Consider the following 72,089-nt stretch of genomic DNA (forward strand, 5'->3'; position numbering starts at 1 on the left):
AATGGGGAAATCATCAGCTACTGTCCCAGCCCAGGGGTCTTGGGTCTTGGGTCTTGGGCTTGGTCTCTTCTCTAAGTTCTACTTTATCCAGTGTCCCACCTTCTACCTCCTCTTTTGTTTGGTTTTAGTTTCAGGACATGCTGGAGTACTTATTAAGAGGTTATCAACATGAAATAATAGGTATGGGTCAGGAAAATGGTTGTGATTGTGCTCTATTTTTTCTTTTTGTCTATCCTGATATACTCTTCACTCCTCTTCACTCTGCCCTGTGTCCCAGGAGGCTCACCCTGTAGACACATCGACAATGTTTTGGGTTTTTAAAATTTGTTTGTTTGTTTGTTGTCTTTGCTTTGTGGCTTGAGGAATAGTGCAGGCATTTGGGCTGGAGAGCAGAGGGACTTGGGGGTGTTGTTTGTAACCTGCACCCTCGTGTTGTGCTGAGACAAACCCCACCACTAACTGAAAGTCACAGATCCTGTCAGGTCGTTGGCATATAGCCCTCCTGCCTCAGATTTTAGTCTCCTCTTTTCTGTTGCCCCTCAGGCCTAGGAAAGGCTCCTGGGTTCTTACTGCAATATTCCTTGATGGTTTCTTTAAGCTTCATCCTCATTTTTGTAAGTAGTCCTTTATTGTACCTTCTTTGAATTATATAATTTGATTCTGACAGGAATGACTCCTGGGTTTTTGGCTTAAGCAACCGGAGGGATAGAGAAATGCTCTATTCCTCCTGAGAAGAGGAAGGTCAGAGGCTGGCTTGGGGTGTATTAAGTCTGTGATGTCCATGATACTCGAGTAGATAAACAAATACAAAGTTCAAATCAGGAGAGAAATCTGTGCTAAAGATGAAAACTTCAGAGATGGCATATATGCTATATGCCAGAGCCTGTCGTATACAGGTGGACGTCGGGGGTCCAGCTGGGTGGCAGGCACAGACAGGAAGAGAGCTTGTGAGGTGCTGAATGTTGCAAGGTAAACTCACCAGGCATCAGTGGTGCCATATTCCTAGTTCCTGAGCAGAGGAAAGGAGAGTTGCCAGCCCCAGTGAAGGCTGGCATGAGGACTGGCCTGTCAGCTCTGGCGCATTCTGGGGTCCCTTCCCAGGGCCAGTTTCTCAGCTGTGCCTCGGCTTTCCCTTGTTGGTCATCCTCTCTCCCACCTGCCCCTAGTCCCCCAAGCTCCCCTTCTGCCAACCTTCTCTTTCCCTGGGCCACTTTCCTAGCTCATCCCTGTAGTCTCAGGGAAATTCTTTCCTCATCCTGGTTTGTCCTTTCTACCTTCCTTTAGGACCCTCCTTTCCTCCCATTATTACTTAATAGACTTTGATGGACCATTAAACCCAGAGTACAAATCATTAGCCACTGAAAAACTCATTCTCCTTCCTAAAACCTCCCTGGAGGGAAAATATTTACATTACATCTTTTTTTGTGCAGAAATAAGAAAGAGAGAGGAGAGAGACAGAGAGAGAGAGAGAGAGGAGAGAGAGAGAGAGAGAGAGAGAGAGAGAGAGAGAGAGAGAGAGAGAAGAAAGAAAGAAAGAAAGAAAGAAAGAAAGAAAGAAAGAAAGAAAGAAAGAAAGAAAGAAAGAAAGGGCAGAACCCCTGTCCCACCAAGCACCTTAAATGGAAGATATGATCTTTGAGATTTTATCATCTGACAGAAAGGGGAGCTTGGATGGAGAAATGAAAATACAAAGCTCACAATAAAATCGGAGCACAAGTAATGTATAAAAATTTACCTAAGGAGCAAAATTCAGTCCAATATTGGAACATGCTAGGAAGGTTTTAAGGGGAAATGAACTTTGGGATAGCAACTGAAAAAGAAGAAAAATGTTAATCGTAAAGAAAAAGATAACCTCTGGAGAAAAATAAGAGTATTCAAATGCACAGGCAGAAACAAACAAAAAAACTGTACTTTCACTATCCAAGTAGATTTTCTTCGTAAGACTGGTGGTGAGGAGCAGCAGGACCAAGAAATGAAGATGGTTCATTCAGGAGAATGAATATTTACATCTCTAGCTCAGAAAATGGGATATAGGCCAATATAACGTACTTTTCATGTTACCCTCTATAACTGCTGGGTAGATGAAACATGGCTTTGAACTTTCCTATGCCTCCCTGTCGTGACCTGTAGATATAGGTAACTTTGATTCATCTGATTTCCTTCCTGAGGTCTAAGGGGAATACTGTGCTGCTCTTAAGAATGAGCATGAGAAAATATAACACCCCATAAGGGAACCCCCAAACCTCAGGCATGAGATCAGGCTCATCCTTAGTTAATATGAAGAGTTTATTCTGACCAGGAAAGTATCAAGCCAGCTACAGTTTATGGAACATAGGTAAACACATCCAGAAGACACATTTGTTATAGAAAGATGAGGATCTGGCTGGGTGAGTCCTGATCAACAGTGTTCAGGACAAAGTAAGTTCTAGGTTCCAGGTAGCCTCTCCGGATCGGAAGGCCTGATTCACAGGGAACCGCAGAGAAAGATATTTTTCCCTGAGAACAGGAGTATTACATGGTAATACTCAATTATCTTCACAATTACCACAATCAATTTTTAATTCTGAAGTTCTGTTACGTCTTCATAAAACATACACATCTGTCAAATCAAGAGCAACATAAGCAAGAAAAATACAATCGAACGAACATTCAATTTGAGAGAATTGACCTGTGTCTGAGTCACAGGAATAATGACTACATCAAAGAAAGGGATCTGGAAGTGACCCTGCGTTGACCTAGACTGCTATGATTATCATTTTTATCTTTGGACCCTGAGTTCTTATTTGACCTCATGTAAGTAAGTCACCTAGCACGTACTATGTTATCTTTTAGCTCAGAAATAAAATGCAGCTTGAAGAAAACATTTTCCTTTGAAACTGTGGTACAAACTAATTTCCAGTTTCTCTGACTATTGAATTACAGATATTAGCAAAAGAAATGTACAGGAAAAATAAGCCCACCTGTCAGTCAGAGAAGAATGAAAAAGTATGTAGAGAGTTTAATAAAAATACAAAAGAAATATTACAAATATATTAAATTTAAAGTACCCTATACTGCAAACGCATTGAGCGACAAGGACAGTTCCTTGACTGACAAAATTAAATGTCCGAGGGTTATGTGAGTTAGAGTATATCTCCCCAGTTGTTCTGGTTATATATAGAAAACATTAAGAAGTATTAAACAAAGAAAAATAATAATAATAATTGAACACAAACTCTGTTAACATTCAAATGCAGTGTAACTAATTAGTTCATTTTAAAAAGTAAGTAAATAACAAGCTCATAGGAAAGTATGCCAAAACTCAGATAAATAAGCCATAATATTCTTAATAATACTATGCTTTATGGTATCATATATTTTTGTATCTCTTGAATAAAGTGTCATTTAAACATTTCGTTAAGGATCAATGAAACTGATGTCCCAAGCCATTGGAAATTATAGAACAAATTGAAAAAAGAAAAAACAAACAAACAAAAAAAAACCCTACACATTGGAGGATCAATACAGAAAATCTTCTGTGTAGAGAGTGGCAGTTACCAGAATATTTCAGTTGTGGCTTTAGTAAAAAATATGATTTCCTGAAAACTACAAGAACCATACCACATCTAAGAATTCATAATCAAATAACTGGAGACAACTCTGATTAAACGTGTAATGTAAACAATTTTGTTTGTTATTAACTACAGATCTTCACAGGTCTTTTAATATGCCATAGGACATCAAAATGTCTAATAAGGGACATCGTCATGCAGCATTTCCTGACCACATTTGAACACGAGAGTCTTTTTTAAGTCATAGACCTGTCATTAATATTCTATAATGCTATTTTTGTTTCACAAAATGCCTTATAATATTTCATAGAAAATACTTTTGGGAATTATAGTGTGGAAGACCCGGGTCACCAGCGAAAGAATTAGATAAATCAGGTACCAACCAAGGGGTCCTGAAGTTCACTTTGATACAAGTTAAGGATCTGGCCCAAATATAGGGAAATGAAGAAAAAAATATTTTTCTACCTGTGCGTGCAGTTATCTTACCACCGTTTGTGAGCAAGTAGAGAAGATAAGGACTGAAAAGGAAAAAAAAAGGGTAGGAGGGCGCATTTGTAACTTCCTTAGGGCAAACGATTTAACTCCTCTGTGCCTCAATTTTCTCATCCATAAAATGGAAAAAATAACCCCTACTTTGCAATATTGAAAGACTATATGTAAACATCTAATGTTGAAGGATACATAAATCTTATATAACATATTATCTGACACAGAAATAGCATTCACTAAAATTTATTATGTCATCGACATTATTAACACTATTATTAAAATTTATGCCTCAATCCCAAAGTCTACTGTAAAATAAACATTTTTATCTTTAGTATTGTATCTGAACAATATTTTATTTTACAAGAAAGTCAGAGAGAAATTAGAAGCCAATCTAATCTAACCAATTCTGTTAGATATCTGTGTAGATGAAAATACTGATTCAACCTACAAAATTAATGCTGAGTATCATGGGAAGTTTTAAAAAAATAAAAACCTACTTAACGAGAAGCAAAAAGAATGAGGATGTTGATGAGAGCCATTTGAGGATTTTCAGTTCACCACTGGCAGTAAATATGCTGTAGCTTCTTTGTTCTAGGTGAAATAAAATAGTCCTTATCCAGTAATGGAACTTTGTTTCTGTCTTGAAGAAGTAATTACAGAATAATAATGGGATCACTAAGAAATGTATGAGAGTAAAATAAGTGTCTTTACCATAATACCAAGATATGATGAAGTAAAGAAAGTCAACAGACCCATCTCATCAAAGCCACTTGAAAGCGTTAATGTCTTCCAAGTGTCAAAACAACACAAGTTAGTTAAAAAATAGTCGAATTTCTTGAGTAAGTGCTAACAAAAGACGTGAACTATGTGCTAAAGACTAAAGTTTTACATTTTAACTCAGTTTCTTTGAAGTCTTGAAAAGAATCTCGAGAAGTTGCACCACTGTGTCCCCAGGGCCAGGGCAGCGTCACTGCAGGAGGCCAGAGCGGTCAAACGAGGTGCTGTACTAAGAAGGTGCTCATGCTTAGAGTTTAATGCTGCGTAGTTACCATCTTAACATTCTTAGCAATTTTATCTTGGAATTTATTTGTGTTTCATAAATGACATCCTAGGTGACAATGAAGTATGCATCCCATGCTTGGATCCTTGGCTCACACATAATCCCACCTCATGCTTCCCTGGCATGGGTTCTCAACTGCGCAGTGTCCTATCTGGTACCCAGGATGTTATTTAACCTCTCCCTTGATGGCCCTACACAACAACCTTTGCAGCCCTCCACTCATGGCGGGTACCTGTATGCAGAGAGAGCTGAGATCAGATGTATGGCCTCCTGTATCAGGATGGGTCAGCTGTCCCTGTCCGAGGCTGGAAATATGATGGTACATTCACTGGTGACTACTAAACTTCTCACGCACACCTAACGAGCGTGCCCTGGTGCAAAAGCAGAGGAGGACCTGGGAGCTGCCTTGAACGCCTTGGATATAATGTGGAAGAAGGCAAAGATCTTAAGAAGCCAGCTCAGTGCCCCAGTGGGATCCAGGAGAAAGACCTATGCCACACCACAGTGCCCTTTTCCCTGTAGCGATGGGATCCTTGAGGCTCCGTGTGTGGAAACAGGAGGCTGAGAACAGGTGGCTGGCGGATGCCATCCTGACTGGGCACAGACAGGTGGGGAGTTACAGTGGTAGAGCCAGGCCTGGCGGGAGGCCCAGCAGGCCCCACAAGGAGCGCAGAAGGAGCTGGTGGCCATGCTGAGGGAATCTGGTTGAGGAGGAGAAGCCAGGCCCAGGAGCATAAGGCAGTCAAGGTGGAGGGCCTTTAGCTGGGCAAGCTGCTGCCTCTGAGAATGACTGAAATGGTACCCAGGCCCACAGCAGTGATGGGATTTGCTAGAGGGTGAGGCCTGAGTAGTCTCCACTGCCACTGTACCTTCGGACCTCTCCAGGGGTCACACACACACATGCGCGCGCGCGCACACACACACACAGATATATGCACACTACCTTCAGATTCCTCCATGTTTTCTTTTAACTCAAGGATTTGAAGGAAGCTCCAACTCCGGGAATCAGGCACTATGCTCTTCTCCTCTAGGTTTGGGCCAGCAACACTCGCTGCTGGTTTGGGAGCCCTCCCTAGGACCTGGCTTGGGGAAACTGTTTTCAATCTCCACTGAGTGCTTCCTTGCTGGCCAGCTGGATGGCCCTTACCATATTGTTCCCACATCTGTAAATAAACTTCCTTTACTGTATATATATATATATATATATATATATATATATATATATCTCCTGTAGAGTGACCTATCAGTTGTGGGCTGCTGCAGTGAGTCTGTGGGAAGAGAAGGAGGCCAGATGGAGCAACCCATCACCTGAGGAAGAACCTTATTAAACAGCAAATGCAACACACCAGGAAAGGATGAGTAAGCAAGAGGAAGAAAGGAGTTGCATATATTAGTACATTTAATGGCACCTTTTCAGCTTTTTGAATAAGCGGTTCCACACTTTTATTTTTCATTTTTATACACAAATTGTGTAACCAGCCCTGTCTAGTTCCCGTTATGCCAGGCACACAGTAGGTATTCAATATATCTCTTCAATGGATGATGAGTGTAATCTTTATCAAAGAGACTGCCATGGTCAACCTTGACAATTTTCCATCAAAGACAATGTATCCTGTAAGGTGCAGGAGAGGGAAGTAATCACAGCTCGTGTCATATCTTTGGCTGATTAAAGAACCTTGATAGAATTCTTATTCTTGTCCTCATATTAGCCACAGAAAAGGCCAAGATTCAGGACAATACTGTGTGTGAATCCAGTACCTTTCACTCTTGTTTCATTGCAAATGTACTAAGGAGCCCAACCGGTGGAGCTCAAAGCATCGTTTCTTCAAATAATTCCAAATTTTTCTTCATTCTAAGTTTGACTTTTGTATAACATTTCCTTTGGGAGAAGAAAAAAAAGTTTGTAAGTCACTACCAGAAGAGGCATCTTTAAAGAATAAAATCTAGAGACTTCCATTTTTAGGAAGATGAAGTGAACATAATTTTCTCTATTCTTTCCACTAAGTAGAACTAAAAACTTTGGACATTATGCACAAAACCAACCAAAGAGGACTCTGAACAGTGGAGAGCAGAAGGCAGACCAGCAAGGGAGCTTCGGACCTGAGAAATGACATGGTGACAAGTTCTCTGGATTTTCTTCTTGCCTTAGACTAGGAATTGGAGAAGGTGGCAATCCAGAAACGCCAACACACACAGACACACAAAAAATAGTTGCCAGAAAAGCTTGCTTTCTCTAACCAAAGGACTAGAAATGAGGCAACCAGCCAAGACAGAAACCTTTGAGACAGTCAGATACTACTGGGAAAAAATTGCCACAGGTCGAAATATAGCAAATATTAGCATGATAAGCAAACCTAGACGAGGGGTTTATCGAGCGCTATGCTATAGTCACGAAAGCGTTAATGCACGTTTCTAAAGCCTGTTCTGTGCTTGTGTATTTCCCAAAGACCTTCAAGTTCCAGTGTTTTAATAGATGCCTTCGGTGTTTATTAATAGGCACTTTGGAAAATCATCCAGGCCACTGACTTCCTTCCTTTTAGTGCTGGGAAACAGTAATTTACTAAATAGCAACTCATTAATGTGAGAGAGTTAATGGAAAGACTGTGCTATGCATTTTGATAATCTACTTTGATAAATATAACCAGATAATGATTATTTAGGAATATAAGTAGCAATAGTAAATGTAAATAAAGGCATTATTTATAAAGTTGCAGATAATAATATTTTCCCACCTAATAGTCAGACGAAAATGATCATTTGTCTGTTTATTCTAGATTGTTGGAAATTTAGAATTAAGAAAAAAAAAAAAAAAAGAGAATGATTTCTGGGGACATCCCAAGGAAAGAACTTGGGCTATGGATGATTATAGCGTGTCCTTTATCCTTGAAATTGTTATGGATATTATCAAGTGATCTATATTCCCTCTCCTTCGGTTCACCCGCAAAGCTGAGCATTCTAGTCTTCACAATGTTTTGAGTTTCCTCTGCTATTTCTCTATAATAGTGTCCCAGTGAGAAGGAATGTAAATGACAGAGACGAGGGAGACACACTCTCAGACCGCTGCTTTCCTTCCATTTCTCCGAGCCAGTCTGAATGAGGACCCATAGAGAGGAAGAGGGAGAGGAGCTGCCAGAAACAGACAATGCGAGAAACGAAGTGAGGAGATGAGAAGAACAGGTACCAAAAGCATCCTGGGATGAAAATGAGAAGAAGCTAGAGATTTGTCATTTTCACCGTTATCATTTTCTGTTGTATTTTAAATGTGAGAGTGTTTATGGAGGAAGTGTATGCACTTTTCTGTAATGGCTTAGAGACACTTCATCTTTAGTTTAATGCACCTGTTTCTTGTTGGAGTTTTAGTCCATTTATTCCTTTGCACGCAGGCAAACAAACAAAAACTTTAAGGGCAGTGGTGAATTTGAATTATTTTTCTAATTCAGTTATAATAGCTATATATCTGTATCCATCTTTTTACTAAACATATATTCTTTAATTGAATAGTCACTAATATGCTTAATTTTCCACCTGTTTTTTAGCTTTCTGTATTCCTTATTTGTACTTTTGGGGCCTGATATTTGCTTCTGACGAGAGTACACTTCAATCTGGTCAAAGTTAACCATTGGTCAATAACCATGATTGATCACTGGTCAATAACCGTGAATCAGCCATGATCACTGGTCAATAATCTTGATAATGAGGTCTTTGCCCCTATCACAGTCATTTTTATCCTGTATAGGGCTTAGAATCTCATTAAAATTTCCTCTGATGTTCTGTGGGCCGCCCTCATCCACTTTCTCAACAAAATATTCCAGTCCCAGCCTAGTGATAGCTAAGCAGCAGCATTATTGACGGAGACTAGCCACTGAAAAGAGACTCTATTTGAATACTTAATGGTGCTTCACAGAGACTGGACCTCCAGGGCCTGTGTCCGCTGGCCCCTAGGATTGAAGGCAATAGGTAGAGGTACTCTGCAAGGGAAAAAAGGAACATGTTTGCTTCCCCAAAGAATCCTCGGAGAAGGCAGAGGGTCTGGAGGGGATTTACAACATCATGTGATCTGCTTTCGCCTCTTTCTCAGAGGGCCTGGGCATAGACTGTGCCAGATGCACTCCAGACCTCCTCCTCTTCCTTCTGCAGCCTACTGTCTCCACCTGAAGGTGGAACCACGTGGACTGCATCAGCTGGCTCCGCACAGGCTAATAGCTGAGTTCAGCCAATGGCGAGAGAAGGAGAAAGAAATATGAAGTGAGGGCACATAGTCCCCTAACTCCTTACTTAGAAGGTTCCCTCAAACCGATGGTGTCTTTTGATGGAAGGTTACGGCTCTCCTCCAAGATTCTTCTCATACTTAACTCTTCCTCTGCGTTTCAGTAATTCGTCCCATGCATCATCCGTCAGGATCAAGGATAATAACAGCCCACTACTGCTAACCTAGGTTCCTCCACTCTCCCTTGTGGACTCCCGACACTGCACACATCTTTGTGACTAGATCTTCCTTAAATTATGATAATTTGTGTGTATCTATTTCCTATTGAAATCCTGGTTGATAGATAGTAAATAACTAATAGTATTTACCAAAGGTTTACAATTCTAAAAGATTTGTCGAATTGTTAAATCCTCCCAATAGGACATAGCAGGAGGTGCTATTAGGATCCCCATTTTACAAATGAGGTGAGATAGAACCACATACCCGGGGTGCAGCCCGATAAAGTGGTGGGATGTGATTCGCCCCAGAGCATCCTGTCCCCAGAGACGGACCCCTGCAGAAATGCCCATTCTGTGAATGAGTCCAGGCGGAAGTGCACGAGGGTGCGGTGTTCCTGTTCCTTCAGAAGTCCTAGGTAGGATAATTTACATTTTTAGCTAATTTAATCTATAAAGAGTTACCTTGTTTTAATTTGCATCTTGTTGATTAATGAATATTTATTTCCGTGTGTTATCTCTAGCTACCTGTTCTCAAAAGAGATGATCTTTTTTGTGGTCTTTGACTATTTATCAATTGAGATTTGGGGGTACTTTTATGAGCTTTTTCCACAATAAAATTTTCCCGGTTTTATGTGTTTTAATTTTGATTATATTTTACATGCAAAAATTTATGTATTTCTTCTTTGTAACTTTATTTAGAAAAAGTGGTTCTATTATAAAAAAAAGACATGGTTGTTGAAATATGCTTATTAAACACAGAAGAAAAGGAAAGGAAATCAAATAAAATTCCTTTAGAGTCCCGTCAATCAGAGATAACAATTTTTCCCAATTTGATCTACTTTCATGTGGGCTTTATATAATGTTTGCAAATAATGTTTTATAACATATATGCTTTTGAAACTTTTAAATTGAAAACACTTTGAATATCTGCATTTCTTTACATTTTTGTATGTGTTATCTGACTCTATTTCCATGCATAAAATTTGTAATTAAAATAAAATGCATGCTCACTGTAAAATATTCAACTAACAAAAATATTTCCCTGTCATTACTGCTCACACACTGCATGGGGAGATGCTCATGACCGTTTTTAGTATATCTTCAGGATCTCTTTCTATGTACATACAAACGTACATACATACACGCATTATATGGGTATATTGTTTATTTAACCAATCTTCTATTTTTTAATATTTATGTTTTACTATTAATATTTTAATATTTATTTTTTACTATTATATTGAAACTCAAGCCTTTTAATAGGACATATGTCCAGGATATACGGACACTATCTTTGAGATAAAAATTGACCAAAATCTCAGATGAGCTATAACTTTTTATGGGGCACTAAAGTCAGGCTACATTTTCTCCCATTATTCCTCAAAGAGAAAACAGTAAAACAATAAACCACATTTTCCATAACATATTAATAATAAACATAGCAATTGGCTTCAAAGGGAAATTTCCTTTTATAATAGTTATATCACATTATTTTTTTAAAAAGATATGTGTTTATTGTAGAAAACTGAAAAAGTAAGTATGAAAAAAAATCTAAAAAAATAAAAATTTCCCATAATTCTCAATACCCCCAAATAATCACATTTCTCATTTTAGTGTAAATTTCTTTGTACTAGTTTCTCCTTGTAAAAAGATCACACTTTACATATTAAACAGTCAAGGTCAGGAACGAATGATTGGAGTGAGCAGTTTCTGACCAGGTTGTATTCAGTGAGAGTTGGTGTCTCCCTGTGACCTATTCATGGCATTTTAAAGAGAGCCTGACTCCCTCTCATTCTACATTTGATGTCACTGCCGCCTAGTGATTATGATCACCAATATCCTCCCCATAAAATCCAGGCTGGTTTTCATTACTTGATGCCGAGAACATTAAATGATACACTGTGCAGTGAGGATCTCCATATTATTTTTCCAAATTACTTTTTATCTTTCACAATCCCATCTGTTGAATAATCCTTATCTTTGTCCTTTTTCATTCAAAACATTCTGTTAAATAATTAAGCCTCTTTCTAGGCCATATTCTTCCTTTAATTCAGCTGTATAATTTTCGACTTTGGCTTTTTTGTTAGTAGCACCTTCATTTAATCAACAAATATTGAGAGGCTGCTCTGTGTCACTCATAACGGTGATTAAAACTGACAAAGAGGGACAAAGACAGAGAGTGTGGTGGGGTGTGCTATTTTACAGTTAATGGTCAGAGATTTCCTGATAAGGTGACATTTGAGCAGAAAACTAAATAAAAGTGGGGAAGGAGTTATGTGACTGCGGACAGAGCATTCCAATCAAAGGGAAAAGCAAGTTTGAAAACTTTGAGATTTGAGCAGAACTAGCCCATTTGAGGAAGTACAAGGAGGCCAGTGTGGTTATAGCTAAATGACTGGGAGGAAAAAGCAAAAGAGGGGGCAAGAGAGGGGCTGGGGCCCGGTGACTACACACGTGTGGGCTCCTGGAAGGCCTTTGGCTTTCATTCTGAGAAATATGAAAACGTGAGAAGATTTTGAGAAAGGATGTGAAATTCACTGACATTGTTGGCTGTTGTTTTGAGAATGGACCATGGAGGTGGGGACAGGTGGAGGGGTAGGCATAGCAAGAGGCCTAGCTAGGCCACAAATTGGGAGGCCATTGTAGTGATCTAGGTGAGAGCTTCGCCATGCATCAGAAATGAGGGATAATACTTAGAAGAGATAGTGAGGATTAGTTGTGAGCCTACAGAGAACTATAGTCTCAACTCATTCATCTTCATATTCTTGGTATCATCCAGCCTTAGGCTTGACACTGTGTCTCACAAATGCTCCTTGAATGAGCTCTTTCGTTAGACATCCAAGGGCACAACCCACTGGACTTTCAGGCCAGAAGTCTCTCCTCTTTGCTACTGTGTCTCTCTACTTGTGAACCCTTCCCCTCAGAGAAAAACGTGCCACAGGGTCACCTCATTTTCTGTTCTTCAGACCTTTTCTTAAATACTCCTCTTCTGGCATGCCTTTTCCATGGATGACTCTGTCCCTTTTAAAAACCTGGAATATTGAACCATCCATTTCTTTAGTTATCAGATAGTTACTGAGCACCTCATATCCATTGGGCATTATTGTAGGCTTCTGTAATATCTCAGTAAGTAAAACAAGCAAAAACACCTGCCCTCAGGGAGATTGCGTTCTAGCAGGCAAGAGAAAAAGTAAACAATAAACATAAAATGTAAGTAAACGCTAGGATATGCTAGAAGGTCAGACGTGCGATGGAAAGTTGACAGGAGCACAACTGAGATCAGGGTTCAAAGCTGGGTGGCACGAGTGGCTGAACGACCCACACGAAGGACAACTTAAATTCGCAATGAGTGGCTAGACGTGTCGTCAGACATTTTCTCCAGTGATTCTGCTTTAACCCTTAAAACAAGTTGTCTGTTTCTTCTCATTGTTCCTTTTTAGATCATTTCCTATTAACTTTCTAATGCCATGGGAAAATACGTTTACTAGTTTTAAGAAGCGTAACGACACACATTTAATAGTTCATAAGGTGCTTTCATGCTTTAAAAATACTCATTTGACCTCATATTATTGTTGTGTTAGATATCATTTCCCCATTAGATAGATGATAGATGGTAGATAGATAGATAGGTAGATAGATGAAAAATAGATACTGAGACAAATTTACAAGATTTTATACAAAAATATAAGTGACAAATGTGGAAATGTAGCCCAGTTCCTGAGAAAAAAAAATATTCTTGAAAATTATACCCTATGGAGATTTTTTAAAGTAAATTATTTTTTGGCTTTGGTTATTATTTCATCGATGCGTACAACATACACATAGTATCAGCAAACTGTGTAGTAAAGTACATATTAACATGAATTAAAATCAAGGGAAGCAATACTCACAATGAGTTTATTATTTGTCACCAGCTTACGTATATTGGATCAGAAATCTTAGGGTTCACAAGATTTAATTTATAAAATGAGATTTGCTATTTTGTTTTATACGTACATAAAAATTTCCATCACAAGCCTATTCGTTGATTGATTTTGTGATAAACTTTATCCTATTATGAGATCATGTGATATACTAATGAGGGAAAATGTGAAAAAAGATGAAAAGAAAGAATATTGCATGAGTGGAGAATGAAAAGGAAATTGGCTTAATTTTCTTACAATTGCAAGACCTTGAAAGGGAATCGCTGATTGCGGGTCACCTGCACAACTGTATGTTAGAACCATTCCCTCCTCACCCCTGAAATAAGGTAGCCTTTCCTCCTAAAGAAGAAGGCGCCCTCCAGAGTCTCAAATCAATTATTATTGGAAAATTCAACGTTAACCTAAAGCCTCTTTTCCGCTGTACCACTGCCCCTGTTTCGCTCTAGTATTTAAATCCTGGTTCTTGGTTAAGTTCCTTTTGACTCTAACATGGGACCGTGTTTTCTGAAGGATGTTCGCTGTGATGATGTGAGTCTTTGCTTGATTAATTAATATGATAGAGAACAATGTCCCATCTGGTTTGAACAGGGAAAAATAAATCCCTAACCTCACAATTCCATTTTTCACAGAAAATTTTATAATGCTTTTGGGAAGGAATTCCAATTAGCCTGATCTGTGTAGTCCTCCAACACAGTGGCTGATGCAGGACCTGTTCTAGAACACTGCAAAGTGACAGCCACAGTGTGACTGGTCCAAGAGAAATCAAAGAGATAGCCTTCCTTTAATACCACTATAGTCTCCTGCATATTCCATGGCAGTCTTAATGCTGTTAAATTGTTCTTTCTTTAAATTCGAATACCATCCTAGTGGGTCATTTATTGGAGTAATTATCCCATCTCCTCCTACTGTGGAAAACTATAGGAAAATACTTCACTTTCCAATAGTCACATTTTCTATGTTGTATCTTATTGGAATATGAGTTAATACTCCCTTTTGGCTAGTGTTTTTATTTAAGAAGTAAAATTGCTACTTGAAGAAGAATTAGAGAGAATTGTTAAAAAAAAAAAAAAAGAGAGAGAGATCTAAACATTCTACACAAAATGCCATACTAAGTACAATGTAAAATAAATAGTCAAGTCTGATTCATTTATGGCCGTCAGCCCTACTGATCATTCAGGAAATGTGCCCATCTGATGTCTTCTATTGAATTGTGTTGCATGGTTTCATGTGACAGCAGAGGGAAATGACTTGGAAAATACAAAAAAAAAAAAAAAAAGTATTAAACTTTAGAACAACAGCTCAAAGTGTTTAATGAACTATAAACAGCTTCCACTGTTTAAATGTCTCTAAGTAGCACTGTGACAAAGAACAGCAAGGAAGGGACAGAAAACTGTGCAGTTTATAATTAGACCTATTAGGAGTACGAAAGTGAATACAGAACACAACTACTAAAAGCAAGCTGCTCACCAAACCTCACACAGCACGCACTTGAGGGTGCATCTGCACTAGCCCTTTAAAGGGAAATACATTAAAGCACATTTATATCTACCGGGTGTCAGCGTGTAGGCAACAAAAATGCATTATGCCCAAAGAATGCTTTCTATTATGTGCAATAACATCTATATTATATGTCACAATGACGGGCATTATTGTGGTGTTACTGCTGTAGCTTTCAGCGGTAACACCATGGGAGAATGGACCCTTTCTGAGCAACTTGAAAAAAATGCTTGGTGGAAAACAAACTGTTCACCTGTGAATTCATGTCACTCCCAAATGAATTTTATTTGTCAATAATGCATAAACATTCCTAATGGAGGTATGTCCAAGATTTTTCCCTTTAACTTTTAGCCTTGGGATAGTTTGAGCAACTTCATTTATTATGAATGAGTTGTTTTTGGATTAGTGAGCCACTTGGGTTGTTAATTATAGTGTGACTTGGAGGTTAAGGAGGGCCATGTGTGAAAAGGGACAGAGGCTGTGCCAGAAACACGTCACACTCCTTATAGTGCCCATAACTCATAGTGTCCATAATTACACAAAACGAAACAAAACAAACAAAGAGAGCCCGCTGTTCTACAAGGATCAGTACACAGTCTTTTTCATACCCCAGTTATCTTAACTGCCTTGAAATTACTTCCTCACCATGGTCTTACAGCACAGGGTGTCTGCAAATGGCAGTGGCAAAACCCAAATATGGATAAGTTCAAGGTTAGTATAGTGATTTTTTATTTTGATATCAAAGATCTTTGACTGAGCACAGCTGAGTCTCCTATTAGGGGACTTTGAATTAGAAAGTAGGCTTGAGAGTCTATGAATGTTGGCCCAAAGCTTTTTCTATTATTAATGAGCTGGGTGGCTTTGCATGTTGACTTGACTTCTCTGAGTCTTGGTTTCCTCTTTCTATAATGCAGATTATGTTACCAAGTTCATAGGTTTTTATCGCACTGAGTAGAATACAGATATACATACATACACACACACAGTATTTGTGCATATAATATTTGGCTCAATACATTGTAGTTCATGCACTCAGCCATGATTCCTAAGGCTAATAATTCCTAATGATAATAATTCTGTTTTAGCTGTCTTTATGAACCTTAGCACTAGAATCAGAAATTCTCTTCTCCCAAGAAAAGAACATTTTATCAAGAGAATACGAGGAAGTGAACTTGACTCAGCTGGAGTGAGGAGTGCAGGAAGTAGGGAGGCAGGACAATAGAAGAACTTGTAACCTGTGGTTGGTGTTTGTCTGTGCTGGTTTTTTTTTCTTTTTGCCTACTGGTTGGAACAAGGCCAGATGCCCTTGGGTGGAAGAACCCGTAGCCTTGGGTACTTTTGTGATGGTGTCCATAGCTCTCTAACACTCTGGTGCTGACTGGATTATGAGTAGAACATGGATCTTATCATCCTGGAGGCTTCAGAAGCAGTTCAGTGTCACCTTGACCTTGTCCCCTTTGGCTATTGGTCCCTTGCTTCGGTAACATTACCCTTTCCCAGCCTCTACTGTCCTAGCTTCTGTCTTCTTCCTTGGAAATGAATTTCCTTAGGTACCTAACATAAATTCTTATCCAAGACAGGACACTTTTGAGAGGGAAAGAGGACCCGATTAATAATCACACGAACCATGCTAACCACATGAACCAAACCTATTCCCAGCAAACTGAGACATGTGAACACCCTACAGAGAGGCCATGGGCTTGATAGAGCAACTAAATTATATTTAATTTCAGCACTATTTGTGAGCCATAGGAAGGATTAAAAAAAGAGAGAGAGCATAAAACAAGGCTCTAATCCTTGAACAGTTTAACAAATGTGACAGAGTAAAAATTGTAAACTGAATGATATATGGTCTAATCTGTAGACCTAGGTAGTTTGGCAGCAAAGAATCCAGTTCTATCAGAGAAAGCAGGAAGTAATCTTTGAGTCAATTCTTGAGGGAATAGTGGCCCTGACTTGACAGACAGATGGATTTTAGATGAGTGAACTTCAACAAAGGAGAAGAGAAAGAGTTTGTCCCAGCTCAGCATTTTTTTATGAAAATTCTAAATATTTACCAAGTTTTTCAAGAATATTGTCAATGTGAAGAACTAGCTCTCACTTTAGAAAAACAAAACAAAACAAAACAAAAAGGCAGTGGGTCATAAGAAGGAAAGTTTCCTCACTTTCTTCTCCCTAATTACGTAGATATAATCTGTACTCAGACGCTACACCTTTCAGTCCCATAGAAAAATCTGTGTCGTCTTTAGTTCATGACTTCTCTCTGGGCTTTCAAATCCATCCCCTTCTCATCTCTTCCATATTTATTACAGCTATATCATTTATTTCCCCCTTTCGCTCTATTTTTAGCCTCTCTCCCTATTTACCAGATTCTTCTGAGTCCTTCTCCATTGTCACAAACATACCAAGTCGCTCCCTTCTTTTACATATATGAAAGAATCCCTCCACTGCCCATGTGTTTTCTCTCATTAATGCCCTATTTCTCTTCACAGTTATGTTCTTTACAGGATATTCTTCTGTAGATCACTGTATTTCCTCCACATTTTACCTCCAAACCTGCCAGCACCATCATCCACCATACCATAGAAACTACTCTGGAAAATATCTCTAATGCACATCTAGTGCCTAAAGCCAAGCCACTCTTCAACTGTCCTTGATTACTATGTGGCACTCGACACCACTGACCATCCTCCTCTTCTTGACATTCATCTCAATTACTTCTCAATTACTCTTATTGCCTCTGAATTACTTCTTTTTCATCTTCTTCACACAGTCCAATGTTTGTTCATGTCCAAATGCTCTTTAGGGTTTTTTCTTTACCCTGCTCCTCATCTCATTCTATATACTTTCCTAGGACATTTTTGTTTCCTCCTTAAGCTTCAGCAATACCTCTGTTCTGGCAAGCCCCGAACAAGCATATGCAGCCTCGATCTCTTTGGAGCTCCAGGTCTTCACTTCCATTCACTGCTGGTTCTTCCCACCTCCACTTCCAGAGGTACTTCGAAAGCAGAATGCCAACTTCTTTTGAATCCCTCTCTGAGTAAACGACATCAATTTCAATGAGGCAGCTAGCTAGATCCAAAGGATGATTTTCAATATGTTTTCCTTCATTTTCTCAAGCCATTTAACACATCCTGCAGCCTCCGCGCCTCTAGTATCTTGAGTATCTGCCATCCCAACCCCAAACCCCCTCCTCTGAGCCAATGGTTGCTCTACTAGTTTAAAATTCTATTATTCGTTGTCTGGCTTTTTGAAATTATGATCTATGAGCCTTGTCACTCTTAGATCCATCTTCAGAGATTTCCTAAGAACTACCCTGCTTGAAGATCCTCCTTATAGAAAAAAAAAGTTTAAAAAATCCCTGCTGAATTAGTTTCCTGAGGCTGTGCGACAAATTACCTTGACGGCTTAAAACAACAGAACTTTATTCTCTTAGTTCTGAGGGCCAGAAATCCAAAATCCAAGTGGCAGCAGGCCATGTGCCCTCCAGAGGCCCTAGGGGAGGATCCTTCCTGGCCTCCTCCAATTCTTGGTGGCTCTAGATGTTCCTTGCTTCATGGCTGCAATCACTCTAATCTCTGCCTCTCTGGTCACACAGGCTTCTCTTCTGTCTGTCAAATGTCCTACATCTGTATTTTATAAAGACACCTGTCATTGGATGAAGAGCCTTCCTGGAAAAGCCAATACCCTTAACTTCACATCTGCAAAGATCCCTCTTCCAAATAATCGCATGCTCTGGGAACTGGGACATATAGCCCGCGAAAGCCCTTCATCTAAATCTGGGTTCTACTGGACCCTTCAGATACCAGCTCCGCTATGCAAGCAGCCTGCTATTTCCTTCGCCCCTCAGGGCCTTTGCTCACTGCTTTATCTCCCGAATATTCCCTTTACTCTCGTCCTGCCTACCAAACGTAATGCATCTTCCGAGGCTCAGTTCAAGCATTACTTCTTTTATGAAATGCGTCCTGAGCCACCTAATCACTCATTGTCACTGCTCTCTCACTACTGTGACATTATTATATTCGTATGTATTTTATCACATTAACATTTTGGAGCTTATTTCTAATTATGCCTTCACTCATCCTCTCTAACGTAGTTTTGTTTGTTTGCTTGTTTTTTTGATTGGTTGGTAGGTTTTTATTTATATGTCATATAATTTACATGTCCAGGGTCTGGTATGGCACTTCACATATGCTAGGCTTTTAATAAAAGATTGCTGAATAGCATTGGCAGCTGAGTACCTAATATGTCCTAGTCGCCATGCAGGAAATTCATGTATGAGATATTATTCATTGTAATCCTCACAATAAGACTCCTGGTCCCACATTCAAAATTAAGATGGAACAGAAAATAGTTTGTACAAGGCCATAGAGAAAATAATTGACAAAATTAGTGTTTTGGTCTGTTCACCTTGAGCCAGTTCTATTTTCAGTTAAAGATATTGATTATCTAAACATTCTCATCAAAAATGTGTGTGAAGTATTGAAGTCAGCCAGCTAGGCTTTTGGTACTATAGAAATCTGAATTGTAGATAGAAACTTCATTTATTTAAATACTATTTTTGGATTACCTGCTGTGTGACAGGTATTATTCTAGCACCAGAAATATAGCTGTGAATACGTAAGTCTTACACAGTTTACTTCTCAGCAGAAGAGAGGAGAAGAAATAATTAAAACTCAGGAAGTGATAAGTGCCAAGAAGAAGAGAGTGAATCCGAGCAAGGAGACATGAAGCGATGCGGTGGTTCTTCTCTAGAGGGCCATCGGCCAAGGCATCACTGATCAGGTGCCATTTAAGTCAAGATCTAAATGAAGTGATGGGAAAGAACAGGCCCGAGGCCCCTGAGGAACGACCGTCCCAGGCAAGGATCAGTGAGTGAAAGGTCTCGCATTGGGAAGCTCTGGACAGCATCAGGAAGACAGGAATGCTAAGCAGGCCAGTGAGGATGGAAAGGAATGATCAATGGAGAGCGCATGCGTGAGCCAGCCCAGAGGAAGTGATTGGGCCACACCCCGTAGGTCTCCTTGGCTCCTGGATTTCTCTGTGGGATGGGAAGCCATGGTAGGTTTCTGAGCAAGGGTGTGATTATGATCTGATTTATGTTTTAAAAGGCTGTGTACAAGGGTGTGAAAGGATGCAGGGGACATTCAGGTAGTTGAGGCCAATAGTGATGGTTGCTTCCAGCAGCACAGAGGCAAAAAAGATGGGAGGAATTGATGGGCTTCTGTACATACACCAAAGCTAGAGCCACGAGAATATGCTGTGGATGTGGAGTGTAGGAGAAACAGCAGGTTGAAAGGTGACCCTAGGGTTTCGGGGGTCGTTGACCTCTACATTTTATCTCAAGCCATGAGAATGAGAGATGAGCAAGCAGTCCTGTGAAACTCCTGCATTTATAATCAATACAGATACAATGTGAACCAATGTGAGCCACCTGTCTGTTAAGCTTTCTAGTAGCCACATTAAATGAAGTCGAAAGAAACAAAAGAAATGCATCTTAGCATATATTTTGCTTATTCCAATACAGCCAAAATATTACCATTTCAATATGTAATTAATATAAACTGTAATTGATCGTCATCATTTGTGGATCCTGTGTTTGTAAATTCACCTACTAGCTAAAATTTATTCGTAACTCCCAAATCAACACATGCAGCATTTGCACAGTTGTTTGCAGATGTGCACAGACTGGTGAAAAGCAGAGCCACCTGATGTGCATGTCCACAGTTGAGGTCGAACGAGGCAATGCTCTGCCTTCTGGTTTTAGCTCTCATATTATAAAACAAGCTAAGCACAGGAGGCCGTGATGCACTTTACAGAGAAAGTATGTCCATCAGATAAGCTCCTTTCTGGCCTGAGTTATAGTGCTGTTGGCCATGAGTTCAGTGTTAATGCTTCAACAATATATATTAAATAAGATGTCTCAACAGAAACGCACATAGCATATAATTATATATGATCAGCAGACGAAAGTGTTGTGACCGAAGGCTCGCAGGACTAACCCTGTATCCTCCTGGGAGCAATGGTTCAGTAGTCACTGATTTGTGTTCCCCAAGACTCTACACAACTATCACAAATAATGAGAGTTGACTATTTATTAATGAGATGATTTACACGCATTTTTCATACTAAGTGTTCAAATTCTGGTGTGTATATCACACTTCCATTGCATCTTACTTTGAACTGGCCACAATTGAGGTGTCCAATAATCACATGTGACAAATGACCACTGTTTGGGGCACTAGAGAGAATTAAAATAAGATCAAGAAGAAGGAAATGGTAAAGACAAGTTAACTGGAATGGCCAGAGAGTAAGAAAAGGAAAACCAGGGTTTCTGATGGTGTGGAAGAAGGCATGACATGAGAAGTTGCACAAAAAGACAGTTTCATTCATGTAAAGAGTTACAAAGACACCAAGGTTGGTGTGCGCACGAATTCTGACCACGTGGACATCATCATTTATCTGAGCAAGTGATATGTGATTCAAAAATGGTGGCTCGAAACCAGATGAAATCATGAGTAAGGGGTGAGTAAGTGAAGAAAGTGGGTAGAAAATCCTTTTAAGAAGCTTGGCTATGAGAAAGAACTTAGATGCAGAGTGTATACTTGAAAAAAAATATTAATGAGTACAAATCATGAGCACAAATACCTAAAAGTGCAGGGAACTGCTGACATATTTATAAAAACCACTAAGAAGGAACTGCTACAGCTTTTATTATTTTTTCTTACCAAGTGCTCTTTTTCTGTTCCCTTGGGAGGAAAGCAGTCATAGCACACAGCGTCGCACAGACTTGACAGTTGAGCAACTTGCGACGTGGAAAATGAAAGTCAAATAGAGTCAGCTGAGTCGTGGCAGGGCTTTACTGGTGAATGAAAGAGCTCTCCTTTTTCTTCTCTAGGTTCGGGATTACACAGTGACTCCTCCGTGATGATAGAATTGGGGGTGATTTTCAACTTGCCAGCTTTGCTCAGTAGGGTGATTGGAAGCAAGCGATTTTTTAAAATGTAGCCTTTTGTTGCCTATTTTTTAGTGTGTGTCATGCTTCATGTATTGTCTATGCACTGCGGACCCAAACAGGAAAACATGCAAGTGCGCATGGAACATTTTTGATATGATGTGTTGGCCAATGTTGGTGTTACTCAATGGCTGAGGCTTAATTTTGACAGCATGTGCATGTGGCCTCCTGGAGCCATTGGCTTCTGGAAGATCCCTGGAGCCTGAGTAGGAGTATTATTTCCTCATCTTGTTAACTACTCTATGGAGTTATTTCCCAAGATGTCTTCAGATGGGAAGCCAAAGAGTTGAAGTTATGCAACCAACTTAGACTCCTACTTTCTCCAATTTGAGCGTGGGTAAAAAGATATTTCAAGAAAGGACCTATTTTCCACTTGATAAATAAGAATGATACATGTTCACCATTTGAAGAGAGAATATAAACAGAAATTCTTTTCATGTTTCAGAAGTGGTGATTATGAAACAAAGCATGAGAAATAGTATAATTTCCTCAATAGGTAATAACCATCCAAGAGCTCTCCTACAATATAGGCATTGGTTTGATTATTTGTTTAACAATAGGAATGCTATTCTCTTATGGTGAACAGGAGAATTCCTTCTGTGAGAAACCACACCCCGTCTCCAATTTTTGTTGGAGAGAAGCTCAGAAATCTATTCTGAGACAGAGAAAATATCCCAAATCTCTGTCAAACTTTTGAATCTGCTAGCCATAAGTAAATACCTTATATGAACTAAACAAGGACCTAGTTTGCAATATGTCAGGGTCAAAGTAGAGTCAGTCCATGGCAGACAGGATGCTAGCTGATGTCAGAGTTACACAAATCAGTTTATTCCCTTATACTTCACACTTCTAATGATAATAAGATTTGGGATACCTTATAATAATGGACATGAAAAAATATATACAATAAAAACTGAAGGTAAGCCATGAAAAGAGAAAATTCAGTGGTTTTATTATGCTTATAATAAGAAATTTTAAACTCTCATTAGCGCTCCAAGAAGGATAAATGTGTGCCTATTTCTAGAAGACAACGTCTTCACTAAGGCCCGGTCAAAGTAATTTTAAAAGAAATATTTCTTTCAACTGACCAAAATGAAAGTTGAAGGAAAGAAAGAAGTATAAGTCAAAAAAGGCACGCCCACAGAGAGAAAAGAAATGTAGCCTAAGTTCACAGATTTCTGGTGGTCTTATCCCACCTACTGATGGGACTTCAAAATCAGTAATAAGGAATGCGTACCTTTGTCTCTGGCCCATTTCCAGATCTTCTCAATTTTCTTTTGCTTTTTCTTTCACTGTCTCTAATGTATTCAGTAATTGTTTTTGGAGCTTTCTATTAAAAAAAAAAGAAAGAAAAAGACAGTGGGAAGATTGCATGGCACAGTACAAACAGCCTGGTTCTAGGTATCATTTTAGGTCCAAATTTAGTACTTACTAGTTGCAGAATTTTGCCAGATCATTCAACCTCTCTGTGCTTAAGTTTTATTGTTTCTCGATTAAAGACAGTTTGAAAGCCTGGTTTACTGTCTCATTAAATATTCTACAAATGTCTAATATGTGTTAAATAAGCAAGTATACTTCTGTATACCTTATTTCTGTATACTTCATTTTCTGTAGGCAAAGACAATGTCAGGAATGCGTTTCAGTACATAAAGGACTCAAGTAAGATTCACGAATATATTTTTAAAAAGCCTAATTTGATGAATATCCTGAAAATTCAATTATGGGAATTAGGAGTTCTCCATACCTTACACTGAACCAGTCTGAGATGAAGGAGAAATATAAAAAAGGACTAAATCAGATAACATCAGGACTTTCAGAGGAAAAAAATGAAAGAGATGAGAGAAATCAAAAGTAGGGATGAATAAAAATTCCTATAGGTAGAAGATCATTTGAGTTGGAAGTTGGAGTTTTTATTCTCTCAAAGAACACAAATTCATTGAGATTCTATGTTATAGGTTAATCCTGGATGTGTCAAAAAAAAAAAAAACATATAAGCATTGGCTGAGGTCAGAAACTGGTGTTATGTCAATTCATATTAATCACTACATGAATAGATAGCACATAACATGATGTGATATTTGAATGAATATAAAGGGATCAGTTCATGCCACTTGGAGGATCATTAACACTAATATCAAGACCTGCTGAACTCTTCTGTAATGACTACCTTGGCTGTATTGATGGCATCCATGTTGGTCTATGGTAAGGATTCTCCTAACCTGTGTAAGCTGTTGTGTTACCTTCTTCTTCCTGTTCAGATTAAATTAAATGCGACTCTGCTTTACTCCTCTTATGACAAGACGAAAAAATAGGCTAAGTCACCAAGAAGTTTCATAAAACTGGCTGTATTATTATAGAACAAAAATCTGAATGAATTATCGAAGCACGCAGCAGAGCAAACCCATTGTGGTACCTGTGGAGTAGAGGCTACCCCTAATTTGACACCGGAAGAAAATACATAACAGATGATGGAAAAAAGATCAGGTGGAGAAGTCAAAGGATGAGACAGACCATCAGCAAAACCTGAAGGCTCACGAGATGTAGCTGGAAGTTAATTATATCACACCATATACCCACTCAAATAGTGTACATAGAATTCATCCAGATTCTAACATACTGAAATTTGTAGCCCTGTATTTTCTCTTTTCACAAGCTCTTCATCTCTTTCGAATCACTGAGGTATAATTTTGCACACAGAAGGCAAATTATTAGACTGCTAAATGTTCTGAACATTACCAGGATACTTAGAAACAGTTTATATCCTTACTTAGCCTTTAATAAATCTAAAATAGCCCATACCAAATGCTATATAAGTTTATTTTATTTTGTTGCATTCATTTTTGATGAAAACTGGGCTTTTAATTTAAAGTGCGACCATATGTGAATTAAATGAATATTATGCATGTCATACCGCCTTGAAATTTAATGTTCATTCTCTAGTCACAAGTTTACCATTTCTTTTTGATTTTGAATCAGGTTTTTCTGTGTTCTATGTGAGCAGCTAAGAGTGCATTGATGCATTTCAGCGGCAACAAGTAAAATAAGTGAATCAAGAAAGGAAAAAAAAAAAAAACACCAATTGATTTCTCCCACAGTAATTATAAGAGCTTTTTTACTTTGTGCAATTCCTATGCAAAGTTAATCATCCTTTAACAATAACCAAAAAATTAATCTTTTTAATACGTGATGATGTTTGGACCGAATTTTAAGAAAGTCAATAAAGTGTTATGAAACTGTTTCAACATTTCTTTAGAAGCCTAGTGTGTTTTCTTTAATGCCTCCTCATTCTGGAGTGACAAGCTGCTTCATTATTGAATTTCTACCTCTTTTGCCTTTGCTGAATTCAGTCAGTACCAACCAGACCTCTAATGTTATTTTAATGTTGGGGGGTTTGGTTTAATTCAAATATATTTTCATTTTAAAGTTATAATGACTAAGTACACCTGCTCACTTAAAAATTAGCACCTAGTTAGGCAGTTTTCAATAGCCTAATCATCTTTTGATTGTCTCTACTTGGATCATAGGCAGTTCACCTGCTCTTCATCTAAACTTAAATGTTTCCTGTTTACACGTCTGAAAACACTGAAAGATGATAATATTTAGAAAACAAAGAAAACTGAAACCTACATTCAAATGCATTATTTATATAATTATCCTGCAATTAAAGTAATTATAGTTTGTGAAAAAAGTAGTTTTTTTAGATTTTCATTTAGATTTCTCATGGGATAAGCTATGAACATGTAGAAAGCACACACAAATACACTGGCACACACACACACACACACACACACACACACAAGTTATCAGTGATGTTATCTACACAATAAATAAATGTTACCTCAAGATTTAGGGGTTCAAAACCTGTTTTTTCTTTCTTGAAACAAATTTATCCGAAAGCCATTCAGTGAGTTAATCCTATATAAGGGATTACCTAGATCGAACTTCGGGAAATCTTTAATCCCCTATAGTTTCAACAGCAATGGTAAGAAAAAATCCCAGTTCTACCTTGCTGAGCTATACACTGGTGCAAGGGATAGATGGACATGTCATATAAATGATGAGTCTTCAGCATTTTCTATAAGATGGGGACAGTGTCAGATAAGGCCATGAGACATGAGTGTGCTTGAGGATGTGCAGAGGAAATGCAGAATTTCAAAGTGGCCCCAGCAAATACTCACAGTTGGATTTTCATTATCTTCAATGAGAAGGCATATCAGTCAGTTTTTTTGCTGTACAGTGTCATTCAGATTAATCTTTTTATACCATTTCAAAGTGGACAGCACAGTTTGTATCCAGTTTTTCATTCTAAATATCCTATTCAATAGTTATTCTTTTTTTCTATACCTTTAAACAGACTTTTTTTTTTTTTTTTTTTTTTTTGGACCACAGTGAGATCACATCATACTTTGGGAGCATTAGCTTGAAAGTGAGTGAATATATCTGGCTCTTAGACCTACTTCAGAGACTCCTGTAAAGAAATACTTGGAACTGAATCACAAAAGTTTTATTTTCTCTATGCTTTTGATCAAGTTATGTTGGAGGAAGTGAAAAGTATTCAAAACATCTTTAGGCAGTTTTCACAGAGAGATTCTACATTCTTTCCAAATACCTGGCTTCAATTCTGCATGTAAAAACTCGGATTGTCACATTTGTTGGTTTTAAGACTAGATCATCACCATTGAAATTCAAGGAAACACAGATGATGGAAAACGCTCTGTGTCTTTGGTCCTTTCACTTTTAGGATATATTAATAACAACACCCCAGTGACACCCAACTCTTGGAAAAGATCGTACATGAGTCACCCAACACCTCATACAGCGGCCATTGCCATCACTCATTCTGGCTATATTGACCTCAACAGTCCTGAAATACCAAGGACCAGAGAGGAGAATCAACAATGCTCCATTCTCAAACATCAGTGTTTTCTCAGGTCATGACCCCAAGGCCTGAAATGTCAAGCAGTGATGTGATGAACACTATTTGCCAGAGTGTCAGACTAGTGGTAGAAAAGGGAGCAGGAGCCTGAGCATCATGATCACTTCCCCTCAAAGAGTCCTCTATCTTGGATCTCTGGAATCCTGCCCCTGGAAGTCACCAGACCCCACCCACCCACACCCACACACACACACACACACACGCCTCCCAGGCCACTTGCTTATGCCACTGTGGTTTCCTTTCAGGTTTAAGTATTGAACTTACATTATCTGAAAGTGAACCCCTATGAAAATGACTTTTACGGGGAACCAGTAGTATTGTAATCGGTAGGAAAGTGACAAGAGTGTTGAAGGGATTCCAAACTGTGTCATGTGGAAAAACAAATAAAAGGGACTGGAAACGTTTAACCTAGACAAGAGAAATTGTAGAGACCGAAGATGCGGATAAAGTAGAAGTGAGAATTTATGTATCAGACTGCACTAAATGGCCTTGAAGCAGCTGCATTTCAACTGCAACACTGTATGCTTTTTGCAAACAGATTTTTTTTTTTTTAAGGGAGACAGAGTAGCACAGCATTTGACACACTCGGTCTACCAGTTGGTTGGTATAATCTCGACAAAGGGAAAAAAAATCAGTAGATGAAAAAATTCTTTTCTTGAGAATACAGACACCGTATATTCTCTGTCAGGAAGGAGAAAACTAAGAGCAAGGCTGGTGAGTGCACACTGCCAACAAAAACAACACTCTGAATAGCTGTCCTTAAAGAGAAAATAAAGTACGTGACACATTATTTTTTATGATTCAGAATAAAAAATTAGAAAATAGCTATTTTATTTTTGCATCAGATATGTGTTCATTCACTCATTCATTTACAACAATATATATACAGTGTTTCGTTGTTTTTTTAATGCATCAGACACTGCTGATGTTCTAGGAATATAACTATGAACAAAACAAAGTCCCTGCCATTAAGAGACTAACATTCCAGTAAAGGAATATTTACAAAGTGATGAAGAGAGGGATTTTACAGGTTTCATGCCATTTCGTTTACATGACAGAGATGCTCCTTACCAAAGTCATATCTCAGGAAATTTAAGCAAAATGGATTTTTTCTAAAAGTTTACTTTTATGTTACAATGCACTCTATATGGATACACACTTGGCTCCGTCCACAACATAAGGGAAAGAAATAGAATAAAAAATCAAGGAAGCATAAATGACATCTAGACATACAGTGGTCAAAAAATATCTGTCTACACATTTAGTGAGATCAGACTTTGTAGCCAATCTCTTACAATTTCCATGAAAAGAGGGACTATTTCATCCTGACCCTTCACTATAGATTTGAGGGCTGGGACAATTTCTGACAGAGTTAGTGATCAATAAATATTTGTTAGATGAAATGGATGGATGGATGGATGGATGGATGGATGGATGGGAAACAAAAAATTAAGTAAAAAGTCATCTTATTTTCTAGTTCCAAACAGAGAATTCATTAAGGGAGAAAACCATTTTCTCCATTTCTCTCAAATAATAAATACAAAGAGAGTTCAGCTAATTGGATAGTGCTAGTGGTAATAATATCTTGGAAGAAGCAAATGTAGAATTATATTTAGTCAATCCAGTGAGGACCCGAGAATAACATTGAAAGATTATCTCCTTTATCTAGCCATAAATGTTGGCTAACATGAGACAAGTTCCCAAACTATGTAGAGGGGAGGCATGCACTAAGAAGTCAGTCTCACAGTCTATTTAATCAATCTGACAACAATTCGTCAGTCTTGAGGTAGCAACAATCCATTCTGGGTGACCAGTGTTAAGACTAAAGAGATCTTAAAAGGAGTAAATGTCAGGGAAAGTTTGAGTTGAAAATAGAAGCAACACTGCTTGTGAACTTAAATGTGGGAACTGGTTTCCAGATATGGTAGATAGACTTTGAGATGGACCCCAAATGAGAAGCTAAGAGTAAATATTGGCTGCCCATCTGGCGCTTAGCTTCGGCCCGGTTATGTTCCCACCCCTCCAGCTGAAGAGTTTTCCTTTTATTTGACCTTTATTGACGTCTTCATTGCATGGAACATGTCTATCTCAGTCCCTGATCTTTATGGGCTATTGGTTTCCCTGAAGTTTGGGAACAAAGCCAAAGTCCAAAAGGCCTTTTTAAAATGGTTACCATTTATTGGACCCTAAGTATATATGTTAAGTACTTTACATGCACTGCCTGACTTAATCATCACGACTGGTAGAGATTATTCCTCCCGCTTTATAGGTGAGAAAATCGAGTCTAGAGAATGTAGGTAAGCTACTCGAGGTTGCATAGGCGAAAGTAGAAAAACCAAGGTTTAATTGCAGGTCCACTTGACTCTGAAATGTGTGCCTTGTCTCCCTGGCCGCTGTCCTGTCTTCCGGTAGCTCAGTTCCACTTCTCATACACACTGCACATTCCAGAGCACGCTGATACTCTCTCTTTCTACTCTAAACCATTTCTCCAAATGTATGAAGGGATTAATCTTCAGCAAGAAACAAAAAAGTAAAATATTGGAAAAGATCGGAGCAATGTATTTCCCAAACAAAATTCTGACTTAGTTCTCAAAAAAAACTAGAGGAGGGGAGATTTTTCTGTCCTAGTCTACCAGAAACTCCATATTACCTGGCCAAGATGACTCTGAACTCATTTAATTCACTTGAAAGGGTTTAATTTTACCTGGGACGTAGCCTAGCAAACCTGCTTAAGAAAAATTTCTAAACGAATGTCTAAATTTAAAAACTACTTGCTCTTCCCTGATTGCTTCTGCCTAATACAAGTCAGAGCTGGTGAATCTTCTTGCTACGTGAAATTGACATCTTCATCTCAATTTGCACATATGTGTGAGTATTATAATATTTATCCATATTTTGCCATTTTGGGATTGCACCTAGCACACAGAGTTTTGAATCTTTTCTCCTTAGGAGTTTGAATTTGATGACAATCCTGGGTGTTGAGCCCATTCATCACAAAGCACACATCAGTATCAGTTTCATGCAGTGAGGAGGTATTTTTTAATTAGTTTTTTCAGCTGAGAAAGAACTAATTAGGGGTGTGTACTAGAACAACGATCATCTTGAAGACAACAAATATTTCAGCACATTTCTTCCAGGATAGCTTTAGATGAAAAATTTGCACTTGGTCATTCTGATTTTAGACAGCCGAGAACTATCTTACTTCTCTATTCACATTTCTTGTGATAGATAGATAGATAGATAGATAGATAGATAGATAGATAGATAGATAGATAATAGCTAGCTAGCTAGATAGATAGATAGTTGATAGATAGATTGATAGATGATAGATAGATAGATAGATGATAGATAGATAGATAGATAGATGATAAATAGATAGATAGATAGATAGATAGATAGATAGATAGATAGATGATAGACAGATAGTAATATGTAATTTAATTCATAATATATATGAATATGTAATATTCATTACTGCTTCTTATCCAGGCCCCTGTGTTTACTTATTCTCTCTCTGTGATGGCTAAATGCTCGTATCTCCATGTTTGCTTAAATCACTAAGAAGTCAGTCTCACAGTCTATTTAATCAATCTGACAACAATTCGTCACCAAGTATTTATCAAACACTTACGAAACTGTCAATAGCACTAGACTCGGCTGTGGGGAAAATAAATAGATGCAAAGTAAAAGTAAAGTACAAAGCTTCTGTCCAATAAAGAAGTCATTGTCAGTAATTCATGTGCTGGTGAAGGGTTTTTATCATGTGCTTGTGTGTTCTAATGACAAAAAAAAAAAATTATATATGTAATTGACAACGTTCAATTGCTTTTTGCCTAACACATGGAAATTTTGTAGGATTCAAAGTAATATTTTCACATGTATAATATAAACTTTAAAAAATATAGATAATTTGCAACTAGAATGGAATAAAGCATTTATTTTTCCATACAAAAAATAAGTATAAAATAAGATTTGAAAATCTCTGCTTAAGTTAGTAATCAGATTATTTTTAAAAACATTAATTTCTATGGTCCACAAACATTTTAAGTCTTTTATCAGCTCCCTTGTTTTATCCCATACAATCAAATAACCCAAATAGATTTTTTTAAAAGAATTTTTATAATATTTTATTTGAGCCAAACTGACAACATATGCCAGGGAACAAGATCTCAAACGCTCCCTGCTGAGTTCTGTGGTGGTGGGGGGGCGGGAAACCTCAAAAAACAAAAAACAAATTTTAACCAAGTAAATGTGAGGATCTTATTGGCTTTATTAAGTGATTGATAGGTGGCATCCCATTTAACAGCTAGAAGGGGGCTCTGGGGAAGTTGTGCAAAATGAAAGGTTTTCATAGAAAGGAGTGTAGGGCAAGGAAGCTAGTCACAAAAGAAAAGAAAGGACAATTTTTAGATCCAGCCATCTACTTTTAGCCGTAAAGGTTTTTATCACGAAGGTTGCCTCTTTTCTATGGGGGATGGAGAGTGTGCAAATGACAGATTACTGGTGTTTGACCAGAAAATTCCACACTGGTTGATTAAGATGACGTTTCTAGGAAGGGCCGAAACAGCAATTAGGTTAGGTATTATTTCAAGGTATGGTGTTATGTACATTACCACAAGTGACATCATTTTAGCCAGTGGCTTTTTTTCTTTAACACCTGCAACTACTGGGCTTTGGAAGAGTAACAATAGGGACAAACTGATGACTCCAAATATCACTACACGTTCATGGATAGTAAAGGATAGTATTAGAAGTTCGTGTTACTATCAGTCAGTAAACGGATATCGTAATTTGAAGGAACCCCACCCAATATTTATTGACGATGTCCAAGTAGCCAATTTTTGTTAAAAATTAAATGATACTAAACTGTTGAGGATAGTAACATTTCCTTCCATTCATGTTGTTGATGAGACCATACTAACCAACAACTTCCTCAGCATTTCTCCCTCATAATTTCTCTTGCTTTTGGGTCACAACTGCCTGGCCTGAGGCTTACATTATTTTCCTGGGCTTGCACATTTAAAAGTTGATGGCCCATCTGTTTTCCTGTTTTATGGAGCTATTTGTCTGATTAAACCCATTGTTAAACAGAACAACTCAGTATGGCAACTCAGAATGGCAATTGTGTCAGATTGCAATTTACACCTTTAGAGAGGGATTTAGGAGAATAACATTGTTGTGACACATTCTTTTACTTTTAAGTCTTCATTCAGATTTACGGCTCTGCTCCTTTGTTTTAATCTTGACAGTATGGAGGAGTTTTAAACTGAACAGCAACAAAAATGTTTAATGCTTATTTTGTTGCTTTAAAAAGATATAGAATTTTCAAGACCTGAGGGACTGCCAGTTTTATACAAATTGAGGTACAGGGTGGTTGGGGCCCCTGTCCAAAAGTCCACAGCCAGGGGGTAACAAAGTCAAGATTCCTGTCCCAGGGACCTGTAATTATTCTGTCTGTAACTCTTGAGTTGAAAGCATTCTCCTAGTTTCTATGACGCTGAGCTAACATTTTAAGAAACAAATAGCAAGGCTCATGGGTTCTGCTACTTTACTTTTATAACTTCATTATTTGATCAAAGTATTTTATTACTGGCATTTAGGTGTCTCATAAAAGAGAGTATTACTTTATGGTTTTCTCAGCATATCAACGTGAGTAAAATATCACAAATCGTGACAAAATTAATTCCACATATTATGTCTTTAGTCATTCCATGCTGAAGTTGAAGGATACTTAAATCGCGTATGGAGAAGGACTTTTCATAACTTATGTTCCAGCAAAATATGTTAAATTTTTTCTCCACGAGAAAGTTGTAGAAAATTCTTCCCCCATATGTCATGTAAGTAGAGTACATCTTAGGTACCATATAGCCTAAAGGCAGGAAAATGGAATGACTGATTTCTGAGAGCCCCACTCACCTCGCGTTCATAGCACTGTGCTCGTCTCAAAATAATGCTCGTGTTGGTGAATGCTTCTTGGTTTATGGATGTTGAATTCCAGCTGACTTCAATTTAGTCCAATAAGCAGCTACTTTATATACACAGCAGGATTAGGCACCGAAGAAACTACCATTTCATTAAGTTCGGTTTTCTGCTAGTTATTTAATATGCTTTGAACTTTCTCAGTTCACACCATTATCTCCTCCGCTCTTCCTGCTGACAGTCCTGCACGTTGCTTCTGCCAAAATTCTACAGGTTTCCAGGTAGACCTTGAATGTCACTGTTCTCATAAAGTTTTGCCTAATGTTTGTCTTTTCTTAAAATAAACTTATCTTTGAGTCAATACTCATAGTAAATGATAAAATAAACAAAGCCACATGAAAATGGAGTCAGAGTGGCCATCCCTGAGGAACTGCCTGGCATGTCTTCCTCCTCCAATCTTTGGAATGGTAAAACTAGGTAAAATCACCTTTGCACTGGGCATAAAGCAGAACTGCATTCTAAACAATTGTTTGCACAACTAACAGGAAAGCAGATATGACTACATGACTGAAAATTAAAAACGTTATTTAGAATTAAATCACTATGTTACCTTATTTGCACCTATAGAAATTCCTTTCTTAGCTTATTAACACCCACAGAAATTTTTCTTTCTTTTCTTATAATTATTCCCCTTCCCTTTCTCATAAATACCCTTTGCCTTCACCTCTAATCAGAACACTATTTGGGTTTGTGCCTGAATCAGTGAAATAGATATTCTTTTAAATCTCAGATAAATGCTTGTTGCCTCTTACTGTGGCCTTTTATTTTTAGGTTAACAACATCTTTCTTATTATACTTCTATTAAAATTTATTACATTTGATATTTTATTAAAATTATTTGTATGCATTTATCTCCACAAGTAGATTTGAAGTGCCTTGAGGACAAAGTATATATCTCGTTCAGTTTTTGTTTCCTTATAGCACCTAATGCAATGTCCTGCACAAAAAATAATTATAGGAAATACTGGTTAAATAAACAAATTTATAATTATTCAGTGAAATGGCTGAGTTCAGAAAATTTTAATATTTCCCAGATGACAATACCCCCTCCAAGTAGTTCTTTTCTGCTCAGATATCTGTAGGAGTTGATAAAATGCCCTACTACTTTTAACTTTTATTTATGCCTTAGTATCTTCATTTAAAGTAGTACTTATTATACCATGAAAGTATAAAAATAATCAAACATCAGGAAAAAAAATTTATTCAGGAATAAATTAGCTGATTCTTTATAAACAAGGAGGAGATGCGTGATATTTTTGAACACTCCAGGAAAAGTGAGTATCCAGTTAAAAGAGAGTGCCTTTAACTTTAGCAGATGTATCTCCTAAAACTGAAAATATTTGATTCACCAATATTTACTGGATCGATCAGAGTTGGCAAGCATCACCTTTATATAGCAGAGTTATAGCCGTTGTAAAATGATTCAGGGAATAAATTGTAGTCAGAAATTACTTTCCAGAAAAAGTCACAGAATTCTTCTGCAGCATGATAACTACCTTTTTTCCTCTCTATATCAAACCTTATAATGTTAAGTCTCACCTCAACAGTTTGAAATTACCTTCCCTAAATTCGCACATATCTGTCAACAGGATTAATTTAGAGACACTGTTTAACTTTCTGATGAACAATGAAATAGAAATACTCCTATCTTTTCATTTAAAAGAGAACCTACAGAATAGTTTCACTTCTCACATTTAGGCGTGTTCATGAAACAAAATGCTCAATAATTTTAATTGGCTTTAAATCTACAGGATACTTAACCTGTCATCCTTTATCAGCTCTGAAGATGTTACACATTACCTGAGTCCTTATTTTGAATCCAGCAACCCAATTTCATGAGTGTTACTGATAAAACCAAAATGATACTGATCCTTTCACCTCTAAACTGCTTACCTCTGACCGGTTATGCTGAGAACTGCATGTTTTCTTTCTTGAAATTATCAAAGCCTTTAAACTCTTTGATACATTCCTTTTACTAGTGGATGATAGGTTGGTTTCTCAGAAATATTTAGTTATCCCGCGGTAGCTCAATCTTCTACTTTTTGCCTTAATTTGTATCACTATTACAGTGAAAGAATTTTTCAAAGGAAAAATTTAAAGCTATAATAAGGAAATGAGAACAATAATAAAAAACTAAAGATTTCAGATATCGTAAGTGTATCTTATTGAAGATTGTGTTCCTTCATATAGGAAACATAATTGTTGCTGCTAAATAAATATTTTACTTGTCAAAATGTGTTTGCTAGAAAATGATTTTGTTCCTTTATATCTACCATGGCTTATTTGGAGGGTTTTTCTTTTCTTTTTCTTTTTTCTTTTTTCTTTTTAGTAATTGTATTAAATGTTTATTTTTAAAACATATAAAGTTTATTTTTTATGTAATTTTCTGACATACTAATAAACTTTTAGCTATTATGTAATTTCCTTTACTTTCTTAAAAAAGAAATTATAAATTATTTAGGAGAAATAATCTAGATATTAAATCTTTTAGATTATGAAAAACTTTAACAGTCGCATAGAACTTCATCTTCTAAATATCTCATGAAAAATAAGTTCTGATAAACATTTCCACCTTAGGAAAGAACCCAATTTTCAGCATTGTATAGAAAGCGTGGAAAACATCCTAGATTACTGCTTCTTCTAGCAAAGAGGTTGTAGCTATGAGAAAGAGACTAACTTTAAATTAGTTTAAGAAGTGGTGAATGAGCGTGTGTGTATGTGGTGGATACATGCGGTGTGGGGGGAACGGGCGAGGGCAGTGAGGTGAGAAGAGGTTGTCAGAGTCTCAGGGCTTGGACGCCACCAAGAAGAGCAAGCGCAGAACAAATGGAGTGCAGGCCACGCTTTTTATTTTTGGCTTACGAGCTACATACGCCTTGATTTTGCTTCTATGCAATGTTATTCATTATTTTTCTCTGTATGCATGTCTCTATTCTTCAGTCCCTCTACCAAACAACCTTTCCTGCTTCATCTTTAGTTTATCTAAGGTCCAAAGTTGTCCATTCCACTGCCCAAGACCAAATGGATTTCTAATTCTAGAATATATCACTAACTGACTTGAATTTTGATGTGGAGAAAGGAGGTAGATGCGGTATAAGGGGGTAAATATGTGGCGATAGAAAGAAATCTAACTATGGGAGGGGAACACACAATGCAATATACATATGCCTTACTGTTAAATTGTGCACCTGAAACTTACTGGATTTCATTAACCAACGTCACCAAAAAAAAAAAAAAAACCAATTAATTAATTAATTAATTAATTAAAAAATAAGCCAGACAGAAAAAATTAAAAATCACATGATATCACTTATATGTGGGATATAAACCTAAAAGCAACAAATGAACAGGACTAACGAACAGAGACTCATGGACATGGACTATAGACTAGTGGTTATCAAAGGGTAGGGGGTGGGGGAGGAGGGGAGAGAGAGACGGTTAAAGGGAGTCAAATATAGGGAGGGGGAAGTGGGCAAAGGGGATCAAATATATGGTAGATGAAGGAAACTGGACTTTGGGTGGTAAACACACAATAAAATATACAGATGTCAAATTGTAATGTATACCTGAAAATTATATAATTGTATTAACCAATGTTACCCCAATAAACTTAAAAAAAATACCAAAGAGATATAGCATTCAAAAAATAAAATAAAATAAAATAAAATTTGGCCTCAATTTTAAACTCCCAAGGAGGAAATTGAATCAGCCTTATTTTTTTCTTTTTTTAAACTAGGTCTTATGTAAGTTATTAAGACGTGTCCATCTCTGTTTCAGTCAGACACGCTCAAGTAGAGCTTCTCATTTCCAAAGGGCCCTGGGTAAAACAGCAGTCACTGTCCTCCCCCAAAGAGCCCCTCTAAAGAAAACCCTTTAAAAATTAAACACGAGATCCACATATGGGCTGTAGGAAAACATATAACAAGCTGTATCTAACAAGCTGGAAGGAATCTATGAACCTGGAGAAAGCCCATAGCGATCATGAGATTCTTACGGGGCACCATTTCTTCCCCATACCTAAATGAAGAATAATTTTTTCAAAGCTATTTTTAGGTTTATCATCAAAGTCCCCCCCACCCACCACCACAATTGTACTTTTAGTTATTGGTATCAATTTTTAAGGGCCTTGGAGCAAATTACCGATGTAAATGATGATCAGGTAACACAGATATTATAGTTTTTTTTGTTGTTGTTGTGTTGCTATATTTTTATTTTTTATCTATTAATTTCCCGGATAATTGCTTTATGTATTCACTTGTACACTAACTATATTATTGGTAGTAAAGATATCAAATAAAAATTTGCCCAAAAGGTCTTAAGTAATCAATGAACATTTATTGAATATCTATAATATACTTAGAACTGTGCTAGAAGCTATAGGATACATGAGGAAAAAAGTCCCAGTTATGCTCCTGGCAATCTTATGGTATAATTAGAGAGACAGAGCATCCATATGTGAAATTGCTCCTGAACAAGAACAATGAAAATGCTAAGTTATTTGTGTAGAAAGAATTATACAAGGTTTAGAGCTTGAAGATCCTCTCAAGCTCCTCCTCATTTTACATATCAGGGACTGGAGGCCCAGAGATACTAAGAGGTATTACCTTACTTTGTCAATTACTAAGGTAACTGTCAATTACGAAGGTAATTGACAAATATGAAAGTTCAAGCCAAGGCTCTTTCTACTATATCAAGATAGGCATTAATCATTGCACAAAGAGTTAAAGAACAAAGATAGTAAAATGGGCAGAAAATGAGGAAAGAAATGAACTAGACTTTTAGAAACAGGTGGCCCATAGAGATTAGCAAAGGCTGGAAGTAAGAGTAAGTATGGGTTGTGGATGACGGATGTGTCAAAGTGGGAAAGGAGACAGAAGATTCAGTACAGAAACCTCATCTAAGCAAGGTGAGGTTCATGATGGGGCAGAGGCAGGGTGTGAAATAATTAGGATCAGTCATCTACCTGCTTTGAAATTTATGGCCAAAGGCCATCATCATTGTCATGCACACTTTTGTTTCGTTTTGGCTTTAGTCTGGGTGCAATTATGCATGTGCACACATTTTGGGGCGAATGCAATGAAACTGTTCAGTAACCTTTCCCCATTTTAGTGTGTCTGCGTGTGAATTTGGTGGAACTGAAGAGGAATTTTCTACTCAAGTGGCTAACCTTGTAATCAGCTAGGCCGAAGGGCAGGGTGACTTTGAGATCAAGCGAAGACTCACCCTCCCCTCTACTTGTTCTGTCTAGATAACAGATGTATCCCCTTTGCTTCTTCACTGTAACTGCCTGTAGGCCATAGCAACTACCATGCTTCGTAATTACTTGAGGACAAATTAACCAATCGGTTCATGTCAACTGTTACTGCGCAGATAAGCTCTATAAAAGCAAGATTACCTGAGCTCGGGGCCCAGATCTTCAGAGCGCTAGCTCCTCTGGGACTGCTGGCATAAGGAACCTGAGTTCTCCAACTCTCCAAGTGGTACTTGGTTTCTCGCTGGTCTAATTTTTCTGCAACAAAACCAATTCAGTTGGTGGCACCTTATGTTAAATGAACAAATGTCATTCCACTCATTCGTCTTGTTTTCCAGTTTTATTTCAAGTAACAGTGAAATTTTCTTCACATGTCTTCAACTTAATTAATTTTGTTCCTTTTAAAAACTAATTTTTCAAAACACATGTTAAAAACAGTATCACTATATATTTTATAACAGGACAGCTAATCCAAAAGCATTGAAGTTTTTCAAGACATCTGTCTCTTGGAACTGAGGCTATATTTTCCACCAAAAAGTAATTTGAAGAGTCGTATTTATAAATAAGCTAAATACTTTGAACAAAGATTGCAACGGCGACCTTTCTTGGAGTAAATTTTATGATAAGACTAACCCCCCCAAATCATAGTTACAAAACCCTCACAGAAATATCTATTCCAACATCATACAATATATATATATGTATATATAAATTTTTTTGAAATAGAATTTTGTGTTTGTTTACATTCTAGTATAGACACTACTTTTTCTTCCTCTAAGGTTGTAAGTCCTCAGAACAGAAATATGATGGGATATATATTGGATATTCAAGACAGGACCCACCTCTGACCATTTTCCAATTCCATTGAAATTAAAGACTGTATGAATAATAAGTTCACTTTCTGTATATTTTACTGACCACTTTATGAAAAAGGAAGAAATAGAGTTCAAATAGCTAAAATCTTTGATTATTTCTTCACATATACGCTTTCTGTTATCTCAGAGGCAATTGGCCAAAATGTAATTATTATTCATCATCTACACTGAAAATTTAAACAGGAGGGCAAGAGAATTTGCCCTCACCCATCCCTCCCAGCACAAATTACTGCCTGATTCTAATTACAGTTTTAACCACTAGCTGCTGATCATTTTATGGGTGGTGAGGTAATCCAATCAGGTGGATGGGGAGCTCATGTTAAACACTCCACACATAGAAATTAAAGTATGACTGATGGGCTTAAAAGCTGTTAATCAATATGTAGAGATAGCTAATTCAATTCCTTTGTGTTTCCCCTCTTCTAAATCCTTGCCCAAAGCTGGTGTGAAGTTCTCACTCTTCAGTGTAAGGAAATGTAAGTGCCAGGCTCACTTATACCTCTTTTCCAAATTTTCAGACATCTAATTGCCTAACTTGTATTTTTCCTTTTTTTTTTCTTTTTAAAATCAGAGGCTTCGAGGTAATCATATATTCAGTAGGTATATTCACAGGTCAATATAGGTTTCATTCCAGGTTTCATTAGTGTGCAGCTCTACATGACAGTTAATCTGTATCCATAATACAATCACTCTGAAATACACTGGGTTTATCTCTTGAAGTACCTTTTTAACCGATACATTTAGAATCATGCGAATAGCCAATTATCTTTACTCCAAGACCATAGGAGTCTACCTGTATTAGGGACAGGCGACAGTGGCTAAACTATGATTATAAATTGGCAGCTAACCTAGAGTATGAGGGCTGAGGCTAGGATGAGACACATAAGCAATTAAAAACATTCCCAAAATCTAAAGTATGTTTTCCTTTGAGAAATGTTCTTGGTTTTCACTGGAGCTATACACACTTTTCAGCCACACATTCTCTGTGGTGCATGCCAGCGAACCGTATTATTGAAAACGTCTTAAAGGAGATCCAGCAGAAACAAATGGGCTTTTATTTTTTGATCGGCCTACTCTCATTTTTCTTAGGACTAAACATTAGTGGGAGTTTGGGAGGTGAGGTCCAGGTGGCTTTTTATATATGTAAGAAAAATTTGGGTTTAGAAAGTTATTGTCTTTGTGATGAATTATTGACATTTTCAAAGATTTGGGGTGAGAAGAAAACCTTAGAATGAAAAAAAGTAGCCATTTTAAGCAGATTTTTTTTCTCTCTTAAGAGAAGTTTTGAACACCAGTTTCAGTCCAATGGGTTTGGGTTAGAATGTGGAATCTGTTGTGTTACAGCGATGTCAGATTTCAGAAAATGCATGAGATTCCCCATAATCTCTTTCAAAAAAAGTGCGCATGTGCAGTTTGGTTTAAAATGTAATTTTATTCAAATAAATGCTCAGTGTTTTGTAATTAAAGTATGTGTCCATAAAATGCTTTATTTGTAATGAGTTTATGCTCATAAACTAAATTTTTATTCTTTTGGTTTGCTCTCTATCTCTTAGTTATGTATACATGCTTGGGTTGAAGCATGAACTTTTAATATTACCTGGATGAGTGGACTCCTCACTGCTCCCCCGCCCTGTGCTTTCTGGACCTCCAGACCCAACCCTATCCTTGACCACTAACATTTCAATGTCTATTTGTTTTGCCCTAACCTTTATTTCTGACCTCAACTCCCCTAATGGGTATTATAAAAATCAGACAACTTTGCACTTGAGATTGAGTGTAACACCCACATTCTGCCTCAGATCTCATCCGGCCTATCGTGTCCACAATCTGGCATAAACAGACTTGAAGAATTATTTTCTTCTTTTTAAGACAATAGAAAGAGCTTGTATTTGTAGTATCTATTTTAGAAGATATTAAGATATTGTTGCTCATAATACACAGCAGCAGATGAAAAATATATATCTCAGATGATGGGGATATGGGAAGGGACGACATTTATTGTTACCAATGGCTTCAAATTATTTCCTATAAAATGAGGGTTCTCCAAGCTTATTATACCTACTATTCAGTTCTCACGATGTGTATTGGTTTCTTATTTTATCTTCAACACAATTCTGCAAGGTAGGTATCATTTTACAGATAAGGGAAATGAAATTTAGGAAGCGACCAACAGAGCCCAGTCCCAACTCCTAGCCTCTTGTGCATTCTTGGTCAATGTCCAAGCCTCCTTCTTAATTGCTTCCTATTAGAAGGACTCTCTGATAACCTACCTTCTAATACAGATTCTAGTAGAAAAAAAGAAAGAACATACACAAGAAAGAAAAAAAAAAAAAACAAGAATTATCTGTATATGCCTCTCCCCTGACCTCTCATCCTAGATTGGGTGCTTCTGGAAGACAGGTTCTTCCTTGTACTAAAACTCTAAATTCTTCACGGTGTAGATATTTGTTGACTACGTGGGAATTAGATTAGAAAAATTATATCTAGACTTTAATGGAAGGTGGAAAAATATTGCAGATAGACACCAAACTGTGAAATGAGTGTTTGATTAGTTACAGAATCAAACCTTGGGAGAAAAAGAAATGGAAGTATGTAAATGTAGGAATACATAAGAATAGCCATTAATTAGGATGTTTTGATGACAAGTAGTGGGAATTCTGACTCAAATTGTTTTGGCTACATTCTAAATATAGTTCTCTTCATCTCAAGAGGTTGCTTTCTTCTTTATTCCTTTTTAGTTAGGGCAAGACTCAGTTACGAACCCAATAACATACCGATGTTTCTCTCAAACTGGTTTGCCTTAAGTCTCATGTCCACCACCGAACCAATTACTTTTTCCAGAATTTTCTGTTTGGAGCAGAAAAGGAGACATCTCTGAATCACATGGATTACCAAAAGGAATTAGGGATTATTGGGATGGGCAAATGGAGATGCAACCTGGTACTGGGGATGAATTTAAAAAAAAAAAGTCCATTAAAGAATCTTTCTGAACAATTTTTGAAGGCTAAGAGTTCTTTCTTTATGATGGCTGTTCAGGACCCTAATACACCTGCATAGGTATCATTGTTGCTATGATGTTGTTGATAAATGGCTTATATAAAAATGTGCTGGTTGTTTGTGTGTCCTTCATGTGCAAATTGAAATACTTCATTACTAATTATGTTATCTTCCTATGTGTGAAATACTCTAGGATTTATAACTCTCAAAAACATAAAATATAATCATTGCGATTGTATTGTCCCTATTTATTACTTTCTTCTTTTAACATCTTAGCATACACAATTTCAAACTTAAATAACCTAGATAGGGAGAAAACTTTTAATTTATTCTAAGGAAGCTCAGGGGTTTTCTATAGGTCTGTATGTTAAAAAAATATAAAGGAAACAAATCAAAAGCTAGGTCAACTATATCAAGAAATGCACCATTTCTAAACATTGTTCTGTATGACATTTCTCGTGTACTCAGCTTTTGCCCATCCATCTTCTACTGCGTTTTCTTACTTAAAACAAATGTATATTTATAGTGATCTTAACCCATTCACTATATTTATAAAGAACATATACAAAATAGAAAGCAAAAGATTTCTAGCTATTATTCAGATAATTAGTATTTTTTAGAGGGTAAGTGGATTTTAGAAGACATGTAATCTTGAAGATTTTGACCTGACCATGGATCTCATGAAGTCTGTGAGCAACCAAAAATTGTATGCAAGCGTTCGTGTCTTTGTGGTTTGTTTTAGTCCGCTAGAGTTACCATGATATACTACAGATGGGGTAGCTTAAATAAAAGAAATTTATTTCCTCACAGTTTTTTAAAAAACAAGATCAAGGCGTTGGCAAGTGTGGTTTCTCCTGAGGCTTCTCTCCTTTGCTTAGAGATGCTTGCCTCCTCACTGTGTCTTCACATGGCTTTTCCTCTGTGCACCTGCATCCCCGGTGTCTCTTCCTATTTTTATAAGGACACCATCCTACTGGATTAGGGTCCCGCCCTTATTATCTTGTTTAACCTTAATTACCTCTTTAAAGGACTTATATCCTAACGTGGTCATATTGAAGATTAGGGCTTCGACATGAATTGGGGAAGTGGGGTCGGGGCAGGTGTGCAATTCAGTTCATAACACGTTTATTCGGATTTTTAGAATGAAATTCCATATCATCATTAGATTCTGAAAATGGTCTGTAACCAACAAATACTTTAAGAACCATCGACTGGGTCCAAGTCTTTCATTTTATATATAAGAAATCTAAAACCCAGAGAGGCAAAATGGCCCATCCTCCATCATACAGCAACTTACTATGTAGCTGAGATGGGCACCAGGTCGACCTGATGCCTTGTCCAGTGAATGTCCTCTGTGGGTCTGTTCATGATACTCACAATGACTACAACTTAATTTAATGTAAATTCACACGGCCAAGTTACACATGTGGTGGGCCTAAGCTGGGCCTAAGCTGCGATCACTGAGTTATTATAGGAGCTAAAGGAAAAGGAAGCAGTTACACATGATACTTAGGGCAGATTTTAGGAGATTACAAAAAAAATGGAGAAGCTTGTATTTGGGGAGATGGTTTTCAACCAGTCCAATAGACTACCTCTAAGCCCCTACGTAGAGATAGAGGGTAGCTTCAAACAGATGACAAAATGGCCATTTGGATGAGGAATCTTGTGTGATTTAAGACGCAAGTGATGAAGTTTGGGAGCCCCAGTAACTAGTCAGAGACAAAATTCTCTCCATTTCTACAAGGAATCCGATAGCAACCTGTGGAGAATCTATCTGCAAGGAGCTTCTTTCTCTCAGGAAAACCAGCGGCAACAGGGCCATGAAAGAGGTGTTTCTTCTAAGAACTTCTATGCAGTGGGCTTCAGTGAGGACATCGCATAAAAGAAAAAGAGCAGGCATTTCGGGGTATATGTGACATATTCCTGGGTACTATTAGAAATGACTATTGTGAATTTAATAGGAGTGATGATGTGCTATAGTCATGTCGACAGGGCCCCAAGTGCCAAATGTGGTAATTATTTTAATATGACTTTGCTGATACTTGAGCCGGAAATGGGAAGCCTAGGGACATTCTCTCTTCTTTCTTCTCTCTTTCTCTTTCTTTATATATCTATAGAGAGAGATATATATAACATGTATATACATATTTTCCCTCTGCATATACTTTTCAGATGTGAATGAAATTCCTGATGCAAAGTATATTTTAATGCAAATGAATTCCACTTCCATTTGCATTGCACCGAGAGAAATGTGGTAAACACCAACACTTTATTAATTTCCATTGAATGGTGATAATATATGCCTATTAAGTGGCTCTTTTTTAGGACTGAATAATTTCTCTTAGGTGACCTGATTTCGTTCTTCTATCACAAATGATTCGCAAAGAAAATTAAAGATACTAAATAAGTTCCCTTATGTTGTCTAGTTCCTATGATAACAAGAACTGCCACTTAATACTGACACACCGCAGGAAGGGTTGGGTCTTCCCAGTATGTAAAGTAACAATTTTTTAACTTATTAAGCAGCATACATGAAAGCTAAGAAATAGTGTTCAATTTCTCAAAACATCTTTTTGAGAGGTGGCAATTGTTAATGCATCCGTATTGAGATAAGGGCTGCCTTAAGTTTCCAGTTTCTCTTTTTCTGCTCCACTAGAACCAGGGTAGCATGCTGGCAACCATTTCTTCCAACTCCACCTCCAACCTGTATATCAGGGACTCACGAGAAATAATAATCTGGCAAGAGACAAATGACTTCGGTCCTAAGATGAGAGATGCTTCCTACCTTTCCCTTTCATTTGGCCAGTGCCTCAGAACCCCTGTCCCCTGTTCCCTGTCCTCTGGGCCTTGCTGGCTTCCAAGTTCAGCATGGTGCTGGAGGTTTTCTTGACTCTTAAGGGTCTGCTGACCATCAGATCATAATGAGAGTCACAATTTTAAGTTAAAGCAACACTGTGAATTTAAAACTTAAAAAAGCGGAACATTAAATAACCGTAAGGATTGGTCAGCAACACCTCCTGGCTTTAGCTTCCTTTTGTTAGCTAGAGTTACGGTAACAGCTATTGTATTTGAATATAGACATGTACCAGCAGGTCTGGCATTTTGCATAAATAATCTCATTTGATGCTCTGTTTCATCATGCTGTGTAGGCATACGAACTCTTATTTTACAGATGTCAAATTTGTCTTTCTTTTCCCCTACAAACAATAAGGAAATCAACTTGACTCAATCAATTTATACAACAGTGTGTCCTTTTAATTGCTATATTAATTCTTGCTCATTAATATAAACATATCCTTAATTATTGGAATTTACAGTTTGGGGGAGAAGTTTGGAGATGCCAAAACTTTCTTACAGCACAACAGTTACTGCCCCTGTGGTCAATTGCTGAGGTCAGCTAGAATGCACAGATAGAGCTAAAGACATGTTTATGGGCTTCTTCCCTGATCCTTCTTATCAGGGGGAGGGATGTATGGAGGCCAGGAAGATAACTGGGTGGTCCTATGACCTCCCTGGACTAAGACAGGCCATGAATTATTTTAGGAGATGTAACCTAAGGGGCTGAGTACCTGTCTGAAGGAGGTGGAGAAGGACTACTTGTGTTGTTTAGCCTCACATTGTGTAGGTTCCTTTTTTCTTTCACCTGTCACTCAGGGCCTAGCGATGTTGCGAGTTTCTCTTTGTTTTGCGATGTGATCAAGGGACCTTTCAAAGCACGGGGGAGGGATCTCATTTGCCTTTAAACCCAGACAATCATGCATTTGAGGCTCAAGCACTCCTGAGGCACATCACCCTCAGGGGACCACTGTCAGTCCCTGCGGCAGGCTGTCCCTGAGAATGGGTATCTGGGAATTCAGAAGACTCAATATGGGTTTCAATAAAGCAAAAATCCTTCCAGTATTCTTTTCTCTTCCTAAAAAAAAACTAAAAAAAAAAAAAAAAAAAAAAAAAAAAAAGACAAAAACGAAAACAAACCTCAGAGAAGTTACAATAACTTATGTATTTTATACAAATCTCATATGCCTTCAGCATAATCATGAATAAATTTAAGATCAAGTGTTTGCCAGAATTTATTGCACATTTATTTATTAGACTGCATCTTTTCAGGGTATTTTGCTTCAGAGCTCATTGCTCCTCTGTCATAGTCACCTGCCGAAAGTCTTTATTTACTTACTTATTTACTTTCTTACTTACTCACTTATGAAAAGAAATAATAGTGTCATGCTTAGAACTCAAGGGAAGAAAGTCAAGCTAATAGGCTGAAAGTGCAGTAGAAGGAAAAGGAGTAAACTGCTAGACTAGCTCCAAGAAGAAAATTGACAGCATTGGTCTACTCTGAAAACACCTATCTGATTCCTCCTTCCATAGAAAGATCTAGACTCTGTTATTCTTATCTTCTAGGTCTCTTTAGGCAAAACCATTATCAATTGATGGGTCCTGAGGCTGGAACCCCTTAGGAAGATTTGAGAGAATGAGTGAGGAGGGCAAGCACACAAAGCCTCCACTGTAGGAGAGGATCTACCAGCTTATGTCTTCAAACTACAAACATCTTGGCCTTACAATGAGTGTTATGTATAACGGCTCTAACCAATAATGAAGAACAAATGATTGTAGAATAAAACTAGCCTTTTAGATTTTGGTCTTTTAATTTTTTAATATGAATTCCTCTTGAAATACTTATTGCTTTCAATTTGAGTTGAAATTATATCCAACCCGCCTGATAATCTGCCACATAAATCACGCCCATCACAGATTTCCTTCCTGAAGTTCAATTCTGAGACTTCGAGTAAGTCTGGAAGGCTAAGGAGAAAGAGGTAAGATTGACTGGAACAGCCATGGGTAAAACCGTCAGCTCTTTTGCTAGTCAAGAAACTGAAAATAGTTGACTGACACATGACTTTTGGGTTGTGTGAAAAAACAATGTTATCACATGAGACTGAGTGCTTGGAGATGGATGGTGGGATGCTATTAAGTGGAAGATAGCTTCTTTTTACTTTAACAATTACAGGAGATGCACATGTTCAGACGGCCAGAGACGACAATGATGAATCAGCGATTAATAGAGAGAGAGCTACTGAACGGCCCGAAGCCAAATGTAATGAATGTCACTATGGACACGCCAATGCTATACACAAAAAAGAAGTTATGGCTACAACCTCCAAGATTTACCACCACTGGAACTTTCCTCCCATCGCAATAAACTTTAGGGAATAATAGCTACTAGCCAGTAATCCAAGTTTCAAGGATAGTGCGTTTAACACTCTTCTGACAAAAAACCTTTTTCACGCATAAGCACAGTCTGCCTCAGAGGTCCTCGATTTTTATTGAAAAGAAAAATGAATTTCTCCTTTGTAATTTTGTCAATAAATTGAGAAATCTAATACTTCAAAAGCTGCTTAGAAAAGTTTCCCACAAGTAGATTTCATTATGTATAAAATTAAAATGAAGATGCAATTGAACTTTGAAATCGAGTTCTCTGTAGTAGTGGAAAACTTCCAGCGTGAGTTAAAATTCTTTCAAGCCAGTGTGAAGCTTCAGCAAAATAACCCAGTATCCTAGACCTCACGTCCTGGTAGGTGTATGGATACTTTTCATAGTCAAATAAAAGCGAGCTTGTATTCAAGGAAGGCATTTATTGATTCTGAAGACTTATTTATATAACATGTGGCTCATATTTTATTATAATCATTTTTATAACTTTGAATATCCAGTCTGATTTTCTTAACGAGTCACATTTTTACATAAAAAATACTGAATCATAAAAGTTTCATTCCTTTATTCTTAAAAACTATTGGAATCACTCATAAATAATTTAAAATAATAGTACATACATTTACAATGTTATACAAAAGATATAACCTGAACTTTTACTAGATTGTATTTATGTTGCTGAAGAGCCATATTTCTATACACATGGCTAAATAATTTGAATTCCATTTCATAAACTATAATGTGTTGTGATAAGCGACATACAAAATGATAACAAAGTTTAGCGCTCAACTTCAATATCCCAGTGAAAGGATGTTTAAGTAGCAGAGAATAGCACACTGATCTTCAAATGGGCTGAAGATCACGGCTGAAAAAGATGTATCTTTAAAAAATCCTTTATGTCTCTCTCAATTTTATAAATAATAAGTACTGAAAATATTTTGAACCCTTGAAAGAAAATTAATATTACTTATAATCTGCTAGCAAGGAGCAGCTACTGATATCAAAGAACACCTGTCTTGGATGCCTTTCATTTTAATCTGTGCGTATTTGTCTTCCTGTAGTATTGACATCAGGTATTTATAACTTCTAAAGCTTCCTCAATTTGAGAGAGGACAAACATTATATAATTTTAATGGACATTTATTTGAGAACCAGGGAGGAAAAATATGTTTCGTATTTATTACTGGCCCATTTTATATTTTCCTTTGTATGGTTGACTGAGTAACGGCTCCACCAACTAATGTCCACGTTCTAATCTCCAGACCCTGCGAACGTTGCTTTCCCGAGCAAAGGGACTTTGCGGGTGTGAATGAGCTGAAGTCTTAAGATGAAGAAATTATCCTAGATTATCTGTTTGGGCCTGATGTCATCAAAATGGTCCACAAAGAGGGTACACTGAAGAAATGAGAATTACAGGAGAGAGCGCCGTGATGATGAAAGCTGAGATTAGAGTGACGCACGATGCAGGCGGATGAGGACAATGCAAGGCAAGGAATACGGGTGACCACCAGGAGCTCAAAAAGGTGACATAGATTCTCAGAGCCTTCTGAAGGAACCAGTTCTGCTGCCACTTTGACTTTAGCTTTGTGAGGCTGATTTGGGGCTTCTGATCCCCATAACTGCAAGATAATATATTCACGTTATTTTATGGCTTGTGGTAATTTATTGCAACATCAATAAGAAACTAATACACCTTGTGAAATGTTTTTATCTATTTTTATTGAGATCCATTCCTTATGGATTTGCAATGTCTCCGGATATAGTGAGATAATAAACTATTTTTTTGTAAACAACTTTATTGAAGTACTATTGACATACCATAAATTACACACATTTAAAACACATACTTAAAATATATCATGTGATTTCCATGGAACTATCACTATAATCAGGATATTGAACATATACATCGCCCCCATAAGTTTCTGAGTACCCCTTCGTAACTTCAACTTTCTGCCCCTACCTTCCTGATTTCCGCAGGTAATCACTGATCTGCTTCTTATTACTATAGATTTGTTTGCATGTTTAAGAGTTTCAGATAAATGGAACAAACTCTATTTTGCTCATTTTTCACTGCCTTCAAGTAGTCGTTTTTAAATATTTTGCTTAGAGTTTCTAATGGCTATCTCCCGGTGGATAACTGACAATCAGTCATTATTGGAAGCTGAACTCTAGAAGCAACGTTTTGATAACAAAACCCAGCAGCATTCAACATGATATTTTCCTCGATAATGTTAATTTAGGAGTGATAGCAGTAGTGTGATTTTACCCTGATAACTATGGGTAATTGTTGATAAATTTTGCACATTATGCAAATTTGTATTTTAAAAACATATCACTCCTAGCAATGTGGTGAGGCAGAGTGAAGGCCAATTTTCTGTCTAGTGTCCAGGATAGATGTTTCTTCTTAGCTGTAGCCCTACTGAACATCTCCTACCGAATAACCCCTGTGAGTATCCCAAAAGCACTTTCAACTCCTCATGTCCAAAACTAACTCAGTAGCTTTTTCTCCCAATATCCTCTTTATCTGTTGGCTTGTAGTATATATGACTTTAACTGCTGGTTTCCGTGGCCATGTATCAGTCACATGTGCCGCAAACCAAGAGGTCATTCATGTCTCAAGCCCCTCCTTTATCATCATACCAAGTACAGTTAGAAACTGTAGAAACTTTATGATTGCCAATAATGCCTTTAAATGTGTTTTAGAGTTCAGAAGGGATTGTGAAAATAAAAGGTTTGCAGCTGACTCGATGGTCAGTTAAGGGAAGGGGCTGAGTAAGAAGACTGAATTTATCACATGGGGTGAGCTGTGTGATGAAATTAAAGAAGAGAAAAGAGTAAATCTGAGTTCCTGCGACTGGTAACTATAGGAAGGAAATATAGAGAAGGGATTTGGGTCATGTTAGCACTGTAAGATGATGATGGCCTCAACAAGGGACACATCCCACATAAGGAGCGATGCGAGACACATGAAAGAGTAGATACAAAGCATCTAGATAGAAGAATGTGAGACTGGGAGCATTGTTGGGGGTGGGGAGGGGATGGGGAGAGTGTAGCAGGAAAGGAGAAAGAAATACAAAGTGCTGCTATATTAAAAGGGATGTTATTATATATTTCCTGATGAGGCAACAGATTACCGAAAGATTTTTAAAGAAGAGCTGTTATCTTGCCCATATTTTCGATTATTCGATTTTTAATTTTTATTGTTTATTAATGACAATAACCTTGTTGACAGTTTATAGGACTGAATGTTGTGGGTGGAAAGACCAAAGTGTTAAGATTACCGTCAGAAGGCTCTTGTCAGAGTCCGAGAGAGAAGATGCTGCTGCTGCCTGATCTGACACTGTGGTAACAAAGCAGAGAGAAGAATCCAAGCGAGTTTTAGAAATAGTTCTGAAGTAAAATTGAAAAGACGTAAATTTCGGTATTGGGAAGAGAGAAAAAGAAGAAGAAAGTTTTCTAGTTTGAATAATTAGGACAAAGATACTCAATTCATGAACTGACATAAAGATTTCTGTTTATCTACTATCAAAGATGATTAGTAATATTTAGAGAAGGATGAAAGTTTCTTTTGATGTATATGGCAAAGCCTGCTGATGATTTCCAGTTAGGTCTTGGACCTGAAGCCAAGACGACACACAGATCTTTCATGTCCTCAGTGACCGTCGATAAGAACCAGAACATTCATCTATGTAGCATCCCAGATAAATTTGTAGTGCCTTCCTGAAGCCATACTTAGTCTGAATTCACTTCCAGGTCCAGTAGGGGAAAATACCATGTTTGATAACTTCTGTAAGGTAACGTATGGTGGATACCGGTCGCATGCATCTCTGTTCTAGAAGGGAATTACATTATTAAGGCGAGTAGAGGAAGAAGAGAAGAACACCTAAGACAGAATTTTGGGACTGTCAATATTTAAAATGATTGACAGAAGAGGAGGCGCAGAAGAAAAGGGCAGATAATAGGAACTGATAGAGAAAAGAGTAGAAGCAAAGCCAAGGAGAGAACATTTTTTTCTAGACAAAAGGAGTAGTAAAAATACCAACAATGAGTAAGAAGAACTTTTCACTGGATCTGACAGGAGACCACTGTGGTCCTAGTAACAGTTTCAGTTCTGGCTCTAAAAGTCAGTGACAGCTCTAAGCCATCCATGCTTAGGAGAGTCTCTCTTCTCCCTTTTCCCACTGCAGTGTGTCACTGGAAGACTCCTGCAGTCAGGACAGGAGGCTTAAGTCCAAATGCTAAATAACTACATTTGGATTAAACTTTTAGGGTGAAATCCATTCCTCAATTGATTGGGAGCCACCTGATGATATTGATATCTCATCTTCAGATTTAAAGCTAATTTGAAAGATGTAAATATGTTGAGTACTATTTGTAAATAACAATGAACAATCAATAACTTTTGGGGTAATAAACTTTGTATTATAAGTAATAGGGAGTTAGCAAAGACTCAAGATTTGTTTTTCCTGCCATCGAGAAGCTACAATGTAGCTACATGAGAGTTGAAAGAAAAAATATTTATAAAGGAACTCTTACATTGGATAACTTTGTATAAAGCTTAGGTAACATAAAATAATTAAATGAGCACAGGAGAATGTGCTTCATGAAAGACTGGCTTCTAGAAGTATTGGACCAGGGATGATGTGTCAGTCAGAGTTAAATCAAGACATCAAAAACCATTATAAGTATTTAAGATAGAATTTATTGCAGAGGATTAGTTATGCAGATGATAGACATCGAGAAGCCAAGCCCAAGGAGGGGACATCAGTGAGGTAATAAAGAGAGAAGCAACAGTAGGAAGCTACAGAGACCAAAGTAAACGACATATTTGTAGACTCCTTGCGTCAGAGACCTTCCAGGGAACAGAACTGGGGGATAACCATTCAGAGACAGCTTAAACCCTGGGACAGATGAAGCCATTGCCAGGACAGGACACCACTTGCAGCAGGGCAGAAGAAAAATGGAGAAATACTGTGGCTTCTTCCCGCTCACTCTTCTCTCCAATGCCCACCACCTCCCAGCTCCAGTCCCCACCTTAGTACCTGAGATACAGGAGCAGATGGGGAGAAGGGAAAGCGAATGAGCTCAGGACCAACACAGAGTACATGAGAGAAAAAATGCAGATATGATGCTCCGTATATCCAGTTCACATTATATATACTAGAGAAATGGGTCTGAACCCTTTCAGATGCTTTCTGAATTAGAATAATCTACCTGCTGTAACAAATAGACCCCAAATTATGGAATGGTTCAAAAACAATTAAAGTGTGTCTCTTGTTCAATTAACAGTACTGGGTGGGTTAACACGTTTACAGGACACTTGTCTTCTGCTCTGCTTTCTGAAACTCAGGAAGAGGGAAGCTCTACGATCTTCAACACATGCCTTTCTGTATGGTCTTGGCGATTGTTTCCAATCCTCTCGTCCAGAAGGTGTGCACATGGGATAGCTTTCATGTGAAGGCTCCGGAAGCATTGCTCATGAATTTCATTCACATCCCTTTGTCTAGAACTCTGTCTCTTGGCCACTGCTACTTGCAAGGGAGACTGGGAAATGTAGTTGACCTGTGTGCAAGGAGGTCAGGGAAGAAACTGGATTTGGAAGGATAATTAGCAGCCTATGCCCACATCTTTTTATAATAAATATTTCCTAATGCTCCTGTTATAAATAATATAATTTACCTGTACCATTTTAAAAATCAATAAAATCTCCTAATTTTATTATAAAAGTTACATAAAAGAAAGTGATGATATCTAAATATAGGAGTGCTCCCAGAGCCACCCAAGGAAACATGATAAAGTAGTCAGACGTCTGTATCTAGACATAATCTGCCTTATGCAGATTCATACAGGGGCATCGTGTCAGTGACTCAGATGCCACAATGGGCACCGCTACAGGTGACATGAGTTTCTCAAGTAGCGGACAACTTTTGGTCAAGCTCCAAATACCGCAAATCATTTCTTCTGTATATAGAATAATCATATTTAGAAAATTTTTGTTTATTAAAATGGTTCCAAACATTTTGTGTTTATGGGTAAAGTAGTTTGAGTTCTAGGCTTAGATAAACATCAACATATTTAGATAAATGTAATATATAATGTAAATGCTGTAAATATTTATGTAAATTTATTTATTTATTTTATTTGAATGTCCATTGAGACTTCTGAAAGTTATGAGGGCTGTGATAATAAGAATTGATTTCAATGAGATAGGAAAAGCGAACCTGAAAATTTGAGCTTCAGTTTCTAATTTAGGCATGGTTTGCAAGAGTTCTTTCCGAGTAATCTTTTTATCTCTTGGAAAACTCTAGGTAGCTGTGGCATTTATCACCTAACCTACTAGTACAAGGAAGATCTCTAGTTGCATTTGGAACCCGTCAATATGTTATCACTTTGGTTACATTATGCTTAGATCTTTCTGATATCTAACATCAGAATCAAGCCAATAACTCACTTAGGAATATCCTAGGTGTCCTCACTTGTGTGTTTAGGTCCCGGTGGAGGTACTAATGGCATCTACAAGCCATTTCCCCCGCATTCAGGGTTAGATGACCTGAAATGCACTGTTATCTAAAGGGGCAGCAGAACATTTGCTCTTTGTGGGCCCCAGTGCCTGGTGACCACAGAAATGTACTTTGCCTGAGCTACGGGAGGTCTGGGGTAGTGTTGGAGGAGATCGTGGTAACTGAGGCTGAAGAAATAGGTCAAGATTAGAACCTGGAGGACTAAGCATGCCAGTCTGAGTCAATGGTGAGCTACTGGGAGTCTTTGAACTTGGAATATTCATGACGGAAGCTGTATTTTTAGAAAAAAAGTTAATCTAGAATAAATATTAGTGATAGACTGGCATTTATTTCACATTGACAGAGTTCTTAGAATAATTGTTTAACTTTGTATTCTGACTGTACAGCTATTGTTTAATTATACTTAATTGTATATACTTGTATTTCATCCTTTAAAATTATTCCAAAATGAATCAGAGAAAAAATGTGATTGAAAGACTAAGAAAGAGTTGCTTTCAAATTTTCTTAAACAAAAATAATCTCACCTATACTCATTACTTTAGAACATTTGGGACTATAAAATTCTTTCTGAAACTCCATCATAAACATGTCACTGATGACAGTTTTTGTAGCTTGTCTGCTAAAATCTGTGAAATTTTAAACTAACTACTTACCAATTTAAATATACTCTACCTACTTCCAAAAAGGATATAAGGTGGCTTAAATTAGAATATAGCTTTAGCAAAACAACAAGTAAAGTATGGTTTCTTCATAAGTATTACATTAAAACTTTCTGAACTATGTGTGATGCATGGGACATATCTACAATGTTCAATTACTAGAACCATTGGGAAAAAAATCAGTGTCTTGTTAACGAGATATGAAATAGGTCGAAGAAAACATGCTTTATGTTTTAGTTTCAGCTTAGATTTCATTTTTTTTTTTTTAAGCTGGGAATCAAAACCATGTATGACATATCTGGGACAAACACACATACACAAACAATGATTTTATTATACTGCATCATTTCTCCAGGAATAGTCACAGAACGTATTACGTCTCTTTAAAAGAATGAAGCTATTCAGAATTGATCTCTTTAGGCTAATATGGACTGGCAGAGTATGTCAGTACAAATCCTATCATTTTGGGAAATCTCAAGATAATAAAATAATTTAACTGCTTGTTCTGTAAAATTTTAAATGTCATTTTCCCAATCTCTCAGCATTGTCACGCTCCTTTCAAGTCCTTGTTTCCAGCTCTCAATCTTTAGCTCCCACTTTCTCTTACTTTCAATCCATCCCTTCCTTTCTCCCTCCCTCCCTCCCTCTTTGCAATCGTTTTAATCTTTTCATCTTTGAAATGAGATTGGAAAGCAGAGGCAGCCAGAAGAAAATACATGGTTCATTTTCTCCTAAATATCCTCAAATTTCTATGCAAAATAATAGCTTCCTTCCATAATTGTTTTAGAAGCTGTAAGCTGACTCACAAACCACAGCTAATAACAAAAGCAACTCAATTTCATCCTTTCTAGTAACTGCCTAAGGCACTGGCTAATGGTGAGAGAAAGCCACAAAGAATGTTTCAAAGGGGGAAAAACAGCTACAATTAAATAGCTTTTGTTAAACTAACGTTTTAAAGACATATACTACAAGTATAAGCGGGCCAAAGTTGGCAAGAGTTTATAGCAGAAGGAATGGGGAAGGTCATGCCTTCCCTCACAGCCCTAACAGAAAGCAACGCTGATACGAACGGATCCAAGGCAGGAAGGATGATTGGACCATTGTCACGAGGCGTAGAGCTTTCCAAGTTCACCTGTCAGCAGTGTTTGCTTGTAACTTCATAGACTGTCTCTCTGATACACAAGAAACTGATAACCCCAAGAAACAGAACTGAGGTTCTTGGGAGGATTTTAATATATTTTTGAATTTGGTAATATGTGAATGTATGTCCAATATGACTTTAAATATATGTCTATAAGTTCTTCCACACTCCTCTCCTCAAGAAATGGTATTTACCTCTTCAGGAATGCAGACTGGACTTAGGGATTTGCTTTTATCAATTAAAATATGACAGAAGAATAGGATGTTACTCCTCACATTGGATTATGAGAAGCCCGTCTCTTCTGTCTTGAGCACTCTTTTTCTTTTTGGCATTGCATGAGGTGTGAGCAGGCTTGATAAGAGGCCAGCAAAGAGTGACCAGAAGCCTCTTCTCTCCACAGTCCCAGCACAGTCTCCACAGTGAGGACCCTCACCTGAGGCCTCCCAGTTTCCTGACCTTGAGAAACCTCCAAAAAATCTGAGATAGTAAACGTTTGTTATTGAAGCTGTTAGTCTTGGAGTCATTTGTTAGGCAGCAAAAGATGCCTAATAAAATTACAAGTCTAAAAATATAAACAAATAAATTAGTGAGTAAATTATTTGAAAATAGAGAGTCACAGTATATGTACGTCCAACCTTGCTTCTATATGTGAGCATTAGCAACATGGAAACTGCTCCCAAAGGGAGGTGGGTCTGTCTTTTTTCTCTCGGCCCTTTTTCCCTCTCTCCCAGCATTTTCAAAAGATAGGTCTGCTCTGAGTCTGATCCTCTGGGCCAGCCAAGGTGTTTTGTTGTTGTTGCTGTTGCCATTGTTGTTGTTGTTTTAAATGTGGCTCCTCGTGTATTTTCCATTTGGCTACGCTTACTCAAAAGGATGTCTTTCCTGTATCTGAAAAGACCTGATGACGCTGTAATTGTTTGTTTTCCCCACTCTGCAAAATTAATTTTTTGTTGTTATTGTTACTGTTTTTCATCGCTCGGCCTTCCTAATACTTCTCCTTGACGTCAGAACCCAGTTGGAGAAGGGGGTAGGTTGTACAGGTTTTATGTTGATGTGGAAGCGCTGGCCGTAGAAATCTGCCTCATACCTTGTACTGCAGGAGGGTAAGTGATGGATGGCCCAGCTGCCGTGTTCTGACTCCTTCACTGAGAACAGGCTTCTCAGGGCTACTCTTAGCGAGAGACTGAGCATGGTAGGAACGTTAAGGGGGGCCCATTCCTGCGGAATGAGGGACTCTCTGACAGGGGACTCCTCTACTGGGTGACTCTGGCTCAAGAACTTCCCACAGACTGGGCCACAATATTCTTAAAATTTGCCAGAGACTGTCATTCTGCCTCCCACACTCTCCTTTTTTCTCCTTCTTCTTCGGAGGGGTAACACCTAAAGCCCCTCATCCTCTTTCAGCAGCCCCCCCTTTCCCTCCCATGTGTTTCTTCCAGGAAATCTTTCACACCTAACCTTGGCGTCTCCTTCTCAGAAGACCCAACGGAGCCATCCCCCTTGCATTCTATGGCACTTGGGTGCCTGAGCCTTAGTAAAGAAACTGTCTGCTGGGCAAAGTGCTCGGTCACTAGAATCCTGGATCGCGGTCTGAGGGTCAATAACCCAAACAGTGATTGAGCCTTTGCCTTACTTTACTCTCTGCGCACATGGCTCAGTCATGGTTTTCACGGCAGAGATAGTTGACCTAAGATAGGACACACACGGATGGCTGGATCTACTGCTCGTAGTAACAGGTCCATCAGGGCAATGGTTTACCTGGCCAGAATAAAACGACCCTTTTCATGTCTGCCTTGCAGGTAGATACATTAGTCAGTGAGGTACGAGGAGAAATCATTGCGCAGGGCTTTCAGGAACCTTCTATAGTGGCTCTGAGGCAGCTGAAGCACAGTGTCTTCTCCCCTTTCTCTTTCCTTCTGGAGTTCAAGAGGCCAGTTGGTGAATATGATGTGACTTTAAGAATAGAACTCACCCTTGAAATACATTGGAAACATCCCTTGTGTGAAAGTAAACAAATTTCCATCTTACTAAAGATAAAATTATTTGAGATCATTCTTACTATCAGTATAACCCAGTTCTAATTGGTAGACAGACTCCATTATTTATTATTTTCTGACCAATGACCATCTCTGTATGCTAACTTATTCATTACGCCCCATGGGTCCCAAAGGCTAGCGTCGTTAACAGCACCCCATTTCAAACGACTTAACATTCAACTTTAAGCAAAGGTGGTATAGAAACATTTGACATCGGGAGCACTTTATATCAGCGAGTAGTTAGCAGTCACAATACAAAAGATTTTTTATCCCAAAGGAATTTTCTTTAGCATTCTATTAAGTAAAGTCTACTGTATTTCAATTTAGTGCCTATATCATTAAATTCATGACAGACACTGTTTTGGGGAAAAGGGAGAGGAAGCTTGTCAGAGAAGCTTAAAACGAAATTTTTAAAGTTTTTCCCATTGAAAGGAATAAGAAAGGAAGATAAAGGTACTGCTAACGACAGGCCTGATGCAAGGCTGTTATCACCGCAATTCAAGTTCTCTCCATTTTTCACACCAGTCTGCACTAGTTTGTTAGATACCTGCTGACTGTGTGATTCACGGACCTGTGATAGAGTCTTCTAGTTGTCTATCAAAATCTGTTTTTCCTTCTCCCATTTGTCCATAGTAATAGAGTTAAAACACAGAGATGGTGATCCAGACAGAAACTACATTTTCCAGCCTTCCTTGCAGCTAAGGTTGGGCCTGCAATGAATTTATCAGCTTCATTTGCTTAGAAGAAAATAGCTTTCACTAAACTTCCATTCTTTCCCTTTTCTGTATGCTGAAAGGAGAAAATGATGCCACAGTCAGCATTAACCAGGCAGAGGAGGACAAAATGGAGAGAACTTGGATCTCCGAATGATTTATTAACAGAGGTGCCCCAGGAGCCTAGATCGCTCGCCTCACAGCTCTCGTAGAAAAATAGGTTTATATCTCTTCATGGCACTGCATTCTGAAGCCTCGTTGTTTTAACAACTTCACCTTTTTCCTAAATAATGAGCCTAATTATAATATGGCTTTGCTTATTGCTCTGGAATTATTAAAAAGATGTGTGTATGTGTGCGTGCGTGTGTGTGCGTGTGTGTGCGTGCTTGTGTGTTAGGCTAAGGTGCTCTCAGGACCTCTCAGAACCACAGACTCATCCATACTCTATTTCCCATAGCGCAAATATATTAGTACCTGAAGAATCCAACTTAAATTAAAACAATAAAAAACATAAAAATATATCACATTACCCTTATCATAAACAATAACCTTCTCTCTTTCATTAGCAACGTTTTAATCGGCAAAGGTATAGTTTATTATGAGCTTATTTCTGAGTCACACAAAATGGAATTCGTAAACACACTGAATAAAATCATCTTATTTGAGAACATGGTCCTAGTGGATAGCGCAGTACTGTGGTCCTATTTCAATGATGGTCAAAGGAGAGTGAAGGGGCATTTTCTTTAACATCAGTGCTCTTATGATAACCTCTGTGAAGGTGAAAGTTATACATCAAAATCAGATTGGCTTTGGAGTTGCAGTTCTCCATCTTTTCAAATCTATAAATTTCTTGCAACAACTTGCCATCCCTGCTAAGCAGGTGCATAAGACACAAGGTCAAGTTGGGGTAAAAGTGCCCTGGGTGGACCTCTCTCGCCATTCATCACCATGATGAGGACACATTGTCCCATCCAGTTCTCGGCCATGCCAGAATCACCTTCGATTATTTCAATATATTGGTCATAATTTATTTTGATATTTTAAGTACATCATGTGTTCTTTGTACATGATTACATATTAAAAGCCAAATTTATTTCATCATGAACATTGAAACAGTTGCTCTTTGAGTAACTTTTTTGAACAATTCTTCTCACAAGACCTCTTGAGTTACAATAATAATGCGCAGAATTTTAATGTAACCCTTTATGTGATTATAGAAGTAGTTACATTTTAATTAGAGAATTCAGAGACATTTAAAGAATAAGACAAAAATCACCATAAATCCAACCAGCCAGAAATATTCACTCTTAATGATTTGGTGTAAATTGTAATGGAGGCTCTGAGAGAAGTATGCACAGGTCCCAGTAGGTGGAACATTTCACAGAGAGAGTGAGACAAGCAAGAAAAAAGCCGACCCTAAAAAGTGCAGTCTTGAGAGATTAGTAGATGCTCTGAGTGGGAGGAAATGGAGTCTTGTCTTAGACAGAGGGAGTGGTCCAAGCTAAGGAAGCAGTACATGTGAAGGAGAGAAAATGCAAGTTAAGTAAGCTTCATGCAGTTCGTTAGAGATGAAGGAGATTATGCAAAAGAATGTGAGAAGTATGCTTAGAGAATAATTAGCTCACATGTAATGGTAGGGAGCATAGGTTTATATAAGCCCCTCATCGCGCTTGTCACTGTACCTACCGTGTTAAGTGCTTGCTTACAAAAGCCCTGTGAGGTAGATTGATCATAATTCCTACTTTATAAAAGAGGACACTGAGATTTAGAGAGGTCAGGTGACATGTACAAGGTAAAGAAGTGGTAAAGATAAAATAGCTAAAATTGAAAATTATGTCTACCTGACTTTAAAATTTTAACTCAAGGTAAAGCTGGAGGTAGGCCAGATACAATACATATATCTAAAAGTTGGGACTTTTATAAGCAACGAGAACCCATTAAACAGATTTTGAGAGGGGTAATGTGATCCAGTTTGATTTCAAATGGCAGGCTAATAACCGTGAGACTGGAGGTAAGTAGAATGATGAGGATACTCCAGAGTCTTCAGATTTTCTAAATACACTATTCTGTTGTGTACATGTTATTTCATTGTCTTATCTTTATTGCAATTGTTAAGATCTCCTATCTTAACATAAACATAGACCGCAGGGCCATAAAAAGTACAAGTGGTTTAAAGAATTCCTTCTCACACTTCAGCATGCATATGAAACACTTGGAGATCTTAAGATGCAATTTCTAATTCAGTTAAGTCTGGAATGGACCCTGGTATTCTGCACTTTTAACAAGTGCCAAGGTGATGCGGATGCTGTCAACCTACAAACCGTACTTTAAGTCACAAGACTATGGTGAATATCCTTGTCTGATTCTCAGTACCAGGGATGAAGCATTTTCCATTTCAACTTTAAGTATGTGTGTTAGAGGTTTTGTTTGTTCCTTTGTTTTTGAAGATATCATGTATCGGATTAGAAATTCTTATTCCTACTTTATTTATTAAAATTCTTAACAAGTAATAGATTTTCTAAAATTGTTTTGCTTTTAATGCAATTCATCATATAATTTTTCTACAGTATTCTATAAACGTGGTGAATTGCACTGATTGATTTTCAAAAACATAATCAAAGTTTCATTCCTGAAATCAGCTCAATGAGGTCATGATACTTTATTCTAGTTATATATTGTTGCATTCAGTTTGCTAATATGTTGTTGAGGACTTTTATGCTATGTTCATAAATAAAATTTGAATATAATTTTCATTTCTTTTAATATTCCTGTTATGTACTTTGATCACAGTGAGCTCATAATTCAGTTTAGGAATTGTCCCTCTCTTTTTATACTCTGAAAGAATTTGTATAAAAATGGTTTATTTCTTCTTTGAATGTTTAAAAGAATTTACTGGTGAAATCATCTAGACCTGAAATTTTCTTTCTGTATAGGTTTTTAATTAGGGATTCGATGTATTAGAAGAAGAGTTTTCAATTTGTTTCCTTATTTCTTGTATCAATTTTGGTCAAATGCTGTTTTCCAGGAATTTTTTCTTTTATTTAAATTTTTAAATTTATTGATATAAAGTTTTTTATAATATATACATATGCTCTGAAGAATCGGTAATGATTCTTTTTTTCATTCCCTGGATTGGCAATTTGTACTATCTTTTTTTCTTGATAAATCTTGCCAAATGTTTATTAAATTATACTATTCTTTTCAAGTACTTAATTTGTGGTATGGTTAATTCTCTCCATTTATTTGTTTTCTTTTTTATTGATTTCTGTATTGTCTTTATTTCCTTCAAGTGCCTGTAATGCTTTTGTCTATTTTTAGGTTTTTGTATTTAAATAAATATATTTTTTATATTTATATTTATAATATTTAGATGACTCCATTTTCATTCTGCCTACTCTTTGAATATAATGCATTTAAAACTACAAATTCCATTCTAATTACCCGTTTAACTGTGTCTTACAAGTTTGACATATATACTTTTATTATTATAGAAAAGATTTTCTGTTACGTACTGAGAATTCTTCTTTGTTACTGTGGTCAATGGCTATGTTTAACTTCCCTAATCTCCAACATTTGGGTATTGTTAGGTTAAGGTTTTACTATCATTTTCGAGATTGATTTTTCTATAATCAGAAAATATATTCTACATTATTTTTATTCTTTGAAAGTTTCTGGGATTTGTTTTATGCCCAACAGATGGTCAATTTTGACAAAAGGTTCATGTGCATCTTTATCTATCCCTTACCAACATAATTTTTTACTGTTATCATGCCTTTTAATTTTATATGTATTTTAGGGCTCGAAACTAATTATATATTTTGTTTAGTCAATATTCATCTACTTTTACCCACATATTTAGCTTCACTTTGTTTATCACTTCCTACCATTTTATGTTTCTTTCTAGACTAATTTTTCTCCTGCCTGAAAAGTTCTTTAATTTTTTCTCTTTAACTCAAATTTACTGCCAGTAAATTAAATTATGTCAGTGTTTGCTTGTCTGGAAATATCTTTATTTTACTGGCACTATTAGAAGATAATTTTCAAGGGTATAAAATTTTAGGTTGTCATCTATTTTTCTGTCTCTAAAATTGTCATTCTGTTGTCAATTGGCATCTACTATTTTTATAAGAAATTAGCTGTTTTTTATTGTTGCCTTCCTAAAGGCAACGTGTGTTATTACTCTCTGGCTTCTTATACCTTTTAGATTTGTCTCTTTTTTCTTTTTCAAAAATTTTCTTATGATGTGTCCAAGAGTAGTCTGTGTTTTATCTGCTTAGGGCTTATATTTCTACTTAAATTTGTGAGTTAACATATTTCTTTCAGTTTTGGAAATATGTTTTTCCCCTATCTGTTCAAATATTGCTTCTGTTATATTTTCTTTCTTGATTTTCTGACACTTCTGTTAAACATATAGTAGAGCTTTTCACATTTATAAACAATGTCCAATATGTTTTTATACCTTTTTACAAATTTTTTATTCTTTTAGATTTTCATGTTTGAGTCTAGATATTATTTACTAACTTATCTTTGTTGCAAAATCATTCTTCTGCTGTGTCCAGCCTGTAGTCAAACCGATTTACTGGTTTTTAATTTTCATTATAACATTTTGTGATTCTATAATGTCCATTTGATTCTTTTTATGTATTTCAGTGTTCCAGTGGAATATTTCAATTCATCATATATTTTCTTGAACACGATGAATTTTAAAGTTTGCATTTAGTAACTCCATTATTAGATCTGAAAATTTTGTATCAATTTTTTTTCTCTTGACCCTTTGTTATGCCAATTTTTAAAAAATTTCATGATCAATGTTATACAAGAAAAACAGAGAAGGCTCTGGAAGATACATACCTTATCTTCTGAAGGGGATTCTCAGCTGGGTCAGAACACCTTAACCTAATCAAGGAATTAACCACTTGAACTAAATTTCTGTCAGTCTCTTTCCACCTCACATTCTCCCCTGTTCCCATGCTCGACTGTTCTGAGTCCTAACCAGTTGTCCAGAATCCTTCTTCTTTGTAAGGTCTGAACTCTAGTTCATATATATATTCTCGGCACTAGAAGACTACCAAAAGCTCAAATCTTTTGCAGTGACTTTTGCCTGGTTTCTTTGCCTATCACCTTGCACAACACTAAAATTTCTCAAATGCTTCTAGGGGGAAAATGAAAGTATCTTGACCTCTTATCTCCGTGGACTCTTTCTCTCCAGGACCTCTCCCTTGTGCTACAGAACCATTATTCAAAAATCCTCAAATATGTATAATGTTTAGAAATGTAGTCTATAGGTTGGAAAATAAGGAGACAGCTTTTAATCGCTCGAGGTACCAAAAAAATTTGAAAGTTCTTAAGTGTAATTTTTGTTTCTATCAATCAGAGTTTATTTAAATTTTGTCACAAAAATATGTAGTTCTATTTATCAACAAATATGCAGAGTTTAAATGCTATTTAATACTAAACTTAATTATATATAGGATATACATAATCGACATAAATAGAAATCAAATAGGCAATAGCCAAACTCGAAAGGAAAAGAAAGTGTCACTGTACTCTGGCATACACGATGACACACTGAGATTTTCAAAATGGCTGATTTTGACTCACTGACAGATAGTATTTTCCAAGGTTGTTGTTTTTATTAGCTGAAGAGTAAAATTGGCATCCTGTTGAGATGAGTTTCAGTGAAGTTTATGGTTGTTCTTTCCATTTCTGGGCCCTTGTCCTATGAGATATTATCCATTTCAAAAAGTTGTGCTATTTCAGCAATTTCTTGTTCAACATTGACAGTTGCCATTTCACAAATATTAAAGAGATTGAAAAGGCCTATAAAACCATTAAATCCATCCCCCTGGCACTGTAAGTGAAACAAGTGAAGCAAAGCCATGTGTGCGTGTGTTTGTATGTGTGTGCGTGCATGGGTTATATTCGGTATGGTCGTTTCTATTAAAAATAATATTGAGTGAAATGGGTGAGGGTGGCTAGATAAGTGAAAAGTTTCTGGCAAGAATTTTCATTGTTCCTTTTCTATCTTACTGGTCTGAATATCATTAATCATTAACTGTCTATCTTATATCTCAAATACATATTTTAAAGTAATGTTTTAGGTTTATTTTATACTTATCATTTAAAGCCTAGTTCTGGTTAATTTCAACACTGACCGGATTATCTGGAACTGAGTAGAATCCCACAGCTAATAATCTTGGAAATCAATTATCTCAATGTTAAGGTGAAGAAAAATATATAAATTACATTACCTTTAATTTAATAAATAATAATTTCATAGATGTTTGCATTTTTCTAACTTTTAAAGGTGGCAAAGTGTTTTGATTAATACTAAATACCTGAATATTATTAAATTTAGTCAAATTTACTGTTTCATATAAATATTCCACACGACATTATACCATAAATACTTATTCAAATATCAGTGGTGTGTATTCATAACATTTAGTTAACATTAAAATTTACAGTTTTAATTATCTTACAAATATATCTTCTTTATCATAAGATATCAATGGACCTATCTCTTGAATACAAAAGTATAACTAAAATATTAAATATCATATTTAAATACTAGGATTTCTCTATAGTCATATAATCACCAAAATTCTTTCTAATCCTGCTTGTTATCGAATACTATTTAATTAAATCACCAGAATCTTACAGCATTAGCTTCGTAATACAAAGCTGGCCATATATAAATGAATAACAATATCCCTTAGGCAATATCAAAATATCACCTTTTATGAATAAATTATAAGAAGAAATAGCAAGAAAATAAAGGAGACTACATATCAACTATTACAATGTCATTAATAGCAAGTAGTTTTAAAATTTTGGCTTGTAAATTCTTGAACTAGGGAATAAAACAATTAAAGCTGGTTTGGGGGGACCTTGCTACATTGTTTATTTAATTTTTGATTACTTTGTTTGAAAAGCACAAAGAATCAAACATTTCATACAAATTTTTTGGCAGTTCTCAAAATGTTACAGAATAAATTATGGATCACCATCAATGCCTTGTGGAAGACATATTCCAAAATGTCAATGGGTTTTCGGTACAAAATAATTCAATGTTATAGCACCGTACACTCAGATCAAACCCCCAAAACAGGAACTGCAGGCAATCTCAACTCCTAAAGAGGACTTATGATAATTTGAAGTTCAAAGTCAGGGATGGGTTGTGGCTGCTCACATTTCAGTACCAAATAATGAAATGCCACGTGCAAGATTCTAGTCCTCTCACCCTGCTTTGAACATGTAACCTAGTATGTTATTTGAATAATTGAACAGATCTTCATTAGTAAAAGCCAAGTTCTCCTGGCTAACATTTAAAGAATATACATGAAAAGATTTCCATAGGTACAGAGTCCTTCTGTTGTAAGAGTAGTTATGTAAATCCACGTGTGATATGTTATGTTGATATTAATACTTTATCTCCAGAGATTTTAACAAGATAAAAATGTGTTGGCATGGGACATTGACAAATTAATAGGTTAGCAAGACTTAAGGTAAACCCGTTGGGTCAAAGGATGGCAATCTTGAACAATAAATAAAGGAGACCGTTCCTAATTAAGAGTCGTACAAATATTTCACCATTTGTAAGGTATACTGGATTCTATACTTCTACTTCTTATATCTTGGCAAGCAGAAAATGAGATGTATTCTTTCAGTTAATCTCAGAAGCATAGATTTTCTCATAATGTGAGCATCTTGCTACACCGTGTGCGATTGTACTTAAAATGCCTTAGTACATATTTTTCACATGTTATCATCCCTAGGTGCCAAACATTGCTTTTTCACCATCCCCTAGCTCCCAAAAATGGATTTCTTGAGAAACTGTATGTTGATTTCTGACTTGGAGCTTTCCTAAATGACATCCAAGAACGAATTTGATTACACATTAATGTTATCTTCACTACCTTTTACACTTCACTATATCTTCCACCTCTTCATCCTTTGCTTTTGAAGCTTCCTTACTGTAATTATATTAGAATCTTAAATCTTTAGGCACTTTGTAGATCATCTAATCCTGTTCTCTCATTCAAGGAGAAACAAGACCTAGGAAGAACACTTGAGTTGCCCAAGTAGATTTAGGTCACAGTAAAGCTGTCACTAGATTGACAAAGCAGTTTTGACTCTTAAGTCAATCTATCCTGCGGCGTCTGGTTCTACATAAAGGTCTATGCTTTCTCAAGGACTGGTACATCCCCTCAACCCCCCAGCATAGCAGTCAGGGGTCACTCTCATCCTAGAGAAAAAGTGCACCTCTTGACCTTGGTGTTGAGTTGGCTTCTACACTGCCAAGAAATTCTAGATCTCCTGCTTTGAAAGAACATAAAAAATAAGGCACAAATTAATCATTATTTGCAGAAATTCGAGATAATATTGTTAACTTTGGTTTATAAATTTAGAAGACCTCTGAATGTCAGAATTCTGGATTAGGAATGAAGAATCTAGTTTTGGGCTTGCTTCTAAGTACCTTTGAAAGTTTGGGTAAATTTCTTAATCCCTCTGCTTCTCATTTGCCTTATCTGGAATTTAAGAGGATTGTGTTAGATGATTCTTAAGGTCCCTTCCAGCTAGAAATTTCTGTGATTCTTTATTATGCAAAATGGAGAACTGAGATAAGCACCTAGCTGTATCACAGGGTAAACAAGGCTCAATACTTTGCTTTACTTGTCTGCATAATTCAGATGAACATTATTTTTTAATTCTAAATCACCAGGAAAATTGCTTCGGCTTTTACTTTACTCCATGTGCCGATACAGCCAGAACTCCATGCTTCACTCATTCTTCCTGAGCCCAGAAGATCATGTAAAACAGAACAGTAGATCGAGCTATGAGAAATTGACATACACGGTACCTACATTAAAATGGATGTGCATTCCCTGCGGCAGAATCAGAAACACAGTGCACACAAATATAAACAAATGGAAAACTTCGAGACTTGTTTACGCAACCGCATTCCAGCATACACATCTAAAGATGTTGGATGTTGCAATTAGGAAAACTTTGCTTGTCAAAACTGGTCATTTAAAATTTGTTCTCACTTTTTTTTTTCCTGTAATTTTTTTTTCTTTAACAGTGATTTTTAATCACCTCCTTCACCAAAAATAAGCTTAAGTGTCTCTTCAATTCATTTGCACTTTTACTTTCCCAGCTTTTCCTGACAGCTTTTTCTTATACGGAGCATTAAAGAGTTCTGCTCTGGTTCCCCTGTGTTAACCCCGGGGCTGAATTTCGCCTTTGTATGCACATACCAACACATCGGTAGCACAGTAAACTTTTAGTTGAATCCTTTCTAAGAGACTCGAGCTTATTATTAGAACACTGCATGCATCTAAACAATAATTCGTTCACTATTTTCTCTATTTCAAAAATTTTCCTGAGGAGACCCAATTTTAAAACCTCCGCTATTAAATCCCCTATTTTCCAAGAGACTGAAATGGAAATAGATTCCCAATTAAATGTTTCCCTTTACCGCACCCCCTTATCCCCAAGCCTAGTCTTTCATTTTCTGCTCAGTCCAGCAGTGGACACTATATTCAAAGCAGGAATCCAGTAAATGCCTTACAAAGGTGCACTATCACTCTCTCTTCTCATCTCCTTCTCCTCTGATGAGATAACTTAGTAAATCCAGGTTGCTTTTTCTAATGCAGTTGTGCTCTATGCTGATGGTTTTGCAGATTTTCCCACAATATCCTCCAAATCCCTTCCTGGGTGTATGTTCTGCATAATTGGCTCCTTGATCCTGTACTTATTAGTTTGTATCTTTATACCTGAACTGCATTTGGCATCCTCTGCCTTAATCACCCGCAATTCAAATCCTCTTCAATCTGATAATATTGCACCTTATTATTTGCTAAGTCTTCAGTTTTAGTATCACCAGCAAATTCAATGATCTTTTCTCCTCTGCACATGTCCCCAAATACATATACCTTATTCCCAGAGCTCTGGAACACATGCTGTCTCTAACCCCGTTCAGAACTGAGTTTGCCATCTACGACTGCTTTTTGTCTACTCTTAAATCAGTTTTCTGCTACACTATGCTATTTTAGGTCCCATTTCCTGTGTCTGCTTTAGATATAAATTTTCAATGTGAGATTTTGTAAAATGCTTTTGAAAACTTTTTTTTTCTTTTCTTATCTACCGAGGCAATGGTACCGCCAGGAGCTCAGGACAGTTAGAGAAATATGGCCTCCCATTCATGAGTCCATCTTGACTACCTCGAAGCGATCTTGTTAGGAGTCTCTATTTACTACGTTCAGAGAAAGCCAAGCAGTCTCTTGAAGTAGATGGACAGACAAAGCAAGCAAAAGCATTTCCTATTTTCCTACTTATTTAGGAACTGAGGACAAGAGCTCATTTTTTTCATGCCTTTTCTAGAGAGCACTCATGTTGGTAATATGTAGTCATGTAAGGCTCAGATTTGGGGCAAAATACAGGAACGTGTAATGCAAGTGCTCATGCACTTGCTAGGTGTGGCCTGGACACACGGTCTGGGCAGAATAGCTTTAATGACAGCGACTGTTGTGTAGAATTTGTTAAGCATTTACAACACATCGTGCCCTGTTCTAAGACATTTACATTCTTTTAACCTAGGGAAATTATTTTGAAATAAATAGACTGACATGAAAGTTGTTAAATTGGTACAGATAATTCCTATGTTCCTTTCATCTAGTTTCACTTAGTGTTAGCATTTTGCATAATCATGGGATGATCATCCAGGCCTAGAAATTAACATGAGTGTAATACTACTAACTAAACTACAGAGACTATTAAAAAAAATTTTTATCATTTTTTCTCTAATGTTCTTTTTCTACACTAAATTATTGCGTCTTCTTTGTCTTCTTCAATCTGTGACAATTCTTTGGACTGTGACAGTCTTTTCTTGTTTCTCGTGATATGATATATTTGAAGAGTACTGGTCAGGTATTTTGTAGAATGTCTTCCAATTAGTTTTATTTTCTTGATAAATACCCTTTAAGTTATGTATTTTTGACAATAATACCTCAGAAATGATGTGCCTTTCTCAGTGAATTATATCAGAGGATGATGCAAATCTTGATTATTTGATAAGATGATATCTGCTAGATTTCTTCACAATGAACATGCTATTTTTCCTTTTATATTGAATAAATATTTGGGGGGAAATACTTTGAAACTGCAAATACCACATTTCTCCTAAAATTCCTGCCCGCTAATTTTAGCGCCCATCAGTGTAGCTTACCTATAACAATTATTACTCTAGTGGTTGCCCAATGGTGATTTTTAACTTCCCTCATTTCTTCTACATTTATTAATTGGAATTCTTTCATAAGAAAATGCCTCGCTCTTCTCCCTAGTTATTTATTCATTCAATTATGTATCTATATCAGTATGAACCCATGGATATGTATTTCATTTTAAGAATGATGTGTAAGAGGGCCTCCAAAGAATTCCTCAATATAAAAATATATTGCTAATTATGAGTGAAAACACTGGCAATGGATAGGTAGTGGAAATAAGTCTAGAAAAATATGCCTAGACAGGTACTCAGCGTAAACAGTCTTGTCTGATGGATAAAATAGCTTCCCAGGACTGCCCCTAACACCCGCCAGATTTGCTTCATTGGACGGAAAATAAGAGAGCATCGTCAGTCTTGAGTCTTACTTCACGGAATGTAAGGTTAGAAAGAGGTAAAACACAGATGTATTGATTCAGTATTAGATAGGGTAGTTGATAATTCTAATAATTCAGAAACAGAGTAGGTAGCAGGATGTGATGATGGAAAGAAAGAAAAAAAAATGCGTACAAACTATCTATGGAAGAAATCAAGTCTAAGAAGTAGGATGTACTGGCATGTAGCGGAGGAAATTGAAACTGATAAAAGGGATGATGAAATAACCCTGCCAAATGTGCCTTGCTCACCCAAGGCTGTTATTAATGAGTTGCTGACACAGTCCCAGAACTTATTCCTGATGCACTAGACCTTGGTAATCAACAGAACTGAATCCCAGGAGTGCAGGACTGAGGGTACAGATATAATTCCTGTCCCTGTCAGACCTAGCTCAGAACTGCTATAGGCCGAGGCCTACAGATGTGCCTGCCAACACACCCAGCTGCAGGGACAAGAAGACAAAGGCAGGAGAAATGAAATAGGTGGCCACAATGCCTCTATCAAGCAGAAAAATCAAAGTTTTATAACAATAGACAGCATCTATCAATCCATCCTTCTACACACCCCTTTATTTCAATAAATATGTATGGAGTGCATACGATATTCTGAGCATAGTACTAAGCTCCAAGAGCTCAAAAGTAAACAGGAGATGATCCCTGCTCTCAAGAGGTGTTTATAATCTTCAATTTTCTTCTAAGCCCCTGTTTGAGAATTGCTGCCTCCAATTTATTCATGCATCAATTTAAAAATACATATAATGAAGCTCTAAAACGATTTCTGTGGTATGCTACATTGTGGAGATATACAGGTAAACAGTTCTGTACTTGTTCTAAAGGAACTTATAGGCAAACCTAGTAGACACAACCGTGATGTGGCACGACACGTGTTGAACAAGGGAGACGTGCACGAGACCCGGTAGAACGATCGGAAGAGGCATCTGACTTAGACGAGAAGCTTTCTTAGCACGAAGGTGCTGGCCTGAGTCATGGAGGAAAAGTAAAGGTTTTTGAGATAAGCAGGTACAGAGAGGATGGCAATTCTGGATGCAACACGCAGCAGAGCTCATTCATTATAGAACGCAAGTCACAGAGCGAGTCTGTATTATAGATTCCGAAAAGGAAAGACGTGAAATATGAGAGTAGAGAAGCAGGCAGGAAATGAAGTACCTCGGAAAATATTCTACAGAGTTTTAATTCTATCCTGAAAACCACAAGAAGCTATTTAAGCAAAAAACGTGATTCAGTCAGGTTTAGATTTTGAATGATCATTTTGGAGGCCAATTAAAGAATAGATTTGAGGGCTATAAAACAATAGACAAGGTGATAATACGGGATGCTATTAAAATAAATCAGGCAAGACTTCTGGGTATCTGTTCAAAGGAAATGAAAAAAGGATCTCAAAGAGACATCAGACTCCCATGTTCTTCGCAGCATTATTCACCTTAGCCAAGGTATGGAAATTATATGTATATACACACACATGTATATACATATGTAATACACACACACACACATAGATAGAAAGATAGATAGATAGATAGATAGATAGATAGATAGATAGATAGACATGAATATTATTCAGCCACAAGAAAAAAGGAAATACTGTTGTCAGCAACAATGTAGATGGACTTCCTTGAAGGCATTATTCTAAATGAAATAAGCCAGACAAAAAGACAAATTCCATGTGGTACCACCTATACATAGAATCTAAACAAAAAGTCAAGCTAATAAAAACAGAGAGTAGAAAAGTAATTGCCAGGGCTTAGGGATGAGGAAAAATAGGAAGAGGTTAGGATAAGGGCAGACACCTTCAGCTATGAGATGAATAAGGTCTGAGGACCTAATGTATAACATGGCGACTGCAGCTGATAACACTGCAGAGTAAAACTGAAACTTGCTTAGAAAGTAGAACTCAAATATTATCTTTCTAAAAAGCTAGCTATGTGAGATGATGGATGTATTAATTCACTAGATGGAAGGAACCCTTTTACAATGTATATGTATATGAAATCATCGCAATGTACATTTTAAATATCTTTCGATTTTATTTATCAATTATACCCTCATAGAGCTGAAAATAAATAAATAAATAACATAACATCTAGTACTAATAACCTGATAAGGAACACAGGAATAGTAAGTAAATCAC

This window comes from Rousettus aegyptiacus, unplaced genomic scaffold (genome assembly GCF_014176215.1).
Source record: "Rousettus aegyptiacus isolate mRouAeg1 unplaced genomic scaffold, mRouAeg1.p scaffold_m13_p_15, whole genome shotgun sequence".
NCBI lineage: Eukaryota > Metazoa > Chordata > Mammalia > Chiroptera > Pteropodidae > Rousettus > Rousettus aegyptiacus.